Source organism: Capsicum annuum, chromosome 11 (assembly GCF_002878395.1).
Source record: "Capsicum annuum cultivar UCD-10X-F1 chromosome 11, UCD10Xv1.1, whole genome shotgun sequence".
Taxonomy (NCBI): Eukaryota; Viridiplantae; Streptophyta; class Magnoliopsida; order Solanales; family Solanaceae; genus Capsicum; species Capsicum annuum.
The window spans coordinates 27019899-27082915 of NC_061121.1; the positions used below are offsets into that span (position 1 = coordinate 27019899).

Below are 63017 nucleotides of genomic sequence, written 5' to 3' on the forward strand. Positions count from 1 at the left end.
AATGATCTCTGACTATCTCATCTTCATCCTTATCCTTGGTGAGTCCTCATGGTTCGAGGACCTATATTTGCAGCTTTTCCATTTTCATAGTGTTTTGAGTTTTACTTTCAGATCATTGTGAGTCAGTTGGGATCTATCCCAATGCTCTCCAGTTTGAGTAGTAGAGGCTTTGTCAGACTAGATTGTCATTTGAAGTTGTGTTCTAGACTATCAGTATTTTTGCTATCCAAACATTGTTTCTAGTTATTTTGTATTATAGTTGACACAGTAAGGCATAATTGTTTAGCTTATTTATCCTAAAGCAAGTGTTAGAAGTAGTAACAGTCTCAAAGGGTTAGCTTAGGGCTACTTGTAGCCTTAAGCACCATGTGACATCTCGGGTTGAGATTTTAGAGTGTTACAGTTACAGACCCACTACCTGATCTTATAAGGCTGCCTACACCAGTCTTCCATGATACCCATAGAAGCCACTAAAATATCTACCTCGAGGAGTGTGACCTCTAAAATCTCGCTCTGATGGCACACCCTTTTAGGTACTCCCTAAGAAGCTTGTAGAATAGACTCATTCATCTTAGCCTGATCTACTATTCTCTAAAATGATGCCCCCACTATCTGGGTAGTAGCTAACTAAAGTGAAACATCCAACCTTTTTAAGAACTTCTGAATCTTCTCAGACGTAGTAGAAATACTGGCATAAGAATATCTCCAAAAAGCGTGAAAACATGCCACATACTTTGAAAATCACAGAGCCTAGCTCCAAGTGATCAAACTCATCTATGATTTGATCTCCCAAACTTTAAGGCACATACCTATCCCAAAAGTCCTTAGCAGACTGATCCCAAGTTATCTATGGCAAACCAAGAGTTCTGCAACTAACAAGTGACCTCCACCAATCCCTAGTTATATCTCTCAATTAGTAAGTAGTGTAAGCACCCCCAGCGATTCAAGCGACCCAAGTTTATGCATCTTCTTATGACAATCAATTAAGAGCTCAACATCCTCACCCACAATGCTATTGAACTTGGGTGGACCCAAATGAGTGAATCTCATAAACCACTTCTAATCCTTAGAAGACATAATTTTACTCACAACAATAAGAGGCATAGTGAATCTAGTTGGTTGAGATCCCACCTGAGGGGGTAACATATATAAATGAAGGTTAAACCCCTGATCTTAAAATACCATACTCAGATATCAGCATAGAAGGAAGAATAACACTAAGAGTGTATGGAGTACCATAAGTTGATGTTGGTACCACTGGAGGATTAACACTCAGAGGTGAAGGAACACCATAGGCAGACTCTAGCCCAAATAAAAGTACAATTCTCAAAGCCAGAAGAACACCAGGTGCACTCAAAGGATTACCCTCCATGAATAAATAACCCCTCTAAGATCAGAGTAGAAGAATATTATGGGACCTAGGTGAGCCTCATATCTACAGTATGATCAACCTGAGGCATAGGAGAGAGCCCCCTAGTACTACTTCTGGATAGGGCAGATCCTCATGCCTATCCTCTACTTCAGGCCAATCCATGCCCCACAACTTGCCTTCTAGACTGGGCTCTCTTCTCAGATAATGATTTTGCATCTCTAGCCTCACAGGATTTAGTCCTCACCATCTACATAGAAAAAAGTAAAACTTAATCTAGAATACAAGATATAGAACAATCCATATGATAAGGAACAAAATTAGGAAAACTTTCTAAAGATATCTTATAGCCTCTCAAAGATAGATACAGAGGTTTACATACCAATCTGTGATACTCTACTAGACATTTTGTTCTTACACTAATGAGACTAGTGAATCTGGCTCTGATTCCAATTTTTCATGACTTAAAAACTAAGGGTCATTATGGTACTTGTTGCGGAAAGTCCTGACAAGTAAGCCTATCACCCAAAAAAATATGAAATAAGAAAAAAACATTGAAACCCAAGGTAAGGCTTCTATAATGAAGCCAAACCACACAAATATGATAATAGCAAAAAATAATACATAACAAAGATACCATAAATCTCCCCAAAATCTTGCATCATAATGTAAGAACTAACAAAGTATATCTTGAAATCAAAATTTACAACTGATAGTTCAAAGAAACATAATCTATCTCAGAATATGAAAACAAGACATAAATTAAATAAGAGGGGGGAATAGATCAATGCTAGAAGCATAGACCGACCACCACCTAAAAAATACTACAAGTACCACCCGAAATTATCTATCGTGGATGCACTTCTACTTGGATTTGCACTGAAAGGGCACAGTAGGGATGAGTACAGTCCACTTATACTTAGTAGGTATCATAGATCGACTACGTAAAGTAGAAAATAAAGTATATAAACACAAACTATAGGTACGTCACCTGCAGTCAGAAAATGTCCCAAATGGTAGCCCATACTATCACCACTAAACAACTCTAATTATAAGCACATATACCAAGTACAAGGATATAAAAAAAGCAAAGGATGGATAGACATTAAATTAAGCATGATGGTACAACACAAGAGTACAAAATGTATCAGATGCATTGAGAATAATAATGATGATGCTATGCACGAGGTTATCGCAGAACCTCCATATACACCTATCGAGTTATGCTTCCGAGGTAGGACCCATGGGGGTTTCATCAATCCATATACAATTCAATAACCAATACCAATCCAATATCTATAACTCCTCTCCAACATATACTTGGTAGAGGGCTTTTAAAGGCATCATATTTCTGTTAGAAAACATAGTATTTCTACGGTGGTACCAATGCCTCGTGAATGTGTATGATATAATGATGTAATGCTCACAACCAAAGTAGAATGAGGGTTTCAAATCCAACTAATACACAAGTACGTAAGCCAGAATCCACTCAATTAGCCAACCATCCATGATCTAATGTAATCCATAAACCATAAAGTGAAATATGTAAGTAAGATATCATTGATACCACATAAATCCCAATAGGTATTTCCACCAAGAAGGATATAACCGAATATACATATACCAGTCCAATAATATCATATAAGACCCCACGCAATCATACATAGCAAATAATGTCTTAAACCACCAAATAAATAACAATATAGGCTCCCACACAGGCGCATAATAATACCATCACATTTTCTATGATACAATCCCATACCTATAGCATGATTTTACAAACTATCCAGACCAGTTTGAAAAAGTTAAGCAATAACCTACCCTCAAAAGACAAAATCTCGATCTAAAAAACTCAAATTTCTAAGCCTTCCCCTCATTAATGAACTCAAATCAACTAAAATATACAAATATAAAAACTCCACATCAAATAGAAGTTAGTGATACCCATATTGCCTATTTTTGGATCGGGGTCAAAATGGACCCCTAAAACTGATTTCAATCAAAAAAATAAAACCACAAAAATTTTAATTCAAAATATATTATCCATGATTGAAGAAACACATAGAATAAAATTGAATTAAAAAAGGGTTGAAATTGGGGTTTAAATTGAAGAAATACTAATTTAAGTTTTTTTAGATAAAATTCCTAAATTCCACATTTGAAACCAAGTTTTAAGAAGCTTTTGATGACAAGAATTGAATAAAAATATTTCAAATATGTATTTGTAGCTTACTCGAGCTTGAAAATGGAATAAATTGTCCAAGAACTCTAAAATATGAAGCTCCCAGTATCAAAAATAGTGCACAAATCGAGAAAAAGGTATTTATATTACCCAGGTACCGCTTAAGCGGATACTGGACTGCTAAAGTGGTCCCCTCTTAAGCAGCCAAGTAATCCTTAAGGGGTATCCACCAACGCTGCACACGTCGCTTAAGAGGACTAAATGCCTCTTAAGCGGTGGTCACTTAAGCGGAGGGGATCTTGCTTAAGCGACACTCACCTGTCAAGCTAGGTCACTTAAGCGACCGGATAGCCACTTAAGCGACCAAGTGTTGCTTAAGAGAATGCAACGGTTCAGTGGTGCATCAGCTGGAGACTTAGAAAATTTTGAGTCTCCAGGAACCCCTCAGGATTTATCTGAAATCTCAAGAATGCAAATGAATTATGCTAGCCTATCAAATTCGATGCTTCAGACTCAATGGCAATATTAGATTTTTAAAAAATGTAATTTTCATAAAATTGACCCCTGAGACCTAATTTCACAATATTTTGAATCGAGGGTCAAAATGAGATACTAAAGTCATAAAATCACACCAACCATGTTACCAACCCAAAATTGACGTTCTAAATCTACTGCATCGTCTGCTTTGCCATCCCAAGTACAAAATAATAATTGTTGACCAAAGTCAATTAACAAGCCTTTTTAACCATCAAAAACCATAAACTCACACTAATCTCACCAAAATGTATTGAGAATTACGCCAATTATCCCACACCCTAAAGTACCACAAAGCAACCACAGAGAGGAGTAAAATGGTCAAATCACATAGAAATAAATAATTTACAAAGATTAAGTCTTTACAAGTACGCAACCTCAAATTTTTGCTTTTAAATAATCAATCCGTACATTGAGACTTTCTAATGAGGTGGTATAGTGATGTCATCTGGAATTAGCTAACGTGTCCCGCGTCTAATATTTTAAATGCCATTTTGGTACCTTCATAAAATTCCTTAGTATTCTTATTTTTTTAGGAAGCTTCAAGGTGTCAGCTTACCCGAAATGTTCATGGTTTTTAGGGGCTGCATTATTGGGATCGAGAGGCCCTAGCATGGAGCAGTTTTCATCATGAGTCCTTGAGAGATCAAGTTCTACAGAGTGAGCTTATCCCATTAGACGAGAGAGATATCATGTCATTGTTCACTTAAATCTTGGGGGTTTGTTCCCCTCAGCCAAAAGGTTTAGAGAATTCGGTCTTTGATTATCTTACACAGGAATCGATATTTCAAAGACATTGTTTATTTAGAAACTTGAGATTTTGAGATCACTGGGTTAAATACATGATTTTCATAATATTTTAGTCCTAGTATTCTCCTATAGGTCCCTACTACTACCTCTTAAAAACCCTGGTTAGCGTAAACCCTCTTTCGTCATAAAAAGCTTGCATGGTCGGGAGAAAAAAAATGCAGCATATTCTCCCAGGCCTTGATGCTTGATTATTAGTCAATGAGATCCCTTTCTACAGGTGCATTTGAGGGGTATGTTAGCCTCGAATACAATCTTTGGGTTCAAACTTTCATTAAGAGCTTGTCCTTCTCTTTGAGAGTGAGAGTCATTGTTGAGATATTGCCAAGCCATAGAGAAAGGGAAGAGTACTATTTCCAATAGTTAGAAATAATTGGAAAGGAATGATAATGTACTTATTGTTCTGCATGGAGTTGTTTAATTTATCATATTGTGAGGGTCTTCTGGATTGGTTGGTTTTTTATTCCCTTCATATTCTTTCCCGTAGTTAGCCTTAGTATAGTCACTCAGGAATTAGCTAAGGTGTTCGTCCATGAGAAGCTCATCCATTGCTTCACTCATATAGTGGTAGTCCCTTGTCTCGTGCTCGTGTAACCTATTTACACCATGCATTCTTGTTTTGAGGATCGAGAAGGTGAAAATGGGTTTTGGAAGATGGTATTTTTGATATCTTCGATGACCCACACTAGTTCCCCTGGGCTAAAAGTGAAGCAATATTCAAAAAGAAGGGGTACATTATCAATAACGTGCACCACGAGTTTTTGAGCTTCTCTATCCTGGAATCCCCTCTGTTGAAAGTCCCTTTTTCTTAAAATGAGGTGCGAATATGGATTGATGACCACCATGTTGGATTGAATCCACCATGTTAGCAGTATATCTTTTTTGGTCCAAACCATTTGGATTGACCCGGCACAAAATATTCTGAGATGATTTACCTTATCGACTCTAAGGGTTTTTTTCAGCCACCTGAGGGCTGTTGCTTTTAACACATCTTAAATCACCCTTGATCTGAATCTTGGATTCTTTCATGCCTCAAGCCTACATCTTCGATGTAACAGCCAGTCCTAACCATGAGTGGCCCAAGGAAACCACTTGGCCTAACATGTTATCTATAGAACTTAAAATCTGATAATTGCGGAAGCTAGAAATATAAATATGGCAAAGGTTCTGGAAATAATTAAAACAAATTTAGTTTGAAAGATAGAGAGTCAACTTGAAAGACATTTTAACAGCTAAACTAATTGATGTCTAATAAAATCTTTTTAACTGTTGATTCAATAAGTTGATGGGTGTAATACCCCGAGTTTTCATGTTCTAAACTTATCAAAAGATAGCCCATGAAGTTAGCTTTCCAACGCTGCAATTCTCGCCTCAATCGAATATCATATAAAGAAATTATGCAACTTTCTCTTTAATTGTCAGTCAGCTACCAATGGTTACGACTCAAGTGACTACTCGTAATCAAATCTTACGAGTCGTTACGAGTTTTCGTAGTCACAATAGAACGAATCTTCAGTCCAACCCAGTGACTACAACTCCACTCCACAATTCATAATCATATATTACGTGATGTTAGGAGGGACTCATAGTCACAACAACACTCAACCAAAAATTTGTTCCAGTAGTTACAAGTCCAGCACACGAGTTGTAGCCAGACATTATGAGTCGTTGTGTGGACCCTTAGCCTACCTAGCAAAGGAAAAAATAATCAAGCCTCATTTTTTGATAGTTTATAAGTGATTTGGACAAATATTAAGTCCTCAAATAGTTCCTAGTTGATGGACAAGTTAAAACATTTATTGGCGATTAAATTCTTGTGAAGTATATAACTATAGTCAGATTCAAATGAGAATAACTTTTCTTCTATGACTAATTTTTTATCTTAAGACCCACTAACAGATAAATAACTGAATTATCTTTCCAACAATATCAATTTCGGCTTAATTATATATCGGGGTGAAAAGTTATGGCCAAAATACTGAAGCACTGTCAAAGCTGCCCAGACAACGACTCGCAATGTCTCATTACGTGCTGTTTGGAAGGAGTCATAATCTGGGCAGTAAAGGATAAAAATGGGTTTCTGACTATGACTCAAGTCGCGACTCGTGGTCATACCTTATGAGTCATGACCTAAGTCATTGGGACTGCTTCTAGGCAACTTCGAGATGTTTTCTGAGTTTTTTTAAATTTTTTCCCACTTTTTTAACCCCAAACTATGTCGTTTCACCCTCCAAAACAACAGCTATCAATCATAAATATTAACCTAACCTATCATAACTCAGAAATCATTTATCACAGAGCAAAGAAAGGTGATTTCTTTCTCCCCAAAGCCCACTAGGGCTCTTCAATTTCAAGTTCATCACAGAGTAAAAAGAGGTGATTTCTTTCTCCCCAAAGCCAAATAGGGTTCTTTCAAGTTCAAGTTCAATCCCAAGAAATTTATCCAAGGCTTCTACATCCATGTATGTGGAGTTTTGAACAACGATAATCTTTCATCCTTGTGCCCAAAAAATATTGACTTTAAAGTTTAATTTATGTGATTCAATTAGGATTCATACCCAAATTTCCATGTTTTAAGAGCATGGCTATATCATGTGATTTGAATTTCAAATGCACACAAATTTATCTTTGTTCAGGTTTTCACTTACATAATTGTTACCATGAGATGAATTTTAGTACATTGACATAAGTTTTCATGAGTTGATAAGTATGCATGATTTCCAATATGATTCAACCAGCTACCAATAAAAGCATATGAATTTATCATAATTCTCGGTTTATAAGAAGTTCATATTTATTATTTAAAATTACTACAGTATGATTTAGATTTTATTTTGATCTTATCATCTCGGATTTGATATCAAATTCACATAGATATTCATAAATATGATTTATTAACAGAAGCATGATTGATTTTCAAATTTATAAACCCTTTTCTCTGTCTTTATGAAATTTCAATGTCAAGTATGAATTTACTAAATTTTCTTTCAATAATTCTGAATACAAACCATGATAAAGCATTTCCCGTGTGAATTATGTCCGTACATGCTCAATAATTTTAGTCACCCACAGTGTGTACAATTAACAACATGTTAATCTGTCAAATTATGAATTGTACCATGTGAGCATGTTGTCCTCGTAAATTTACCATATTCCTATACTCATAATCATGTATTTCATCAGTCTAGTGCAATATACTATGTCTTGGGTTTGTGAATCATGAATTACCTTATAGTATTGTGATCATGCAATTATATTAAAAGTATTACTCAGTGTTGGAGGGTTATGAACACCCTATACCTATATGTTTACTCATATCTCAGATTTTCAAGCTTCAAGCCAGTCAGATCATGATTTTACTATCATATCCAGATTATTATATTCATGTTGAGCAATTATAAGTTATTAGTCCAGTTAACCTAAATCAGTACTAGTTTTAGTTTAGTTGGGAATAGGGTTTAGCACCAAGCGAACCTAGGGATGAAGGCTCACCCACTAGTAGAGGACTGATACCTTTAGCAGCAGTCCCTAAGTTCTAGAACTATATAGACAATGTAGGTTATGAGGTGTCACCCGCCAGTAGAGTACTGACACTCTCTTAGGGGTCACCGACTAGTGGAGGACTGATACCTTAGTCCTTTGGGACATCAGTATAGTGGATCCACAAAGACAGTGTTGGTACCCGTTGATAGGTACTGACACCCTTCCAACTGGGTTACAGGTTGGACCCCAATTAGCATAGATTGGGTTATGTCAGTTACATGATCGCTCCCATGGTTTCATTTCAGTATTCAGATTATATCAGCTCAGGTTTGCTTAACCAAGTGTTTAGTATATCAGTTATTTAGTTATTCAGATCATTTAAGTGCATGTTTATGCTTGATCTTGCATTTATTTTACATGTTCATGCATTCATGCTCAGTATTCGTACATGATCCTCAGTATGATTTTGCAACCTATTTGGTTTTAACTTGAGATTTACATATGCATGTCTCTACCGCTCCCAAATTTACAGATATATTTTCAGATCATGATTTAGCAATTTCACTACGTATTCATCCTTTACTACAACCATGATTTAAATGCATACTTCAGCAAATAGCTTATGTCCTCGATTTTAAAGCATACTTTAAGTATTTTCATAATTTAGTGCATGTCTCACATACTCAGTACATTTTAAAGTACTGACCATATATATATGTGTGTTTGTGGCTACATTCCTTCATAATGTAGGTATCAGAAGTAGTCTACATATCATGGTCAGATAGTTCACAGCATTCAGCCGGCAGGTGATGAATTCTCTTATTTTGGGGACTCTAGTTAGTTTTAGTTCTTGCATTTTACGTTGCTTACTTAATTGTATTGATTAGAGATAGTTGGAGGTATGTACCAGATACCTATAGTATAGTAGAGGCTTCATAGATGTCAGTCAGAGTATTATATGTAATTCAGGTTTCTTCTTTAGATTTCAGTATTGTAGACTTGGAACACTAATGTTTTTAAATAGATCATTACATGATTATGCTTCCTCTCAGTTATATATGTTTATATATTTTGATTCAGATGCTCAAGTATCATGCCAGTACATGGGTTAGCTTGTGATCACTTGTGATTCTAAGCATCGTGTTATGACTAGGGGTAGTCTCGAATTGTGACATACTTGGTATCAGGGCACAAGGTTCAAGTGTCCTAGGGTGTCTATGAAGTCATGTCTAGTATAGTACTTTGAAATAATACAGAGATATCTGTACTTTTCTTTGAGAGGCTACAAGGCATTTAAGAAACAATTCCCTTCTTTCATATCTCAGATTATGTTGTAGAGATGTTCTCTAAGAAATTTATATAGATTGTTACATTGCTCCATTCATTCCATCTCTGCCTTATTCTTAAGGTAATAAAATAGTCAAGCTTAAATTCCTACGATAGATTTTTCTCGTACAGTCCCCAAAGGCAGTATGGGATTATGTGCGGGTTCAAAGGATCCCATCAGTGCCTTTAAGTTCCAAAGTTTGACAGAGTTCATTCTTATTTATGAAAATTGTGCATTGTGCCAAAATCTAATGTGCTCTCAGATCCCTTCTTAAAATCCTATGACAGCATATGATCTAGAGTTAAAAGTGTGAACCTTAAAGTTTATCTAAATTTAGTAGATTATGTATCCATGGAGCCAAAAAAGTGTTGTGTAGTTGTTTAATATCACTTTAAGAGAGATTTTACAATTAAGGGAGACTTACAGTATGTTAATGTTTTACTCGAGAATGATATTAGGCAGTGACCACAATAATAGATGAGCTTGTTATGGTTAAGTATGTTCATAAAAATTTTATATGGATTAGTGTTTCATGATTCCTAGCCAGTAGTAATAAGTGGGCATTAGAGTATGAGAAGTTTTGTGGATATGCATGTTAAGTGCTAGAATCTAAGTTTGAATTTTGAAAAATTGAGCTAATAGAAAAAAGAGGTTAAAATTCTAGGTGGTGTGAACTCAAGATATGGTGATACTCTAAAAAATTCTAAGTAAGTATTTAAGTTATTATATGATGACTTTTTGGGCTATAGAAAGTTAAGAAGTTCTATCTCAGAAGGAGGTACTAACAGTGGGTTTTACACTTTAAGATATAGTCTTTCAGGATAAGTTTATTATTTATGTGTATTGTTATATCTTAGTCCCTGAAGTAGAGTGGTTGCAGTTTAGTTCAGAGTTTAGTGCAGAAGTCTACAGCCTTAGAACGATGGCTTGTATCTAAGGGGGAGATTGTAGAATAGGGAATCAAGTCAAGTTTTTAGATTGTAGTGGTGATGCTAGTGAGTTATAGAAGAACACTAGGGGAGGAATATACCCAACCCATCCTTATCTTAGTGCAAGAACTTTGTACTCCAATTATTACCACATCAACTCATTCCTTACAAGTCAAATCCATGATCATAGCTCATAGTCATGCACATCATATAGAACCATGTACTCTCTCAATTCCTAGTATAAAGAGTGTCAGTTCACTCAGAAGTACAACTTCTAATCCATGAATTTATAAACTCCACCTCAAGTCATACAGCTCATGACTCATGTACTCATGTTTTACAGTATGCTCAATTCCCAGAGTTCATGGTACACCCTTAATGACCACTAAAAATTTGCATTTTGGCTTGTATGTCCTCAGTTTAGATCTCTCTAATAAATATATGCCTTTGATACTCTATTCTCGAGGCCTCAGTTAAGTGTCAGAGTTATGAATAGTATTCTTTCATGCTTTAGGATCTCATGTCCTAACCTTTCAGTAACCTCTCCTTATGTAAAGATATTGGTGATGAAAATTGATGAATAATGGTTTAGATAAGAGAGAGTAAATATTTCTTATTGGTGAAAGATTGTACTATGCTAGTTTTATCTAAGGTTATAAGTGTGAAGGAAAATTGATGCAAAGCTTTTGATATATGTCATGGTTAGTTTAGAATTCTATCTGTGTCTTTTTGGGGATAGTGCATGGAAGTTGTTATTGATAAAGGTATTAGAGAATATGGGGAAATTCCTAAGTGGGTTGGTTGCCTATTAGTTCATATGTGTTTATAATGATAGGCTTGAATGTCATGGTATAGAAGTGGATGAATGTATTATGCATTAGTGAGTTCCTAGTAAGATGTTGAAGTTAGTTGCTGAAGTGGTAAGGAGTATTATTCTTGATATAAAAGCTGCGAAAACACATAGGATATTAAATCTGTGGTTTGTACTAGTGTTATGGTGTTATGTGTAGTACCTTGTGATTTTAAGTTAGGCTTGAACATGGTGAGAAAATTTAGTTCAACTCAGACTTTGGTAGAAGGAGTTATCAACACACATGTGAAAATTACAAGTGGCATTAAATAAACCGTAGTATTAAAAGGGAAAAGCATAGTTGAGGGAGTATTTGAGAAGTGTGTCTAAGCTTGAAAACTAGCAGTTTCATTGCCTAAGGCCTAGTAATTCTATCCTAGTTTAGGTTTTTTGGGCCTATATTCTATGTTTTAGAGTTGTATCCATGTTGAGATACCTCATTCAGATATCTTACTCAGATCATACCAAAAATTCTTTGCACCCTAATATTATTAGAACTTCTGACAAGGACTGTTGAAGGGATACTTCGGTTGAGTTATAAGCTTTCAGCATGAGTCAATGTGTATAGCCAGCAATTCAATTTAACAAGTAGACAGATAAGATCCTATGATATTCCATCTTTTTATCTATCCATTCTATTCAAAGTTATATGAATATGCATATTCTATTAGATTCTCAAATTTAGGAATCGACATCTTGATAGTTACCCAACTTCAAAATTTGGATAGACAATGCTAGTAGGTTCCCAGATATTCAAGCTGTCACAACATGCATTCATTAATTCAGCTAAGTCCATGCATTATACATCAGTTTTAGATTTAGATATTAAGTCGTGATTCATCTCATAAGTATTCAGTGCATCATCTCAGCCTTTCCCTAATACTTCAGCCAAGTCAGTATCATTCTGGGATGAATGATCCCAGGTAGAGATATTATAATACCCTAAGTTTTTGTGTTCTAAACCTCTCAAAAGACATCCGATAAAGTTAGCTTTTCAATGCGCAAGTCTCATCTCGATCGGATATCATGGCAAGAAGTTATGCAACTTTCCCTTTAAGTGTCAGCTAGCTTCCAGTGGCTACGACTCACGTGATACCTGCAATAGATCTTACGAGTCATTACGAGTTATCATAGTCATTATAAAAATAACCTTTAGTCCTAGCCTAGTTACCATGACTCTACTCCACGATTCATAATCAGACATTATGAGTCGTTAGGAGAGACTCATAGTCACAACAGTACTCATCCAATAATACATTCCAATGGTTACGAGTCTAGCACACGACTTGTAGTTAGACATTAGGAGTCGTTGTGTGTACCCGTATCCTGACTAGTAAAGGACCCAAGAATCAAACCTCATTTTTTGATAGTTTTATAATTGATTTGGACATATATTAAGTCCTCAAATAGCTCTAGCTTATGGACAAGTCAAAACATCCCTTAGCAATTAAATTCTTGTGAAGATATAACTATAGTCATCTTTAAACGATCACAACTTTTGGTATACAAAGAATTTTTTATATCAAGAACCGCCAATAGATATATAATTAAATTATCTTTCTAACAATACCAATTTTACCTTAATCCGATATCGGGGTGAAAAGTTATAATCAAAACACTGAAACTTTGTCAAAGCTGCCCAGCCTTCGACTCATAATGTCTCATTCGGGTCACTAGGAAGGAATTGTAATCTAGGCAGAAAAGGATAAAAATGGGCTTCTAACTATAACTCAAGTCACAACTCATGGCCAGACCTTATGAGTCGTGACCTAAGTCGCCGGGACTGCTTCCAAGCGGTTTCTAAGGTGTTTTTTATTTTTTTCCACTCTTTTAACACTAAAACTACGTCATTTCACCCTCCAAAACAACATTTATCAAGCATAAATATTACCCTAACATATTATAACTCAAAAATCATTCATCACAGAGCAAAAATAGGTGATTCCTTTTTCCCTAAAGCCAACTAGGGGTTTTCAAGTTCAAGTTCAATTCTAAGAAATTTATCCAAGGCTTCTACTTCCAGGTATGTGGGGTTTTAAACAAGGATAACCTTTCATCCTTGTGCCCTAATATATTGATTTTAAAGCTTAATTCATGTGATTTCAATTAGGGTTCATACTCAAATTTCCATGTTTTAAGAGTATGGCTTTATCATGTGATTTGAAGCTCAGTTGCACACAAATTTATCTTCGTTTATATTTTCACTTACATGATTATTATCATGAGATGAATTTTAGTACATTAATATGAGTTTTTATGAGTTGATAAGTATGCATGATTTTCAATATGATTCAATCAGTTACCAATAAGAGCATATGAATTTATCATGATTCTCAGTTTATAAGAAGTTCATATTTATTATTTCAAATTACTACAGTATGATTTAGATTTCAATTTGATCTTACAATCTCAGGTTTGATATGAAATTCACACAGATATTCATAAATATGATTTATTAATAGAAGCATGATTGGTTTTCAGATTTATAAATATTTTTCTCTCTCTTTATGAAATTTCAATACCAAGCATGAATTTTCTAAATTTTCTTTCAATAATTTTGAATACAAACCATGATAAAGTGTTTTTTCATGTGAATTATGTCCTTACATGCTCTATAATTTCAGTCAACCCATAGTATGTTCAGTTGACATCATGTTAATCTATCAAATTATGAATTATACCATGTGAACATGTTGTCCTCATAAATTTACCATAGTCCTATACTCATAATCATGGATTTTATTAGTATAGTGCAATACACTATGTTTTGGGTTTTCAAACCATGAATTCCCTTACAGTATTATGATCATGCAAATATATTAAAAGTATTACTCAGTGTTGGAGGGTTATGAACACCCGATACCTATATGCTTACTCATGTCTCAGATTTTTAAGTTTTAAGTTAGTCAGGTCATGATTTTATCATCATATTCAGATTAGTATATTTATGTAAAGCAATTATCAGTTACCAGTCTATTTAACTTAAATCGGTACTAGTGTTAGTTCAGTTGGGAGTAGGATTTAGCACCAAGTAAATCTAGGGATGAAGGCTCACCTTCTAGTAGAGGACTGAGACTTTTAGTAGCAGTCCCTAAGTTCTAGAACTACGTAGCCACCGTAGGTTATGAGATATCACTCGCCAGTAGAGGACTAACATTCTCTTAGGGGTCACCCACCAGTAGAAAACTGACACCCTAGTCCTTTAGTACACTAGTTTAGTGGATCCATACAACAAGTGTTGGTACCCATAGTAAGGTATTGACATCTTTCCAATTGGGTTACAGGTTGGACTCCAATTAGCTCAGATTGGGGCATGTCGGTTAATTGATATCTCTCACAATTTTAGTTCAGTATTCAGATTATATCAGCTTAGGTTTGCTTAACCAAGTATTCATTAGATCAGTTATTCAATTATTCAAATTATTTCAGTACATATTTATGCTTGGTCTTGTATTCGTTTTACAAGTTCATGCATTCGTGCTCAGTATTCATACATGATCCTCAGTACGGTTTTGAAACCTATTCAGTTTTAACTTGAGATTTATATATGTTACTCATGCCTCTACCGCTCCCCAATTTATAGACATATTTTCAGCTCATGATTTAGCAATTTCACTATGTCTAATAGCTTTCACGTATAGCCATAATTTAAATGCATATTTTTGTAAATAGGTTATGTCCTAAGTTTTAAAGCATACATTAAGTATTTTCATGATTTAGTGCATGTCTCACAAACTCAGTATATTCCAAAGTACTGACCACATATATACGTTTGTGGCTACATTCCTTCATAATATAGGTACCATAAGCAGTCCACACATTAGGGTCAGACAGTTCACAGCATTCAACCAACAGGTGATGAGTTCTCTTATTTTTAGGGACTCCAGTCAGTTGTAGTTCTTGTATTTACTCATATGTATTGATTAGAGATAGTTGGAGGCATGTCCCAGCTACCTATAGTCAGTATAGTAGACGTTTCATAGATAGTCAGTCGGAGTATTGTATGTAATTCAAGTTTCTTCTTTAGATTTCAGTGTTGTAGACTTGGAATAGTAATGTTTTGAAATAGATAATTACATGATTATGCTTCTGCTCGGTTATTTAGAATTTATATATTTTGATTTAGTTGCTCAAGTATCATCCCAATTCATGGATAAGCTTGGGATCACTTGCGGTTCTAAGCACCGTGTTACGACTAAGGGGTAGTCTCGGGTCGTGACATTGGGACATGGCCTTAAGCTACCTTTATTGAAAACTAAAAACTAAAATCTAAAATTTGTCTTAGAAACTAGAAACTAGACAAACATAACCAAGTCTTCTGGATCCAAGGAGGACGCTCCACAGGTTGATACTGAAAAATCTAGCAAAGCATCTAGCTGCAACCCTGAGTTTGTAAATTAGAGTCTACATCATGAAAATATGTAGTGTAAAAAGAACAGTCAATACATGGAATGTATTGGTATGTATTAGCATGTAGAAAATAGTAAACATATACTAACTTAAAATTGATACTGAAATAATATCATTAAATCAAATCAGGACAACCAACTGAATAACTAGAAGCAAAATAAATACTTACTGGCTATTTTTACAAGCTGATGAAACTAAAAAAATAAGATTAGTAAGTCATCAAAATCTGTGAAATCATGTAAAAACTCAAGTACATAACTTTCTAGGACATAAGCCAAAATCAAGTAACTCAATGCTATCATAAATAACTTTTTCTACAATAAGCACAAGTAATAATTAGATACAAGAAAATACTAAGTCTTTCTAAAGTTGAAGGAGTTTTTCTTAACCGACATGTACCATGTTAGCTTCATAGTAAACAACTTCTTGCCCACGTTAGGAAGAATCATCTTATACCTTGTCATATTATGAGACAAAACTTGACTTATGCATTCACTCGGGGCCCGAAGGCTAAAAAAAGATTTGCTCCTAACTAGGAAATGATCCTATCCTATGGTGGCAACACATTTTGGGGTCATGTGTTATCTAATCACATGCCCTCTCAATGCTAAATAGTTCACCAAAAAGATATTAGATACTCATAGATATAGGCCTAAAACAAAATTTGAAAATAAATCACACTTGGCTTAAATATTACATCGTGAATAAATTGATCTCTGTGAGTTTTGACTCTAAATCATTATCACTTTTACTCTCAAGATACGATAAACTTCTTTACTTTTTGAGTAGTGTTAATGACATAAGAATTTTTCTAAACTTTTCATAAGAAAATCTTGAAAATCTTGATCAAATATTCCAAGAATTTTTAATTAAAATTTGAACATGAAATACTCTTTCAATGATACAAGAACAATTTATAAAACTTTGTTCCAAAACCTTTTGAACAAGTAATAGAAAAATTAACCAAAAGATACCTCTAGACTCATAAAACTCATAGTAAAAGTCATGGACAAATCAATAATTTCATCAAAAGACCAAGAATAATAATTTTGAGATTTTAACATTAGAACCCTAACTTTAAATCAAGAACTCAACTATGGGGAAGAACAAAATTTTCCTAACAAAAGGAGTTCCCCTTACAAACCTTGGTAATAAATAGAAGAGTGGCCCTTTAAATTGAGACCCTAGCTTTATTTATTCTTAAAGCTTGAAGGTTGGGAGGCTTGAGTATGAGAAAAGGGTTTGTAAGCATTCAAATAATCAATTTTGATGACTGAAGGCATTTTTAATGTAGAACGGACAATTTCTAAAACAGAAAAGAACATAACACTTCATAAAATAAACCAAAAATTGAATATATATATATATATATATATATATATATATATATTCACCAGAAGGGGGTGCGACATGCCCCAAACATACCATCACTCCTTATGCATCACGACAATCATCTAACAGGCTAAATGGTGAGCTCGTTCAGGAAGATCCACAATGTTGGGCCTATATCGGGGATATTCGGGTGATATACACGAGCTATTCCTACTTCTAAGAACTCACTCTTGAATACCTAAATGTATTCTAACCAACTTGGATAGATTTAGGGGCCTTGAGACTTGATTTTTGAGCTCAACCTAGTCTAAGAAGTGTTAAGAGCAAGGAAAAATTTTTAGGACATTACAATTATGTGACACACCAAATTAGGATAGAAAATTCTACATCATTAAAACAGAGAAGAGATTTTAGTTATACAAGTAAGCAGGTCTTACACTCTAATGACACATTTTAAAGTCGTGTAGGTCTAGGCACAGAGCAGACAATATCACTAGTGGGCAGAACTGTTATAAATGGTATAAAAGACTCTCATATGTGTGCCTTGTCAATGTGGACTAGATTTTAAACTAATTTTAGGTAATTCTAGTATGACAGGGCAAACCTCAGTCTTGAGTTGAGAAAAATCCTTTGCGGTGGGGCAAACTTCAGCAAGGATGTTAAGTCCATAAAAAGGGGTGTATGTGATACCCCAACTTAGGATAAGAAGTATCACATTGAAAAAACATAGGAGAGATGTTGGATATATAAGTAAGTAGGTCATACACCCTAGTAACACATTTTAAAGTCACGTGGGTCTAGGCCCAGAATAAATAATATCACTAGCGAGCGAGGCCATTACATATTTGTAGTAGTTGTGCACTTCATCCTATTTTGTGGCCTCAAAATATATTAGGCTTTCCTTCATCTAGAATGAAGCAACTGAGCTCTCGGGATTTAGTCCTTTCGTGAAGGCTTTTATATCTACTTTTTTTGGAACCTGTCAGCAAACTCCTGGAGAGACTCCGTGTCTCCTTGTACTATATTGAAGATATCCCCTCTATGGGGTCGTACTTTCATAGCTCTAGTATGATCCCTAAGAAAACTATCTATCAATATGTTAACAAATTCAATAGAATATTCATGTGGGATAGAATACAAGACTAAAGATCTTCACAAGAAGGTTTTTCCAAACTTCTTGAACATCATGACTCTGCCTCTTCCTTTGTTGGATAGTTCTTATTCACAATTATTGTAAAGAATAACAAATTTTCTTGAGGGTCAATGGTCTCATCATATCTGGTAATATCTAGCATTTAGAACCTTTTGGGGATGGGCTTGGTCACTTTACTAGCCTTGTAAGGCACTTTTACATAATTCTTCAAGTTTGGCCCATTGTTTAGGGAAGGAACTCCCAAAATGTTCTACATCTTCATCTCTTCTCAAAATTTCCACCGTGGACGCTAGCACAAGAGTTGAGTCCCCAAGATCACCTCTTAACTTTATAACCTTGTATCCCTCACATCTATCTTTGAACTCCTCATTATTTTCATTATTCTCATTTTTGTAAGGAGTTGGGAGTTCCTTGGGATAGAATACACCAAAACTCATCAATTCATCTTCATCTGCCTTGAGCTTACACCCTTTCCATCAACTTCTTTCGTTCTTCTAAAAAAGATTTTTAGGAGTTGTTAGAGACTTCTAGATCATTCCTCCTGCTTATTGAAGAATTTTCTTCCCCTTTTTTTCATTGTTCACATTCGTGAGATCCAGGTCTGTAAGACCCCGCAAAGTTCTCTCGTAGTCCGATCCTTAAAGCGTGTCAAGTAAAGTATAATTCTGGCCCTAAAAGATTGAGAAGAGACTTCCCAAGTGATTAGTATTTAAACCATATAGAATTTTCTTAAATTGACTTTTTTTCGTGTAGATAATTGAATTAACTTTCCAACGATACCAATTTTGTCCAAATCCAGCATCGGGTTGAGAAGTTATGGCCGTTTTACTGAGAGTTGTCGGAATCGCCCAGGTGTGATGGATGACCCGACGGACCGTCAAGTTTGCGATGGAACGTTGCTTGGCCAGTCGCAACCAAGGTAGTAAATACCTTTTCTAGCCCAAGTGCGACGGCCAGGATGACGGACCGTCAAGACTGTGTGGACCGTTATTGAGACCGTCGCCGCTGAGGCAGTGTGGCCTCATCCTAGACAACGTGCGATGGACAATCCAACGGACTGTTAGACTAGTGATGGACCATCTTTTCGATCGTCACATCAAGGCTATGTGTTCTTTTTTCTGACCGACGTACGACGAACGATCCGACGGACCGTCAGGCTAGCGATGGACCGTCGCTTCAACCGTCGTAGCACCCGTTCAGTATTTTTAAGTCATTTTTAAAGGGTATTTTCAGTCTTTTCTAATCTTTTTTCAACCAGATATATTCCAAGCAAAGTAAATAGCTTCATTCATCATCCAAAACACAAGAGAGCTTGGGTTTCTCCCTCAAGATCAAATGTAAAACCCTTCTCCAAGAAATCTAAGAACTCACCATAGATTCTACAAATTGAGTTAAGATTTAAGTTCCCCAAATTCAAGGGTTGCAAGAACATTCTCTCAAGAGTAAGAAGAAGAGTTGAAGCAAGCTTGTTCATCCAATTTCATAGTCTAAGGTATGTGGGGTTTTGAACAAGGGTAATGCTTTCACCCTTGTGCCCAAAGGCTTATTTAAACTACAATTTTCTGCAATTTATGAGATTTTACATAAAATTAAATTGGGGATTTTCACCCATTGTTATTGGTTGCAAGCTTTTGATGTTTCCCCATGAATTGAGAGTCTAATGGCATGATTTTTACATGTTTTCATGAGAAATTACAACTGGGTCTATACCCCATGATTTTAATCCTTGAGAAGTTAATAGTTGAAATGTTTGAGATATTGCAGTATATAAGTATGTTGAGATTATGAGCTAAATTGCTATAAATTTCAGATTTCTATATGATTTATGAATCTATATACTATCTAATACGCATTTTGATGATTTTTAACTTCAGATTGAATTATGGGTCATTAAGTCCTACTTGAGACTTGCAATTTTATAAACTTTTGTGCTATAAGCACCCATGATTTGAGTTTTTGAGATTATTAAGAAATGTTTTGACCTAATGGTCATAGAGTTTTGAAATCCACTCTACCTCATAAGATTATAGGGTTTGATTGTTGGGTTCTTATGAACCATGAGATTATTTTGAAAGTGAATTTCCATGAGATGAGCGAGATAAACTAAAGGGAGTAGTATTTAGCACCGAGTTGAGTGAGTTACCACGATTTCTTACCCCAGAACTACGTGCCACCGTAGGTTTGAGATTTTGGGCCTGAGGCCGAGATGATTGGGCTCGAGGCCGAGATAAGTGATCACTGATTTGAGGTTATACTCCTTGGAAAGAGTATGACGCCTCTCCCCAACATGAGGTTTCTTTCTTAGGAGAACAAGACGTTGGACTCCATGTAGCTCGCATGATTTATGTCGGTTAAGAGAACCTCCCTAAACTAAAGTATTTTCCATTGAGATAGAATATTTTTCCTAAAGCTTTGAGATGAGATATTTTCTAAAATGAATGAACTGGTTTGAGTATTTTCCAAAGAAGGAAGTAGTTTTCTCTACTAATACGAGTTGATCACCAGTTTTCAAACCAAAGTTATATGATTCCGAGTTCTAAGTGTTTGAGTTCAAAAGAATTATAAGTTATTGAGTATTAAAGAAGTTTTACTCCCCATGAGATATATGCAATAGTTGAAAGTATTGTTTAAAGTTTCCTTCAGCCTATGAGTACTGAGAATAAGAGAAGAGTACAGATTTTAAAGCCAAAGTATAATGACTCACAAGATTTGTGTTACATTCTTCATTCTACAAGATTTATGAGCTTTACATTTTGACTTATTCAAGTCATGTGAGCCATTCCTAATTGCATGCATGATTTGATTGAAGAGTATTGGTACTATTTTTATATAAATGCATACACCCCATATACTCAATACATTCCCAAGTATTGATCCACATATATGTCTATGTGCTACATTGTCTTATAATGTAGGTTCAGGTGCTCAGTCCCAGTCTCGTCAGTGATTCCCGAGTACCTTTATCTACATTTCTCCAGTGGTGAGTCCTCATGGTTCGAGGGCCTATCTTCAGATATTCCAGTATTTTAGTGGTTATGTTATTACTTTCAGTCCAGTTTGAGTCAGTTGGGGACCTGTCCTAATGACTCTCTAGTTCATGGAGTAGTAGAGGCTTTGTCAGACTAGTTATCAGATTGTGGTTGCGTTGAGATTTCCAGTATTGTGGTCATTTGAACCGAGAATTATCTTCATATTTCCTTTCATTTGATATGACAGCGCCAGTGTTTTGTATATTTCTTCTTAGAAATGAGTCATTATACGTGGTGACAAGCTCAAAGGGTTAGCTTGGGGTTACTCGTAGCCTTAAGCACCGTGTGACGTCCCGGAAGGTGATTTTGGGTCGTTACAAGGTCGATAAGTGGACTATCTTCGTCATGATGAGTCATTTGACCACTAGAATTAGTTGTGTCTGGGGGTTGAGTTTTTGATAGATCATGAGGACCAAGTATACCTTCAGTTTACTCTTCATTATTGGTCACTGTCCGAGCATAGATCTGTAAGAACACAAAACAAACAAGCTAACAAAGAACAAATAAGATCAAACCCACACAGTTGCTCTAGTCCCATAGTGGGTGCCAAAAAATTTACCATGGATTTAGCACACCTGAATTTGTATGGAGTAAGAGCATTGACATTCAATTTTTAGCGGCTAGAGCAATTATGGTTAAGAGAAACTAAAATTAATTCAAAGACAATAATGAGTAGATAAAACAAATGAACGAGAGCGAGCCGAGGACATCAATGGATACACCGAGAGCTAAGATTCCGAAGACATCAATGGATGCATCGAGAGCTAAGATCATTCTACTAGCAAGACTTAAGTAAACTACAAAGCTATTGAATAATGTAAAAAGGTAAGGAAAGCTTAGCGAACAAGCAACTAATATCGTATTGAAACAGAGTATGAGTAGAAGGGCAAGATCAGTTTATAGGTGAATAAGGATAGCTATTTATAGTGTAAAAACTTAGGACTTAGTCAATCGAATTCTAACAGCAACACTGTAAAAAATTTCTACCTTTGTGAGGATGCCACATGTCCTGATTTGTTAGTGGGTTGGTTAGTATTCTCCTAGCTCTGTTCTATAGGAGCTCGTCCGCAATTCTGAGGGACCTGACAGACTTGTCTCCTGTTTATCATTTTGTTCCATGTCACTAGTGGTGACAAATGGAAGTTTTCTCATCTCATCGGATGAATTCTCTTGCCATGGTTCCTCTAAGTGAGTCCTCTTATAGTCGTGATGTTTGCTATGGCGCTCACGTGCTCGAGCAATTTATTTGTAATCGTCCACATGCCATTGCACCGATTTCTCACCATATAAGTTGTTCAAAATTGAACCAAACTTGATAATTCGAATCGAAAAAAGCTATTGGTTTATCGATAATAAATTATTGATTTAACGATTTGATAATGGTTTCGATTATATTTTTTATCGGGTTATCAATTCCAAGACAGTTTAGGGTCTTTTTCTTAATGGGATAACCGATAACCCGATAATAGTTGAGGATAAATCTTATAATTTCCTTACATTTTACTGCTTAGGTTGTGCAAAATAATATAATTCGCGTGCAGTGTGTTGTTATTGCTAGTACTCATTCTAAACTGGTAGATCATATCAATTTAATAAATTTTGATTTTCAGACACAAATTATTTGATAATTTTTGGAATACCATATTAGATTCCGTTTTATCATATTATATGTAAGTGATTTTGAGTAAGGAAAATTTTTTATGTGTAATCACAAGTGTTAACCACGTGATGGAAAATCTTAGTAGCTCAATTGGTTGGCTACATGAATTTCCACTTTGTTGGTGAGGGTTTAATTCCTCACATTGTAATCCCCTCTAAAATACCCCTTCCCTATCCCCAATTTATATAATTTAAGAAATTGTTAACCCGATAATCGAACTGATAATGATTAATAACCGACTAATCGATATATTAAGCGTTCTTAAATGCCTGATACACATCCACCCTAAAAGGATGGCTGTTTGTAAATAAATATAAAGAAAAAGAAAAATATGCTTTTAATCAGTGAGACACTTTTCTTTTATGATACTATGCACTTTCTTTAGAATAAATTTCAGTCACAAAATTGATTTTCCAAGTTAAAAAGCTGATGAAGCCTTTTAAATAGCTGAAGGTATGCTTTGAACAAACTTCAGCTCTGTCAAGGGCCTTCAATTCACTTTGAGGCCTTAGCAACTTGTTTTGGCTAAAGAGAAACAAGATAATGGCTGTAGCAAGAGAAGGTGAGACACAGTCCTCACAGTTTGCACCAACTCTTCCAAGCACCATTGAGCCATCATCTGAAGGATCAAACACCAAAGGGTTCTCCCAAACACTTCAATCTTTCGGTGAGACAGAGAAAGTACAACTTTCTCAGTTCTCCCAAACACTTCAAACACCAGTGGCTTCTGAGAGAAGGTGCGATTGGGTACTAAATGTGCCGGAACCACCAGGCCTGCTATCCAATCTGAAGAGTTCATTCAAGAAAACAGTACTCTGTCCTCTTGAAAACAAGATTCAATGCCTTGGAAAGCATCCTGTTCCTGCAGTAGTTTCGATTCTCAACGTCATATTTCCTCCACTTTCTTGGTGTAAAGAATATAATGTGAAAAATCTAAAAAGGGACATCTTGGCTGGCTTAACTCTTGCAAGCCTTTGCATCCCTCAGGTACATTATTGAATTAAGTTTGTCCTGTTTCAACATTGATCTTTTCATTGTTCGTTCATATCTACTATCTTGTTATTACTAAGCAGAGCATTGGCTACGCGACTCTCGCGAAACTGGATCCTCAATATGGCCTATGTAAGTGAAATCCTTATACTACAAGTTATGGTTTAAATTTCCATTTTACAAATTAGACTAAAACGAACTAACAATTTAGTACATCAATTCCTCAACAGACACAAGTGTTACTCCGCCGCTTATTTATGCTATGATGGGGAGTTCAAGAGAGATAGCAATTGGACCAGTTGCTGTTGTTTCACTACTATTGTCCTCAATGGTTCCGAAACTTGAAGATCCTACTGCTAATCCAATTGCATATCGAAAGCTCGTGCTTACTGTGACCTTCTTCGCGGGTATTTTTCAAGCTGCCTTTGGACTACTTAGGTAAGTTCAATATTTGCACTGTTTCATCTTAAAATTTACTAAGATCAGTCAATGAATGTTTGTTGTGAATCAAGGGCGGAACCAAGGTACCATAAGGAGTTTCCTCAAAGTATTACTTTATATATATATATATATATAAGGTCAAAATTATTTTTTATGCAGCCGAGGTTGGACCCCGTTGGTTTCTTCGTGAGTTTACCTCGTTATATTTTGAACTCCCTTAGAAAAAATTCTCGTTCCACCACTTGTGCTAATTGCGTAGATATTAATTAATTACAGGTTGGGATTTCTGGTTGATTTTCTATCACATGCTGCTATTGTTGGTTTCATGGCTGGTGCTGCTTGTGTGATTGGATTACAACAGCTTAAATCACTACTTGGGATTGCAAACTTTACAAACAAGACAGATATCATCTCTGTCTTAACTTCTATATGCCAATCAATGCATACTGTAAATCAATTTGTTATTTTTTTGTCTTCTAATTAAAATCTATATTAGGTAAGTCAGCTAATTACAATGTTTGCTTTTGGCAGTTGAATCCTTATAGCTTTATAATTGGGAGTTCATTTCTGATCTTCATCCTTTCTACCAAGTACTATCTGGCAAGAAACTATATCCTTTATAACTTTTTTTTAATCAAAAATATCCTTTATAAATTTAGTTTCACTCCCTATTTTTGAAGCGGAAATGCGGAATATAAATTCATATGTAAAGAATTCACAACATATAGTAGGTGTAAATGCGATAGTTTTTAAATTTTAATAGGTTCAATGAAAAAAATCGGAAAGATTATTGAAACATGTGGGTATCTCACCTAAAAGTTTAAATTATACGAGAGGACATAATTTTATTATTTAGCTATATTCTCAACACGCCTCCTCACATGTGAACCTAATTCTTTTTCATGGCCAAACATGTGAAAATTCTTTTTAATAACAGGTTAGCGGTGAGATTGGATCTCAAAACCTTTGGCTGCTAGCCCATCTCATCTAAAAGTTTTTAATACTAGTTAATTCTATTCTCAACAAAGATTAACTCATAAATTTGAATTCTCAATCAGCCTATCATCTTACCTATCACTCTCTTCCATCCTAGGCTGAATGTAAAAAGTCAACTTTAGTGGATTAATGAAAAGTTTGTGAGTCTTGGCGTAAGTCTTAAAAGTTGTAGAAAAAGATGCTCCACAAAAGAATGCTAAAAGAAGAAATAATATCAAAAGTTGTGATTGCCAAAATGAATTAGCTTGTGGTAGTTGGAAGAAACTGGTAATTTTTATTCAAATCTTGTATTTATATTAAAAAAAATATTAAATATATATAAATATTTAATCGCGAACCCAAATAATATAAGGACTCCTATGGGTTTGATGACAAATTTAGAACCATAAATAGTGAATTTTGACTTTGCTCAGGGGCAGGGGCGAAGCTACATTATTTTTTGGGCGTTTTGGTACCGAGTAAATTCAATGTGAAATAGGTATAATTACATAAAAAATATATAAAAATAAGTGTAAAGGATATAAAAATACCGACTAAAACAAAAAGTTGGCTGGGTTTATTGACATTTAAACTGATCTTTAGGTTCTCCACTAGAAGGGGCATCCCAGATTTGAACCTCGTTGAGGCAATTTTTTACTTTTTTAATTTTTTAAGTATCAATTATCCTTAAATTCTGGGTCCGTCACTGCTCGAATTGACTACCATGTATATTGGACTACTTTAACCAAACTTCTGATTTTTCACCAACATACCGTATTGAATTTTCTTTCAGGCAAGAAAGTACAAGAAACTATTCTGGTTAGCTGCTACGGCACCACTGTTGTCTGTAATACTGTCAACACTAGTTGTGTTCTTGACAAGAGCAGATAAACATGGAGTTAAGATAGTGAAGCACATTACTGGAGGATTGAACCCAAGTTCAGTCCACGAATTGCAGTTTAATAGTCCCCATACTGCTGAAGCTGCCAAAATTGGGCTTATCGTTGCACTTGTCGCCCTCACAGTACGTTGCTTTCGTTATTTAGTTATGCGATTACACATTCAAGGATTTTATTTTTGTTTAAAAGATAAAAGACATTGATTGGTTTAATTAAGATTAAGAGTCTGAATTTTAATACATATTTAAATATTATAGTAGTATGTGGCAGTGTTTGACTTTCACGGTATTTAAGGGAAAGAAAAAAAAATTGAAACTAGTTGTCTTACAATAATTTTTGAATATTTGTGTGATTTTATATTATGGTAAAAAGAAAATTTTAAATTTAAATTATTTTTAATTATAGAAATTACTATAATTAGGTTACATTCATTTTGGAAAAGAATTAAAAAAAAAGGATAACACATAAATTGGGACGAAATGAGTAATTATGAAGAATTATTTTTTCTAGTGTTGATAGCCGGTGACAATTAAGGTTGATGGTAACAATAGATAAGAATATAATTGAGGCAGATGATAGTGATAGCTAATGATGGCAATGAATGATGGGGGTTGGCGGTATATAGTAATGACAAAGCAGCTTAATACTTTTGATGATCTAAAATTGAACTTCAATGAGAGGCCTTAAAAAAAATTGGAAATTTATTTTTTTTTAGCTTTTTGAAATGCAAAGTTATGAATAATCGTTTAATACTTGATTTCATCTAATGAATTTTTTTCAATTGATATCGTACCTAATCCATTTAAACTTTTTTGAGACATTGTTAATCTTAAGTAAGATTATCTAGCTGACGTAATCGAACTGAATTACTTGATTCATATTTTTGACTTGACATATTTGAATTTTAATAAAACAGTAAATGAAAAATATATGCTACTTAACAATAATATCAATATAAACAATTTTACATGAAATGAATTGAAATAGTACGAATCTGAATTAGTCAGACTTCAATATGGGTATCGAACACCGAATAAAAAAAATTGAAATGGTAGAACATATGATTCAATAACTTGATTAGAAAATAAATATTGGTTGCTTCAAACACTTCCTCATAAGTTTAATATCCCAAAAAAAGTTGATCAATAATTTTTCTCCACCACAATTTTGCTCTTATTTGTTCCCGGAATGATATTTGCGAGAAAAAACTATATATTTGAGGAAGAAAGAAAGTGAATAAAGATGTGTGTATTTTGATAATATAAAAAGAAGGATGAATATTGTAACAATAAAAAAATGAAGTGAAAAGTATTCCACAAGTTTTTACTGAAAGAAAAAGTAAAATAAAAAATAATAATTACTTTGTCACATCTCTTCACGAATTTTGTATGTACTAGATTAGATATGAAGCCTGCATCAACACAGAATCAATATATGTTACTTTTTTATTTCAATTTATGAAAAGATAAAATGAAAAGTCAATAAATTTTTTTAAATGTGTTACGTTATTAGTTATTGATTTATAGTATTTTTACGTGATTTTCAGATACTATATGCTACTTTTTTTGTCTCAATTTATGTGACACTGATGAAATATTTGAAAAAGACAATCAAATTTGTTTTATAGTTTTAGATATTTTAAATTGTTAATTATATTATGATTTATATGACTTTTTTCGTAATTTTCAAGTAATATTCCTCTATCCCAATTTATATGACATTGATAGATTTTGAAAATTCAAGCAAACATTTTATACATCTTTCAAATATTTTAAATTGATAATTATTGTGATTTATATTATTTTTCATGAAATTTTCAAATAATGTATCCCAATTAATGTTGTATTATTGTGATTTATATTATTTTTCACAAAAATTTTAAATAATATATCTCAATTTATGTTGCACTGATAAAATTTTGGGTCAACCAAATTTTTTTTATGTATCTTCAAATAATTTAAATTATTAATACTCTAATTTATAATATTTTTTACACAATTTTCAAATATATAACAAGTTAAAACTAAAAATAAAATAATTAAATTAAAATTTAGATAATCAATTATATTTTTAATATATTTTTAGATTTTTTAAGTTGTTAGCTATTGCAATTTATAATACTTTTTTGGCATCTTAATTTAATATTTTAAGTTGTTAGCTATTATAATTTATAATACTCTCCTTGTTCAAATTTTTTTGGCATTGATAATTAATTATATTTTAAAAATAATTTAAATTTTTAATTATTGTGATTTATAATATTTTTATTCTATTCTAATTTAAGCGACATTGATATAATTTTGAGAGTCAACCAAATATAACGATTGAAGTAGAGAAGCAGACATGTCATAAATGCCTCATAATAACTAATTAGAAGTGATATAACAAAATTACTATAAAAAATACTTATGAAAAAAAATTAAGTGGGCTTCATATAAGATGTCAAATTAATTTAAAACATTAATAGTTAATTTATCATTATATGACTATTTTACCTTTTTTTATTAAATATTATTAATTTTTTTAATACTTAGGTGACTTATAATAATTAATTAGGGGTGATATAATAAAATTACAGTTGAAGCTGATGAAACAGGCATGCCATAGATGTTTATTTTATTTTTTATTAAATATTATTAATTTTCTAATACATAAATAACGTATACTCCTTCCGTTTTAGAAAGAATGACCTACTTTTCTTTTAGTCCGTTTCAAAAAAAATAATCCCTTTTCTTTTTTGATAATACTTTAGTTTCAACTTTCCATATGATATATTTAGGACCACAAGATTAAAGGGTATTTTGGTACATTTGACACAACTGTAATTTAAAACCACAAGATTAAAAAATTTTCTTTATTTTCTTAAATTTTGTGTCAAGTCAAAGCAGATTATTCTTTTTTAAACGAGGGAGTAATAATTAATTAAGAATGATATTGTAAAATTACGAAGCAAACAGCTAGATGGAAGCAGGCATGACAACCGTCAGCTGACTGCTCACTCACACTTATATATAATAGAAATACATTGGGAAGCTAATTTTAGTCTATTTTGATCAAATCAAAATCTAAAAGTTATCTTTTCTTTCCAATGAAATAATGTAGTATTATTTTTTTTTATAAAAATTATGTAACTACTTTTATTTGTACAAAATGAGGCCCCTAACTAAAGCTTAGACTTTAAGGTTTTATCCTATATATGGTTGGCTCAAATAATTGATGATGGTGATTGCTGGCGATGATCGATATAGGATGATGTTGGCTAATTATAGTAGTTGATATAGTGGTAGTTGTTGTTGATAACTGTAAATGGACATTAGTGAAAGTAACGATCGATTGTAGTGATTGACAATAATGATATCATGGCTGAGGGTGACGATTGTAGGTAATAGTAATTAATTGATAATGGTGCGCGACAAAAGAGTGATAACTGATAATGGTGGGTGATGGCGTAGCGGTAAATGAATGAAATTGATGAATTTTCATCTTTGTAAAAATTCTTAAAATAAATATTTTAATGATATCAAGATTTTGTTACATATTTTAATCAGTCTGACTCTATTCGGATTGATTAAATGGTTATAAAATAAAAGAAAATGTGCATTTAATAACTAAGATTAAAACTTTGTTTAGCTAAAAAAAAATAAGGGTAAAGGGTCAAATTTACTATTCTAGTTTGAAAAATTAGTTTATCCTTCGTCATATTTTGGAGTTAAATTTATCATTATTGTCGTACTTTGATGCTCCTCTAGTTTGAAAAATTGGATAAATATATCTTTCGTCATATTTTTGGTTAAATTTACCCTCGATGTCATATTTTGGAGCCAAATTTACCTCGTTGTTAAGAAAATTTCTCACATATATTCTTCCTTAATAGAAAAGCTCAAATCAATGTTAAATGATCCATTTTTAAAAAGATAAAACACACTCTATCTAATCCGCCTGATCCGAACCCTAAAAATGCACAAATAAATATATCTTCCCTCAGTTTTGTTGGTCAATTTTTTTCAACAAACAAATATTCCTCTTTTTTAACGTGTAGCTCTGGTAGGTTGTTTTCAAATGAACAAAACGCAAAATCAATGGAAATAACTCATAAGCATGGAACTAGAGAAAATCTCTAGATCTATTATAAACCCTGCTCCTATTCCAGTTATGCTCAAATTTTAAATTTTTGTATGCAATTCATTTGCATCTAGATTCTAGATTCAGGGCACATGTTTTATAAGTAAATGACATGATAAAAATTTATGTAGATGCAACTTGTATATAAAGACATAAGAAAGAAGAGATGTTACGATTGACACATAATGAGACATCTTAACTCATGCGTTAAGAGAAATATTCAATGGGCCTAATTTGTTGCATTAGACCACTAAATATCATTTTTCATGAGCTCTGCACTGATGCAGATCTATGAACCTAGGAAGAGTTGTATTGACTTGTGTTTGCACTGATGCAGATCCATTATTCATGAGCTATGCGCTAATCAATATCTAGTGGCTCCATGTCGTTCGAAAAATTTTAATCAACAAAACTGAGGAGGGTTATATTTATTTGTATATTTTGTGGTTCGAGTCGAGTTGGACAAGTTAGATTAGAGTTTGTTTTATTTTTAAAAAATAAAGTATTTAATGTCGATTTGGACTTTTCTATTAAAGGAAGGGTAATGTGAAAAATTTCTTAACAACGACGGTAAATTTGACCCTAAAACATGACATCGAGAGTAATTTGGCTTCAAAGTATCACGAAGGATACATTTAACCAATTTTCCAAAGTAAAGGGATAAATTTGACCCCAAAGTATGATAATGAGGTTAAATTTAGCCTCAAAATTTGACGAAGAATATGTTTAACCAATTTTTCAAAGTTGAGGAATAAATGTGATCCTTTCCCTAAAAATAAATATTGTGACATTTACTTATAATAGGACTGATTATAGCTTGTTTGGTTAAACTTCTAAAATCAACTTATTTTTAAAAGTGTTTTTCCAGAAGTATTTTCAAAAAAGTACTTTTGATGAGAAGAAGTTTGTATTTGGTAAATAAACTTAAAAAACATTTTTGAATAGTAATTAGTGTTTGACCAAACTTTTGAAAATTGTTTGTGTATTTTTTAAAAGTACTTTTCAAAATTACTTTTTTTTAGGAGAAACTACTTTTTTTAGCTTAAAAACTATTTTTCTGATCTCAAAAAACACTTATTTTCTTTCAAAATCTTGGTCAAATTATACCTCATTCTTTTGAGAAAAAATAAACACATTTTGAGAAAAATAAGTTTCATCAACAGGCTATAAGTGGTTGTAACATAAAATAAAGAACAAATGCACTTTAGTTTTCCTAGTTGCTTAAAAAAAAAAAAATCTTATGTTCAACGTACGGACAGGAAGCTATTGCGGTTGGGCGATCTTTTGCAACTATGAAAGGGTACCGTCTTGATGGAAACAAGGAAATGCTGGCTATGGGTGTTATGAACATTACAGGATCATTAACTTCTAGTTATGTTGCAACTGGTGAGTCTTTTTGTTATATTTCCAGATAACATGTTTCTATCTTCCATGATATTTTTTAAAATTTCTTGAAGTTCTTTTAGTATGAAATTGCTTTCAACTTGTAACCTATGCAACTTTGACTCGAGGCAACTTCAGTGAAATAATAATTGACCGTATAGCTGAAAAAATGAAAGAAATTGCCAGAAATAAGGTAAGTAAATTATAAATAGTACTTTTAACCTCAACTTGACCATTTACACCACTTTAGTAGAAGTTTGGCACATTCCGTCCTACCAAATCGACTACAGGACGGTAAACAATTAAGGGAAATTTTTAGTTGCACTGAACGTTTACATCATATTAAATTATATTAGTTATAACATGGTTAAATAATAGATCTATTGGGGTGATAATATATGTTAATCAACCATAGATATCGCCAAGCTAAAAGGAAAACGGCTTCGCTCGGTGTATGTTAAGCTACCGTGCATCTGTCATGGGCAAGAGAGCTCGCGTTACTTCTGTGAAGACAATAATGGCTACAGAAGCTCAAAATGCACATCACATAGCTTGAAAGGGGACTAAGCTTGCACTGGAGGCAACAATGGCGTCGGAATCGAGTACCAGTGGATCCAAATCCAATGAAACGGTATCAATTTCAGCTACACAGAAATCTGAGAATCGATGTTTACAATTAACTTCGATAAATGCAAAAGCAAAGCTTTGAGGTGCAGGAGACAGTTAGGCAATGGCATGATCTGATCAAGCACACTCAGCCAGTACGACTACCTATTCAGGCACAAGTAATTTGAAATCATGGGCTGACCTAGTGGAGGAAGAAGAAGTGGAGAAGAAGAGCTCAGTTTGGGACAATTTTTACATTTCGAAAACTTTGAATGTGGGCTTTAAGCTTGAGTATGTAGCTCTAAAGAAGAAAGGTGAGTCTCCTATACTAGAAATTGACTATGATGACATTGAATCAGAGATCAACTTGTGGAAAAATGCAACAGTGTGTTATGTGTTGGGTGCTTATCCCCCCTTTGAGGTGGAAAATGGATTCATTTAAAGAATATGGACTAAACATGGCATAAACAAAATATGGTGAAAAATGGATTAGTCCTTGTGTGTTTTGACACTGCAGAGGAACAAAATGAGGTTGTGCAAGGGTGTATGTTCCATTTTGATAACAAGTCATTCATAGTGAAGGCTTGGAGCCTTGAAATAGAATTCACTAGAGATGAGGTTCATATTGTACCAATTTGGATAAGATTGTCTGGTTTTGACTTCAAGGACCAGAGTAAGAAGGGATTGAGTAAGATTGGGAGTTTGGTTGGAAAACCAGTAATGGTGGATCAGAGTACAGAGAAGAAGGTTAGCCTAAACTATGCTCGATTACTTGTTGAAGTCGAGTTAGATTTTACAATTCTTGAGTTAATCATGTTCAAGAATGAAAATGAGAATATTGTGGAACAAAAGGTTACCTATGACTGGAGGCCAGTATTATGTAAGCACAGTAAGAAATATGGTCACTCAGAGGAACAATGTAGAAAGAAAAAGGGTTCAAGGTGTAAAGGATAGACAAGTAGTTGAAACTATAGTGTAGAAGCAAGTTGTGTTGGGTTCAAGATTAAAAGTGTGAATGGAAAATGGAGGGACACAAGCCTTCGGAGAAAAGGTGTGACTGTTTGGATGGTTGTGGTTGTTCGGAAAAGATACACTGTTTCGAATGGATAGACATGACTATTGAGAAAAGATACACCTTTTCGATGAACCATTGCCATCTTTCGAAAGGGGCACTTAATGGCTATATAAAGCTGCATTTTTTCCACAGGTTTTGGAACGAAATTTTTCCTACATTAAAACACGTCTTGTTTTTTGAAATAATCTGTGTGATCATCTAATGGTTGAGCTAGTTCGAAGAGAATCCGATTTTTTGAGGTACCACTACAGTCGAATTGTTAGGCCATTTTATTCTGGAAGGAAAATTCCTCAACCTCGGGTACTGGAGGGGAATTATTTCCTTAAGGACTCTGTGAAGTCGGAGGACTTGGCCTTTTCTGCTTCATCTATTTTTCTATAAAATTTCTGAAAACACCCTTCTTTGAAAGGTCATTTTGATCTTGTGTTGAAGGTGTTGCGTAACTTCACAAGTGTTCTTATTTTATACTTAAACTTGTGTTGAAGTTATTGTGCCGAAATACAGATTTTGTATACTCGGAAAACAACAAATTGATCCTTGTCAGATGCAATTTATGCAGTAGGAACCAAGAGAGAAGGAAATGACACAAGTAAAGAACAGAGAAGTACAGGAGCAACAATTTTGAATGCACAAAATAGGACACAGGAAAGTCGGATTACTCCAGCTAAGCTAGTCAAAGGCAAATGAAGTAGCACACAACAGTGATGGTTAACAAATTCCAAGCTCTCACTCATTCAGATAGTGAAGTGGAGAAAGTAAATGGTGAAGGGGAAGATATAAGTCAGGCTCATACAAATATGGGGGATTGAGGGCATTCCTAGTTGGAATGTTAGGGTTTGAATGCCCCTAATAAGCAGAAGGTGATAAAACTCATTTGCAATGAGGAAAGAGTAGGTCTGGTAGGATTATTGGAGACAAAAATCAGAGTAGTAAGATTGAGGATATAACTAATAAGCTCTTTAATGGGATGTATGTCATAAATTTGGAGTGTCACTGTAATTTGGGTAGCTTGGATTTACAGAACTTAGTAAGTCTGCACAAATGATTACATGTAAGGTCACTCGTATAACCTTACAAAAGATATTTGTGGTCAGCTATGTATATGCATATAATATAAGGTAGTAAATAAAAAAGTTATAGGATGAAATGCATACTCTGAGTCATTCATTACACTTGCCTTGGTTGATATTAGGTTAGGTGATTTCATTTCAGTGCTAAAAACAGAAGATAAAATGGGAGGAAATCTAGTAATTGGGTTGAGACAAGAGACTTTGCAACGTTTTTAGGAGAATGTGAATTTCTAGAATTGCCATATTAAGAAGGTAGATACACTTGGAATGATAAGCCTGGAGAGAATAGAATGTTCTCTAAAATTGACTGGGCTTTTATCAATGGTAGTTGGTTGGATGATATGCCAAATAGAAAGGTTGTTTTCTTTCCTAAAGAAATCAATAATCACTGCCCAGCTAAGGTGGTAGTGACAGAGGAGAGAAGGGATAGGGCAAAACCATTTCAGTACTGTGACAACTAGAGTCAGCATCCTCCATTTTGCAGCATTGATAAGGAAAGGTAGCAAGATAAAGTTGAAGGATGCAAGATATATCAGGTAGTTCAGAAACTAAAGAAGCTCAAGGTAGATTTTAGAAGGCTAAACTCTTAGCAAGAAATGTAGTGGTGGAGAATAAGGAGGCTAGAGTAGCCTTGAAAATAGCACAACAACACTTACTTAGACCCTCTTAATGCAGATTTTCAAAAGGAGAAAAGGGCTAAGTATTTGGATTTCAGAAAGTCTTCTTATTTAGTAGAAATATACCTACAAAAAGGGAATAAGATAAATTTGGTGAAACTAGGTGATGATAACAACAACTACTTTTATACGGTCATTAAACATAAGAGGTTGAAGCATGTAGTAACTCAAATTAGTAATGATCAGGAGTAACTGTAGTTTGATGTTGCTACAACTTTTACGGACTACTATGAGAATCTATTGGGAAAAAAGAAAACTGGTAGAGTACAGGCTAATAAATACATCATGTAGCAGGGCAATGTCTTTACTACCATGCACCAGGTTAGTCTGTTGAAATATTTCACTCAGGAGGATGTCACGAAAGCTTTGTTCAGTATTGTCAATACTAAAAGCCCAGGGCCTGATGGGTATGGTAGTGCATTTTTCAAAGATACCTGGGAATTAAATGGAGGAGATGTAACAAAAGCAGTTTTGGATTTTTTCTAAGGAATAGCAAAATCATTAGACAATTGAATGACATAAACATCGCTCTAATTCCTAATGTGGAGTATCCTGAGAATGTTGTCCAATATAGTTCTATTTCTGGTTGTAATATCCTATACAAATGCATACCTAAATTGACTTGTAGTAGCTCGAAGGAAGCAGTAGTCCATATAGTTGCAGATAATCAGGCTGCCTTTGTGCAAGGTAGATCCATGGTGTCATTATAATTTGGGTAGCTTGGATTTGCATATCTTAGTAGTCTACACAAATGATCATATGTAAGGTCACTCATATAACCTTACAGAAGACATTTGTGATCAGCTATGTCTATGCACATAATTTAAGGAAGGAAATGAAAAAGTTATAGGATGAAATGAAAATTCTGAGTCATTCATTACACTTGCCTTGGTTGATATTAAGTGATTTCAACTCAGTGCTAAAAGCAAAAGATAGAATAGGAGGAAATATAGTAACTTGGGTTGAGATAAATGACTTTGCAACTTATTTAGAAGAATGTGAATTTCTAGAATTGCCATATCAAGAAGGTAGATATACTTGGAATTATAAGCATGGAGAGCATAGATTGTTCTTTAAAATTGAATGGGCTTTTATCAATAGTAGTTGGTTGGATGATATGCCAAATAGCAAGGTTGCTTTCTTGCCTAAAGAAATCAATAATCATTACCCAGCAAAGGTAGTAGTAACAGGGGAGAGAAGGGATGGGTTAAAACCATTTCAGTCCTGTTATAACTAGAGTCGGCATCCTCTATTTCACAGCATTGATAAGGCAAGATAGCAAGGCAAAGTTGAAGGTTACAAGATGTATCGGGTACTTTAGAAACTAAAGAAGCTTAAGGTAGACTTTTTTTGATAAGGTAACATTAAGAAGCTTAAGGTAGACTTAAGAAGGCTAAACTCTTAGCATAATATAAAGGTGGAGAATGAGGAGGCTAGAGTAGACTTAAAAGTAGCAAAACAACACTTAATGCAGATTTTCAAAAGGAGGGCTAAGTATTTGAATTTCAGAAAGTTTTCTTATTTATCAAAAATATACCTACAACAAAGGAGTACAGTAAATTAGGTGAAACTAGGTGATGATAACAACGGCTACTTTTATGTAGTCATTCAACATAGGAGGTTGAAGCATGCAGTAACTGTAGTTAGGAATGATCAAGGGTAATTGGAGTTTGCTGTTACTACAACTTTATGGACTACTATGAGAATCTATTAGGAAAAATGAAAACTGGTAGAGTACAAGCTAATAAATACATCATGCAGCAGGGAAAGATTTCACTCAGAAGGATGTCAAGAAAGCTTTGTTCGGTATTGCCATTGCTAAAAGCCAAGGGCGTGATGGGTATAGTAGTGCTTTTTCAAAGATACGTGGGAATTAAATAGAGGAGATGTAATAGAAGCAGTTCTAGATTTTTTTTAGGAATGGTAAGATCCTTAGACAATTGAATGCCACAAACATTGCTCTAATTATTAATGTGGAGTATCCTGAGAATGCTGGCCAATATAGTCCTTTTTCTTGTTGTAATATCCTATACAAATGCATACCTAAATTGATTTGCAGTAGGTTGAAGGAAGCAATAGTCCATATAGTTACAGATAATCAGGCTGCCTTTGTGCAAGGTAGATCCAACAACAGCAACAATAGTCCCAGTGTATTCCCACAAAGTGAGGTCTTGGGAGGGTAAAATGTACGCAGTCCATACCGCTACCTCCGAAGAAGTAGAAAGGTTGTTTCCGATAGACCCCCAGCTCAAGACAGAGAATAGTACACCAAGGTCGTAATGAAACATGAAACAGGATGGATGGCATAAATGAAATATGAAAAAAATAATAAAAATAAACATAAAATAAATATCAGAGAAATATGAAATAAGAGAAATACTAGCAATTCAAAATAAGAAATAAGAAAGAGGACATCCACCTAGTAGTAACATACACTCACAGACCAAAGCCACCCGCCACACCCAAACTCTCCTGACTAGAGGCTCCTACTCATGGACACGATCCTAGGATTACTAACCCGGCTACACAAGCTCTCTCCTACCACCTTGCCACAAGCCACATACTCACACTAGCCTTCTACCCTAATCCACGACCTCCACACCTTCCTGTCTAGGGTCATGTCCTCAGTAAGCTGTAGTTGCTCCATGTCACGTCTAATCACCTCCCTTCAGTATTTTTTCAGCCTACCTCTACTTCTCCTGAATCCATCCAAAGCTAGCCTCTCATACCTCTGAACTGGGGCATTCGTTCCCCTCCTCATTGCATGCCCAAACCATCTCAACCTTCCTTCTCGCATCTTGTCCTCCACCAAAGCCACTCCCACCTTCTCCCGGATAGTCTCATTCCTAACTTTATCCCCTCTAGTAAGTCCACACATCCAATGCAATATTCTCATTTTCGCCACCTTCAATCTTTGAATGTGGGAGTTCTTGACTGGCCAACACTTCGCTCTGTACAGTATAGCCAGATGAACTACCACTTTGTAGAATTTTCATTTAAGCTTAAGGGGCACCTTCTTATCACACAACACTCCCGAGGCGAGCCTCTACTTCATCCAACTTGCTCCAATACGTTTAGAGACATCCTCGTCAATCTCATCATTCTCCTGAATCATAGACCCCAAATACTTAAAACTATCCCTCTTACAAACATCCTGGGAATCCAACCTCACCACCACTTCATCCTCCTGACTCAAGTCACTAAACTTGCACTCCAAATACTCTGTCTTGGACCTACTCAACCTGAACCCCATAGATTCAAGGGTTTACCTTCAAACCTCCAATTTCTCATTCACACCTCCTCGTGTCTCATCAATCAACACTACATCCACAAATAAAATACACCAAGGCACCTCTCCTTGAATACTCTGCGTCAACACGCCCATCACCAACACAAAAAAGAACGGGCTAAGAGTCGATCCTTGATGCAAACTTGTCTCGACCGAAAAATGCCTTAAGTCTCCTCCTATCGTCCTCACTCGAGTCTTCCCTTCATCGTACATGTCCTTAATAGCTCTGATGTACGCCACCAGAACTCTACTCACCTCCAAAAATATCCAAAGAACCTCCCTAGGGACTTTGTCGTACGCCTTCTCCAGGTCGATGAACACCATGTGCAAATTCCTCTTCCTTTCCCTATACTGCTCCACCAATTTTCTCACTAGGTGGATTGCTTCTATCTTCAAGCGACCAGGCATAAAACCAAACTGATTCTCCAAAATGGACACGACCCTCCTCAATCTCCACTCAACCACCCTTTCCTAAATCTTCATAGTGTGACTCAACAGCTTAATACCCCTATAGTTGTTGCAACTCTGAATATCACCCTTGTTTTTATATAGCGGAATCATCGTACTCCATCTCCAAGCCTCAGGAATTCTCGCAGTCTTGAAAATGACGTTAAACAAATTAGTCAACCACCTTAAACCTGCCCCACCAGTATACTTCCAAAAATCCATCAAAATCTCGTCAGGCCCCGTCGCCCTACCTCTCTGCATCCTACGAATAGCCTCTCCGACCTCCTCAACCTTAAAACGTCTACCGTAACTGAAATCATGGCTCTCCTTTGAGAGCTCCAGCTTCCCTAACATAATGCCTCTGTCCCCCTCCTTGTTTAGAAGTTTATGAAAATACTCCTGCCATATCTTCTTAATGTGAACATCCTCCACCTAAACTCTACCATCCTCCCCCTTAATGTACTTTACTTGATCGAGGTCACGACCCTTCCTCTCCCTAACCTTAGAAAGCCTATACAACTTTTTTTCCCGCCTTTCTCCTCTAACCCCGTATACAAGCTCTCAAAAGCTGCTGTCTTAGCAGCCATAACTGCTAACTTAGCCTCTTTCCTTGCTACTTTGTAAACCTCTCTATTCACCCACTTCTCCTCTTTATTTTTACTCTCACCCAACTTAACATACGCCTCCTTCTTAATCTCTACTTTCTTCTTAACTTCTTCATTCCATCACCAGTCCCCCTTATACAGACCTGCCCAACCCCTCAAAACACCCAACACCTCTCTAGACATCTTCTTGATGCAGTTGGCAGCCTTATCCCGCATAACATATACGTCCCCCCAACACTCCTACACCCCCATTCCTTCCATCTTCTCCCCGATCTACAGTGCACTAACTAGCGTCAAACCACCCTAATTAATCCTGGGTCGACCCTCTCCGACCCTACTCTTCTTGCTCTTCTTGATAAACAAGTCCATCATTAAAAGCCTGTGCAAGGTAGATCCATGATGCATAATTTGCTTATATGCCATGATTTACTTGGGCATTATGGAAGAAAGACATCACTAGGCATTGAATGAAGATTGATCCCCGAAGGGTGTAAGTTTTAAATGGATATGGTTTTCCTTAGAGGTTTATCAAGTTGTTAATGACATGTTTACTACTTTTAAGTACATTGTCAAATTGAATGGTGAGGGGCATAAATTCTTTCAAGTCCAAAGGGGAACCGGCTTCTCCTTTGCTTTTCATCCTAGTAATGGAATATTTGTTAAGAACATTTCATTGTCTGAGCATGGTGCCTGAATTCACGTTCTATCCTATGTGCCAAGGTACAAAGTGACTCATTTAATTTTTTTTGATAATTTAATAGTATTTTACAAAGGTGAAGAGGCAGTTGTGAATAGAGTAAGGAGGCACTGGATCACTTTAGTGCAACAAAGGAGGCACTGGATCACTTTAGTGCAACAATTGGGTTGGAATCTAACTTAGATAAATCTAGTATGTTTACTACTGGAGTTATAGACCAAGTCAAACTTAATTTATTGGCAAGCACTGGATTTGTAGTAGGAGAATTCCCTATTAGGTACTTAGGATTGCCATTGAAATCCAAGAAATGGAGTAAACTTGAATGCCAATATCTGATGGACAAAATAACCATTAGTATAACAACAGGATATGCCAGGAAATTGTCCTATGCAGGCAGACTACATGTGTTGAATGTTGTTTTATTCTCAATACTTAGTTTCTGGGGATCCATTTTCATCCTTCCTCAAAGTGTCCTAAAGAAAATTGATAGAAAAAAATAGAGAGTATGTATGGGGAACTACTGAAGAGAAAAGGAAGACATGCGTAGTATCATGGGAGAAATTTTATGTTCCAAGAAATCAAGAAGACCTTAATATCAAAGATTGTAGACTCAGGAATACTACAACTATAGGAAATGTTGTTTGGCAATTGGTGGTAGATAAATCTTTTCTTTGGATGAGATGGGTGCATGGTGTGTATATAAAAGTTGGTATAAATTTTGAGATCACAAAGCACCTCAAGATAGTAGTTGGGACTGGAGGAAATTGACTTCTTTAAATGATGAAAGCTTGGTATACTGGAAATGTGTACAACCTAACTGGAAATGGCTCTTACTCCATTACATGTAGTTATCTGCAGCTGATTGGGACACAACCAAAGTTGAATACTGCAAAACTTATTTGGACTGCAGTAGCATAGCCATGGCATGTGGTGATCATGGTTTAAGGAGATAAATGAGGATCTTATGTTGTGGACAAATGTCCAGACTCATCAGGGAAATCTATGATAGGTGTTATAGGATATTCAGAAGAAATATTGGCCTAAATTCAAGAAAGATGTGGTAGAAACTATGTTTGGTGTACAATTTACCACATCTGGAGAGCAAAAAACTAGAAGTTGTTCCAGCATAGAAGATTACAAGCTAATGACACTTCTAAGCAGATTAAAGAGGAGATAGTATATAGGATAGAAATATTAAATACTTAAAAGAAGGCACATAGGAGTAGGGAGTTTATAAATAGGATTCTTTGCATTTAAGGTCTTATTTTTTTCTAGAGAGTTGATGGAATTGTAAATATATGTTACTTGAGACTCACCTCCTCTACTGCTTGATGTGGTTAAGAAGGTGAGGTCTCCTTAGGTGCATTCTTTGTTGGTTAATGGTACTTTACATGGTTACCATAAAACCATATATATCAATGTTCAAAAAACATCATTTTAATTAACAGTAAAATTTGTACAAATGGATTAAAAGTAAACGAATTAAGATCGATCAAGTCCCTTTCTAGGATGAAGGGCCAAGGTGGCAGACCTATACAAAAATACAGGTTGTTCAAAAGAGAATACAAGTTAGGGGAAGATTTTGAGCCAATCCCCACGTGGAAATTCTAAGTAAAAGATTAAAAGAATAATTTATTGCTTTGTGAGATTTTTTTGATGTCTTCTACACTTCTAAGAGCCTCCTATATAGACCAAAAATATTGAAACGTCAGATCAATGTGAAATAATTGTACGCTTAGTATCGAAAAAGCTATGTAGTAGCATGTGCCTATGTTGTGACGTCTCGCTTGAGGTTGATTGAGGGAAAATTGGTGCGAGGCTCAAAATTGACTGTTAACCTACCCAAGAATCATCACGATGATGTCTAGATGAAAGATTTTCTTCCCTAGGTAAAGGTCCCGTTGTCTATCTGATCGCGGAGCCATGATATACAGGTATGTGCCAATTTGCCTTAGTTTTCACTGAGGATGATCCCACCAAATTTTTTGGGCTTCGGACCGCATTCTCCCATCTTGACTTTGCCAAGTGTTACGGCCTGGTCTGTCCTTCTACTAAGCCTGATTTTCGTCATATAATTGACCTTTCGAAATTAAACAAATTAGGCTTGGACCTTTTGTTATTTTTTTATTTTTTTCAGTATATATAGTTGAGAATGGAATAAATCTTATGATTGAAAATATACTAAATGCAGGGTCATTCTCAAGAACAGCAGTGAACTTCAGTGCTGGTTGTGAAACAGCAGTGTCCAACATCGTGATGGCTGTAACAGTCCTAATATCACTTGAATTTTTCACTAGGCTATTGTACTTCACACCGGTAGCCATTTTGGCTTCCATTATTCTCTCCGCTTTGCCTGGGCTCATCAACTTAAGTGAAGCTAAATACATATGGAAAGTTGACAAGATGGATTTTCTTACTTGTGCTGCTGCATTTCTTGGTGTCCTTTTTGTATCTGTCGAGATTGGCCTCCTCCTTGCGGTATGTAACTTCTTTTTTATCATTTATTCCTCTTCTTGACTGTTAACATGTTTGTATTTAGGGAAAAGTATTATGTGTGCGTCTGATATACAATATGATACATTTAGGGATCGTTTGGAAGCTAGTTAAGAGTTAAATTATTTATGTATATATTAAAGAGGTAATATCCAATTACCCACCTGAACTATATTCAAAAAGGTTATGACACACCTCAACAAGGAGGTCCTATTACCTCCGAACTAATTAAAAGTGAAATTTTGACACCTACGTGGCACATACATGGCACAACACACTGAAGTATCCATGTAGGCACACGTGTGTGCCACGTATGTGCCACGTAGGTACTAAGGGTGTCAAAATTCCACTTTTAATTAGTTTAGGAGTAACAGGACCTCCTTTAAGTTGAGGTGTGTCATAGCCTTTTTGGGTATAGTTCAGGGGGGTAATTGGGTATTTTCTCTATATTAAATCCTACATAAGTAATATCAAAACATTCTTTTTATTATGTATAAAATTAAGGAAAATTTATTTACCCAAGCAAACATACTAATACTTGTAATACATAGCTATAGTTTTAAAATATTACCTAACATAGCTATACTTAGGATTTTATAGCAAATCTCTCCCCCTCTGTCCCGCATCTCTCGTTGCCCTCCCACATCCCTCTCCTTTTTTTCCTTCAAGATTGTATTTAATTCTCAAATGCAATTAGATAGACATGTACGAATTAAATCGACAGAGAAAATTAATCATTGAGTTTCTTGAGCAGCATATATGTCAAAGTTGATATGTGTATCTATGTTTGGTTGATAATATATGTGTGTGTGTGTTCGCACATCTATGTTTTAGTTTCAAAGCTAATTTTTGTATTTATGTATTTGTGAATTAATATGTGTTTGGTTGATGATTGATACATATGTGTATCTATGTTTTAGTTTTCGGCTAATATGTGTATCTCGAATGTTTAACATTTCAGGTAGGTATATCATTTGCAAAGATTATTCTGAACTCAGTTCAGCCAGGGACAGAAAAACTAGGAAGACTTCCAGGAAGTGATTTGTTTGGGGATGTGGAACAATATCCAATAGCTTCAACAACTCCTGGGGCTCTCATTGTTAGAGTCAAATCTGCTTTGCTTTGCTTTGCGAATGCAAACTTCATTAGGGGAAGGTATATCCTCAAACTATAAATAAGCATCTTATATATGACTGACAAATAAGCAGGTTGGATAAAATTTAGACGGAATTGAATAATATATATAATCTGCCTAAAATTAGTCAAGATGGGTGTCGGTTAAATTGAGCTAAACAATGGGCTATAACTCAATACAGTAGGCTATAATTCAATCTGTCCAATTCAAAGTCATTTTTCATTAATTTGTTTTTTTTCTTCATTATTTCTGTAATTACCAAATTGGTCAAACTAGTGTTATATCCTAAGCAAACCCCAAAAAATTATTTACAATATTTTGATAAACATTTTTTAAATTATTTGGGCTATCCAGGTTACCTAAATTGGCCCAAACTTTTAAAAATGGAATAACGCGGGTTATCCCAGAACACTTGAGCGTATTGGGCAATTTACATTTTCATGTATTTTAATTTGACACCCCTACTCCCCATACTATGCAATCGAACAAGTTTTATTATCATGAGTATATTATACTTTTGATACCTTTTCTCTTATGTCTATTGGACGTCTGTTGTTTTTTATTACATAGGATATTGAACTTGGCACTGAAAGAACACGATGAAGATGTCGTAGAAAACGGTGATCAAGATAGAGTGAAATTAGTTATTCTTGACATGTCAAGTAAGTACTGTCCAAGCTAAAGCTTGTTTCGGGTAATTTATATCGGCACATTTAGCTATATATAATTCTTGAAAAAATTGTGACATTGTTATATATTCATTGACATTGAAATATTGATGGATGTAGATTTGCTTAACATTGACACATCCAGCATAGCTTCTCTTGAAGAACTGCAGAATGAGCTTGAATCAAATGGAATGCAGGTGACTATTAACTAATCCGCTTAAATTATATGTCGTCTTATTCATGAAAAAAAAAAGAGAAAACAAAAAGTAATACTTTAAAAGGACTCTCATATTGAACCTAATTTGCTTCGATTTTACTTTTCATGAGCGAAAATGACTTTTTTGAGTCGTTGAATAGCCCTTCCATATAGTTTTTTTGAATTTCGAATAGCATTCAGAATCTTCTGTTTTCAATTATCTAATTAATAAATTACTTAATGAAAGTATATTATTTTTCCATTTTCTCTATTTATTTTTGTTTTGCAGTTGGCACTAGCAAACCCAAGGTGGCATGTGATCCACAAATTAAAGTTGGCCAACTTTTTGAAGAAAATTGAAGGGAGGATCTTTTTGACTATTGGAGAAGCCATCGAGGCATGTTTGACTAGTAAGAACATGCTTCCTATTTGAAAGTTCTTGCTTGATCTGCCGTTATTAGAATACCACATATTTGTCTTTGAAGTTGATGTTTTCAATGGTGAAACAATCAATAATTGATTCTCGTACAATCAGTAATTGATTCTCGTTGTGTATGTATATATTCAAGGGGGCAATAAAAGGAGCTAATAATATCATTGTTCCTATCACCGTAAGAATGAATTAAGTTGTGAGTTTCAATCTGGCTTGAATTGAACATTGTTATTTGTTATGTTACGTTATAACATATATGTGTAAGTTTAAAGTGTCAATTTTTAATATATGTGAGTGAATTTCACATACATTGGTTGGTCTACAATTTAATGCCCAATAAAAGAGTTACGTATGTTTAATGGCCATTTAGCACTCTTTGGTATTTTAGCTAGCTTTTCGCATGCCCAATAAAAGCGAACCTGTGTTTCCTATTCGGGTGACCTGGGAAAGCGAATAATAAAAACTTCCTTACCTCCTCATTTGAGAGGTTGGTTCCAAGATTCCAACACTAATAATGTTAGGATATACTATAAATCGTGCAATTTTGATGTAGTATTATTTATTGAATAATTATTTCTTTATTTATTATTCAGTTCAATAAATCATTATATTAAATAGATCGTTGTTATATATGTGTACTCAACGTATATAGTAGATGATTTCGTTTATAGAGTTTGGATTATATACAGAAGATTACATCATCGATTCTTACAAGTTAAAGTTATAGTTCACAGTCGTAGAAGGTAATCTGCACAAACCATCAGAATGATTGTAGCACTAAATTATATGTAATTTATCTTGACTACGAGAACGGTATAGTTCTAACTTCTCGTGCTAGTGCATTTTGTATACATTGAATGGGACCGACTAGAGATAGTTGTTTTGGATTGACTGATAAAAACATATTCTCTAAACTGTTAAATGTACTTATATTCTCAATCCAGATATAACTATTATGATCTGTATATATTATTTATCGTTTTGATTTATTAAAAGGTCTGAGATTGGTTAATATTCATGGTAGATTGGATGATAATAACATATATTGGTGAAATAATAAGTTCGTCAATGGAATTCATATCTCGGTGTAGAGATTTATGATACGTCTTTTATGAGAAGCTTATAAGTTTTCATGTGTAAGCCCAACCGATGGATTTATGAATCCAACATATGAAATAAGTTAAGTATTGCTTTACAAAAAATTAATCATTATTTTAAATTATTCAATAATTTAATTTATTGATTAGTATCTGTAATCTTAACATGAAAAATTACATAAGCGTTTAATGGGAAATTATAAAATAAAAATAGAGGAGCGCAATTACGAGTTTTTAGTGAAATAATTTATAATTTATTATAGTAAGAATATTTCAAACAGATATTTTGAATTATTTCCATAATAAGGAGCCTCAGTAATTAATTTCATGGGTCCTACCGTGCCCATATTATACTAGAACCCATAATTCTATTTTCTATGTAAAAAGAAGAAGTCATCGCTTGTCCTTATTCAAGTAGAAACATGTGTGTGTTTTCTTTCCTCTTTGATCTGGGGGAGTATCTCTATAAATAGAGATTTAGCCTAGAAATTCAAGAAAAAAGAAGAAGAAGAAGAATCCTAGGGCATTTAGTTAAAAGTGACAAAGAGTTTCAAAATGAGGTGTAGGTGACTCAAGTCTTAATAATTGAGTGTAGGTTACAATTACTTTATTATGGATTAAGAAAGTTGGAAAAATTTGAGAATAGCTCACAAGTTTTTAAATTTACACTTTGATCCAAATGTTAACCTAATATAACAGAAAATGGAAGGAAAAAATATGTGTTTCTCTCTCTTCTCATCCGTTATTGTTTTCTCTCTCTTAGCAATTTTTTATTGTTCATTATTGCTACTGCTTTATTCATCATCTTCTACTTCATTATCATCATCTTCTTCTTCTTCGTGACCATTATTGTTATTGTTGTTACCGCTACTGCTGCTACTTGACTAATTTCTTAAGTCAAATTTTGTTTCATACATCACGATTGCTATGATAGTCCAAAGTGATGTTTCGTATGATGATTTTATGAACTTAATTAATTGTCAACTATTGTGGACTGAATTGTCAACCAAAAGAACTCATCATCAGTTACATGCATATCTTCTTTTAAAACCAGAGGGTACTACCTTTCAAGATAACCGATCATGTTCGGTTCCGTACTTATCTTGGTGATTCAGCCAGGCCGGTGTTAAGGGTGTACGTGGTTGAAAATCGAGAGAGAATGAGAACCAAAATGTAGAAGAAGAACAAAAACAAGACATCTTTAATGATAAGTTAGATGATTTGGACATGAATATTCTAGATGATGATCAAACACCTACGCCCATTGGTGCGAGCAATACGGTGGTCAGTTTTTCTCAATCGACACAGTCTGGCAATCGTCAAAATGACGAGATCGGCTTTTACAAGGGAATGTCATACAAGGATAAGGACAAACTATCCACTTTGTTTATTGCTTGCTTGAAAAAAGATTTTAGAATAATGAAGGTGATTAATTCAAGCAAGTCTTTTGCTTCAAATGTGCTAATCCGAACTGTAAGTGATAGTTGAGAGTGGCGAACTACTTGAGTTCTGATAGATTTGTCATTCATAAATATGAAAAGTATCACACATGTGGTTTGGAGCATATTTCGATCCAAATCCTCATGCCACAACAAAGGTCCCCAATCAATATTTCAAGAATAGATTTTCCAATGGCAAAGGCCCTTCTACAAGGGATATGGACAATCAACTCCTTACGAAATTAGGTGTCATGTCAGTTATCGAAAGATATATACGGCTATGGATATTGCCAAGGACATAGTTAGGGGGGCACACGAGCATGGGTATGCAGTTCTCGATGCCTACTGTTACATGCTTGAGTCCATAAATTCAGGAAGTAAGACGACATTGCATGTCGATGAAAATGGAAGGTTCAAGTACTTTTTGGTTATGGTGCTTGGATTCAAGGTTTTCAATATTTTAGAAAAGTCATAGCCGTCGATGGGACCTTCTTGAGAAGCAGGTATAATGGAGTTTTGCTAGCGGTGGTGGCGCAGGATGCGGAGAATCATATCTTTCCTATCGCTTTTTGTGTAGCATACAAGGAATGTGATGCCTCTTATGGATATTTCTTTGAACAAATGCAAAGTTGCATCGAAGATACCAAAGAATTGTGTTTTATTTCGAATAGAAATCCAAGTATTCTAAAGATGGGTTCAATTTTCTACACTTCAACTCACTTTGGTTGTTGCATGAAGCATCTTCGAGATAACATTCGGAATAACTTTCACAACGAAAGGGTCATGATCCTTTTTTATAGAGTAGCTAAAGCATATAGTATAGAGGAGTTTTAGATCATTTCAATCACATAATGGATATGCATCCCAAGGCAGCAGAACATCTCATACGTGTCTGTTTCGAGAGATAAAGCCAGGCATTCTGTCCGGCAAATAGGTACATTCTTATGAATTTAATGTCTTGTTTGAGTTACAAGTTTAGTATGATGTCATACTAATTGATTCTTTTGTATAGGTACAATATTATGTCGTCAAACATAGCTGAATCGGTGAATTCATTATTTCATGATGAAAGAGAATTTACCATCGTGGCTCTATTTGATAAAATAAACCAGAAGAATGACCAATTTTTTCACCAAAGGCATGTGAAGTTCGAGAATGCAGGAACCAAACTTGTTCTAAAAGCAGAAAAATAATATCAGTGAACATCAGTCTGGGCAATAGTTTTTTTTTCTTATCAAATAGTAGATTACAAGTTCAGTATCGACGGTTGTGGTTATGTTGGCACGGTCGATCTTCAAACAAGATCTTGTACATGCAGAGTTCTTGACTTGGACAAAATACCCTGTCCACATGTTATGGCAACGCTTCAAGCACAATACGGTGCAAAATATGGAACTAAAATTTATGAGTACTCCTCTCCATATTATATGGTGAAAAAATATATAATGACATATGGTGAGCATATTACTCCGGTGCCTCTTGGATAATCTTGGGTTGTTCCTGCAGAGTTTTTGGGGAGATTAATACCTCCTCCATATATTGACCCAAGCATTATTAAATCGGGAAGAAGGTCATATAAGAAGAGATGTGGAGTTGGAGAATCATTTCCATCAAGAAAAAATAAGTACGTCATATGTAAAAACTCTGTCCACAAAAGAACTACATGCACGGATCATAATCGACAATGATCGTTGTAATAATAAAAACTTATGTTGTTGTTTATTATGGACTTTTATATATTTAACTCGTTATTGTGAACGTAAATGCTATCATTTATTATATAAAATATCTTTTTTAATAATTTGTGGATCAATAAAAAGAGGCAAAACAGGAACTAAATACAGCAGACCACAAAATTATTTTCAACAGATTACCTATCTGTTGCAACAGATGGACATTAGCTTGAAGAACACAATACAGTTCATCAAACTGGAATGTTTTCCTCCAACAGATGACAAATCTGTTGCAACAAATGGATAATCTACTGACAAAAACCCAAATCGATGGCCAATCTGTTTCAACAGATGATCCATCTATTGAAAGAACTCAAAACTCTTGCTATTGCTACTGGATTCAAAATTGTTCCTTACATCCAACCGTTGACATGTTTGTTGAGAAGAATAAATAGACAGAATGAAAATTTAATAAGAATTAAAAAGCCAAAGTCAATTAAAAATAAATTTTTCATTAAACAAAAAATAAAATACATTAGGTATAGATCCGATATAGAAAAATCAAAATACATACACTAAAAGAAAAATTCTATTTTAATTATTATTATTATTATTATTATTATTATTATTATTATTATTATTATTATTATCATTATTATTGTCATCCGGTCAATCGTCAACCGTCAACAGCAGGGTCCTGCTCAGCCTGCGCATCTTTACGAATATCCTTGCTCTCACGGCGACCAACTCCCACTGTAAGTCATTAACCTACCTCTGAAGTTCCCGCACAGTGTCGCACAGAATAGTAATTTCCCAAACAGAATCAACCATATTTAGAACACACATGAATTGACAAAAAACGTAAACACAAAAGTAAAGAAAAGATTTCAAATGTAATAAAACGTATACTACCAACTGGTAGATTTACACACATAAAAAAAAATTACTTACCTCAATATAAAGGAATATGCTCTTTGAAGAGAAGTGGTTGGAGATATAATACAAAAAGACAAAGTGCAAAAAAAAAATGGTGTAGAATGAAGATTAAAGAGAGACGTATTTATAAAGGATTGAATCTGAATGTGTTAGGCAAAAGGCACAACTGTTCAGCTCCATTGTATTAATTAAATTTACACTGCTGACTTTTTATTTTCTGTGAAAAGTCGTAACTTTTTATTTTACATTCAAATTTCTCACCTTTTCAAATGGTCCTCTCTTAATAACAGTCATTATTATTGAGCTGTTACAATAGATCATCCATCTGTCGTAATAGATAACCTACCGTCGCAACAGATTTACCATTTATTGCAACAGATGGTCTGTATATGCAACAGACGAATTATCTATTGCAACAGATAGACTATCTGTTGGAGGAGATGTTTTGATTTCTTTTAACAGTTGATTCATCAGTTGCAACAGATGGAAAATTTGATTCATAAGTTGTTTTAAATGTGTTTTACAAAAAGTCACGACTGTTCACCTCTTTTTTTATAGTCATCACATACCTTAATTAATCCAAATTGGTGACTCTTTTATTATATAAAATTAAAAAAATAGATTTAAAAACAAAAAGGGTAAAAAGTCATGACTTGTAGCACTTGTTTTTTCTTGACGGGGCATGTAGTCCTCTGACATTGAAGATGGTTACCCTCTGAGCCTATGTAGTCTTGTACATTACTTAACGATAGGGTAGGAAGAATAAGGTGCATGCATATAAATATAAATGGATCCACTCTCATGTGTGGGAGTTATGTATTATTGATCAGACTTTCGTGACAGACACACATAAACTACAATGATTTTGTGAATGCAGTTTTTTACTAATTAGACATTGATCCTTCAAATAAGATCCTGCATTTTACAGTTTACTTTGATAGGTGCAAATTGATAAGGCTGAAGGGTTCCAAGAAGGTGGTGTTGATACCCTGATACAATTTAATGACGATTTTACTCATGTTTATGTGTCTAGTTTGGAGAAGGGTTCAAGTTTTTGGTGGTAGTATAGACATTCAAATAGTGATTGGAATGATTTTAAGGATTCAATGGCCTTTTGAAAGGCCTCTGAAGCCTCGCACTGCTGCAAGCAAGAATGAAAAATCTATAGTTATTGTCGTGGTCCAAATTTATATGGATGGGTTGCTCGGGGAGATTATTATACAGTAGAAGGTGCTTACGAGAATACCTGTGCAGGAAAAGGGAGGTGGAGAAGATCATGTCATCTCAGACCTTATTAAAGAAGAAACACAGGGAAACAAGTAAGGAACTTCTAGCCAATCTGGCCAATGAAATTGACTTGAAAGATGAAAAAATTGAAGGAGCTGCAAATGTGAAAGTATATCCAAATATTAATATCCGTCAGTCGTTCTTGAATAAAAAAGGCTATAAAGGACTGGAGTTGGACACTTTACTAGGGACTGCGACTAGCGAGTGTGGTCTCAATGAAAACCCACAAAGAGCAGGATTTGAATTCTAAGGAAGCATTGTGGCGAGCACAGCGGATTGGTAAGATTTTTAGTCAAGAAAGAAAGCTAAACCAATAACTCCAAAAGTAAAATAAGAGAAGCTAAGACGTCAATTTCTGAAGTCTAACTTGCATCCCATGCCTTCTGTTTGTGGTGTTGATAAGGTCAATGGCAGTAGAAACAAAAAGGTCTAAAGTTGGGCAGAAATCTCATGCCTTGTTGTTTCCATTTCCTTTGACCAAACAAGAACCATAAGAAGAAGGCCTAGGATGCAAGTTCAACTTCAGAAATTGTCACCTTGGCTTGATCCCTTATTTTTACTTCAGGAGTTGTTGGTTCAGGTTTCATTCCTGACCGACAATCTTACCACCATCGGTGCTCGCAAAGCTACAACCTTAGAGTTCTGGTCCTGCATTTTGTGGGTCTTTATGCAGGCCACGTTATCTAGTTGTAGTCCCCTAACGAAATGCAGAGCTCCAGTCCACTTCAGCATTTTTCTTTTTAAAATGGACTGATGGATTTTCATTTTTGGATACACTTTCACATTTCCAACTCATTCAATCTTTTCATTTTTCATGTCAATTTCATTAGCCAGATTCGCTACCCGTTGAAACGACCCTCCCGATCATTTATGGAATTTTCTCATCTTCTATTTTAGCGCTCTCCGTAGTTGGTGTACATGATTTATGACTTACGGTGATGAGTAGTATAGATTCTCGAGTTATTCAGAAGTATTTTATATCATTAATGGGGTTATTGAGTTTGAGAAAATTAAACCCAATAATAGTCAACCTTTGATCGAGATGACCTCGAATTAGTATCGTAATGTTTTCAATAGGCATGGAATGAACTTTTTAGTTAATATGCATGATTTATTTTTTTTGAGGCTCCGATCAATATCCGAGGATCTATTGGGTATTTTGGATATTTTCTTTAATTGATAATTAATTGGCCAAGTCCATAACATATTTAATTTCCTATTTCACTTGACCCATGTATAAAAATTAATTTAAGATTAGTGGAGGTTTTCAATTTTGAAACATAACTTATCAAAAAATTAAAAAAAGGAGACGGCTGCCATTCACATCAACCGGGACGACACCAGGTAAAATTGTTCAATAATTTTAACTTTTGGTGTTATTGTTTTCCGCGTGATTGGTTGGTTAGGTGGTAGGGGTAGAATATATTTTCCTGGGAGTTAGAAATTTAGGTGGACCAAGCAATTCTACTAGAATTGTAAGTTAAAATAATAATTTTGGTTTTTCCCTTCGGCAGTGTAAGGGAAAAGTTTTCCTTAATAAGGATAAAAATGATTAGTATATATATTATTAGGAATTGGTGGCAGTGATGTTAATAGGGTATATTGGGAAGTTACTGTTTCGGTGGTTCATTTCATTAAAAATAATTATATATATAAAAAAATATTATTAGATCCGTACTCTTATGGAGATTACGTATTTGAACAGATTTTGATTATTTCAAGACTTTAGGAGAGGCAAGGCCTTTGCAAAGTAGCTTGCATTCGAATTTCTTGGTTGAGGTAGATTATGGTTTAATTGGAGTTTAGACTCGACTTAATTGTGTGTATGCTCCTAAATTGGATACTTGCTGATTAGTATTCGAACATGCTTGAAATTGTTGATGTTTGGATCGTTGATGCGTGTATAAATGATTATTGAAAATTTACTTGATAGAATTGTTTTATGACTTTAAGTGTACTTGTAAACTTAATACATCGTGTTGTATGCTTGAGGTAGTGTAAATATTATATTGATATTATTTGTATATGTTGGATCGGGTACCACGCCGGTACAGATATGTATATGTTGGATCGGATACCACGCCGGTACGGATATGTATATGTATATGTTGGATCGGGTATCACGCCGGTACGAATATGTATATGTTGGATCGTGTACCACGCCGGTACGAATATGTGTATGGTTGATCGGGTACCGTGCTAGTACGGATATGTATATGTTGGATCGGATACCACGCCGGTAAGGATATGTATATGGCGGATCGGGTACCACGTCGGTACGATACATGAACTTAGATTGTTCCCTGCAAGTCATGACTATTTGGGCAAAAATAAGTTCCATAGCATGTGTGTACATATTTGTGTTGATTCCGTGGATATTTACAGTATGGTTGATTCTCTTGATGGTTATGTGGATTGTTTGTGGGCACTGTTTGACCTATTATTGTTGTATTGTTGATTCATTGAGTATTTGTTATGTGATGATGTTTGTCTACTTGTTATTTGATTTATGTTGTGTACATATTATTAAGTTGAATTAGCCTATGATACCTACCAGTACATAGTGGTTTGTATTGATACTACCTTGTACTCTTCTTTTGTTGAGTGCAGAAAATTTTTTGGAGGATTAGACACGACCTTACCTCTAGAATTTGATAGCAGATCTTGATCCAAGGGTGAGCACTCCGTCTCTAGGCTGCCACGGGTCATCTTATTATTATTGTTGATCTTTCGGGCAGTGAAACCTTCCTTATTTACTTTATTTTGGATATCTCTCTAGACATGATCTTTGTTAGTAGTTCTTGTAGATAACTTTCGGGTCTTGGGGACTAATGATGATTAACTCTGAATTATTGTTAGTATGTTGATTTTATGATAATATCATCTTAATTTCGACTAAGTGATTAGGCAATGGTTTGATTTAGATGGTTCTCCCGCAGGAAGAATAGTGTGAGTACCACTCATGGCCATGTGGGTCGTGACACACGTTCCTTCCTACCCTGTATTTCTTCTTTAATAAGGTCTGAGTTGATATATGGTCTTCTCTACCCCCCTCTTCCCACACGGGTACCCAAGCACCTTCCTTTGTATAATATTCTCCTCGAGCAACCCATCCATATAAATTTGGACCAGGGCAATAACTATTGTTTTTTCGTTCTTGTTTGCGATAGTGCGAGGCTTTGGAGGCCTTTCAAAAGTCTATTGAACTCTTAAAATCAATCCAATCACTATTTGAATGTGTACACTACCATCAAAAACTTGAACCCTTCTCCAAACTTGACATATAAACATTAGCAAAATCTCCATTAAACCTTAATAGGGTATTGACGCCACCTACTTTGTCCCTCAGCCTTACCAGTTTGAACCTAACAATTTTAATTGTAAAATGTCATATCCAACATTCACAAAATCAGTGTACTGAATATGTGTTTTCACGATAGATTGATCAGCAATACATATCTCCCACATATGAAGTGGTTCCATCTGCAAGCAACTTATTCCTTCGAACCCATTTTTATTTTAGCCTTTTGATGCTGGTCAGGCAAAAGTTAAACCACTTTCACTTATTTTTATCTGAAAACAAGAGAAAACATTTGATGTCAAACAGGAGAAGAACAAAAAGAATATTAAAAATAGGTAACACAAAATTGAATGAATACAACACATTAAAACAAGCTTTGCAATAGATGACCCATCTGATGCAACAAATTCTCCATCTGTTCAACAGATGAGTCATCTGTTGCAATAGGGGACGGATCTGTGGCAACAGATGGCTGAAATATTGGACAAGATCGAAAGATAATAATATATTCTTACAAAGTATTTTTTTAATAGTGTTTTCCTAATTTTTTTGACCCTTTTTCTCCCTTTTTGTTATATTTTATGTTATGAATACTAGTCTCAACTCTAAATTGGATCGTAAGATACTAATAATATTTATATTTTAATTAAATATGACGTATATGTACAACAAATGCTCCTTTGCGGCTTAATTTTTCTCTACATTTTTTTCTTTGATGAGCATAAATTTTTAATTCATTAAATTTTTTATTATATATATCTTTATTGATTAAGATGAAACACTTATAGTGTCAAATTATATCGTTTAAATAGATACAATGTTCATTTCAACTCAATTGCTATTTTTTAATAATTTTTTTTTTATATATAATTATATTTATCAACACGAGACACATGTGCAAAGCACGTACACTTGACTAGTTGATCTAATAGTAAAAGGAGCAAATTTAACCAATTTATCAAAGTAGCAGAATATTTTTAAACCTCTTCCCTTTAAAATAAACACTAATCACTTTTTGAAATCTATAAGATTTTACATGGTAAAATATCATGTTTTTATCAGTTTCATCTTGAACTATAACTTTTAAGTGCTAAAAATTCTCTATCATTTTACGATATATGTGTGGTTTAGTTTTGCTATGAATTCAGTTTATAACCTTCGATTCGTCATGTCAAGAATTAAAAGGGAGAGAAAAATTTAATACAAACCACATCTATATATATCCAAAAAATTTCAGATGTAAAAAGAGAGAAGAGGAAGAGGAAGAAGACCTCATTTATAAATATATAAAATTTCTTGGCCCCTCACACATCTTTAAGGAGATGAACACACACTTCGTCATTCGTAAAGCTAAGGAAATTTTAGCACTTGAAAACATGTAATCTAACAGAGCCATAAACAAGACAAAATTCAAATATGAAACTGATAAAAATATGAGATCTATTATCTTTTTATAGAAAGGTGAAAGGAACCAAGGCATAAAGGAAAAAATGTCTTTTTACTATAATGCTTTCACGGAATGGAAAAATCTCTTAGCTGAAATGTTTCGTGACAACGTGAAAAGTGATTTATTTTGAGCTTAATAATGCATATGCTTCTCTTGAATTGAATGAATGTTCCTTCAACGCCCTCTAAATATATGGGTAACTTTATAGAAACCTTAATTACAAAATTCTTTATCCATTAATTCATGATTTCACCACGCCATATGCTAATTACGCGTAACAATCTATGCTGCCTAACTATTTATTAATCCACTATCTATAGTTTCTTCATTATTGCTTGTTCGTTAGGGATTTAAACTCAAAACATATACATAAATTTTATATCTTTTTACGAGAAATTTTCATTTTTACATAAAAGGAATTCATGTATTAGAGATTTGAAAATGTCCTTGTATTTATTCAATTTGTAAATGACCACAAGAGTTTCCTTTAAATTGGGGATAGAGGTAGCTTTGGCCTTTGAGTATGGTAAAATTTTTAATAAATTTCACTAATTTAAATCATGTATAAGTGTCAAAAAAAATTCACTAAACATATTTAAAAGTTAAAATAAAAATTGAATTACTAGCATTTGATCGAGGTCACCATCCTACAATTCAAAACATTAAAGTTTAAAAAGTGAATCCACATTAATTTACTCAAGATATGCATAAGTAAGAATAAAATGTATTTTGAAAATTTTTAACTTTGGATCAGTAAGAACTCTTGCATAAAAAAAAATACTTGTAAAAATCATTCAAAACATTAAAGTTTAAAAAGTGAATCCACATTAATTTACTCAAGATATGCATCAATAAGAATCAATGTATTTTGATTCAAAATGTTAAAGTTTAAAAAGTGAATCCATATTAATTTACTCAAGATATGCATCAGTAAGAATCAATGTATTTTGGAAAACTTTGACTTTGGATCAGTAAGAAACCTTGCATAAGAAAGAAAAAAAAAATACTTGTAAAAACCATTTGAAATGTTAAAGTTCAAAAAGTGAATCCACATTAATTTACTCATGATATGCATCAGTAAGAATCAATGTATTTTGGAAAACTTTGACTTTGGATCAGTAAGAACCCTTGCATAAAAAAAAATACATGTAAAAATTATTCAAAACGTTAATATTTAAAAAGTGAATCCACGTTAATTTACTCAAGATATATATCAGTAAGAATCAATGTATTTTGGGAAACTTTGATTTTGGATCAACAAGAACCCTAGCAAAAAAAAAAAAAAAACACTTGCAAAAACCATTCAAAACATTAAAGTTTAAAAAGTGAATCAATATTAATTTACTCAAAATATGCATCAGTAAGAATCAATGTATTTTGAGAAACTTTGACTTTGGATTAATAAGAATCCTTGCATAAAAAAAAAAATTGCAAAAACCATTCAAAACGTTAATGTTTAAAAAGTGAATCCACATATTTACTCAAGATATGCATCGGTAAGAATCAATGTATTTTTGAAAATTTTGACTTTGGATCAGTAAGAAGAACCGTCGTAAAGAAAAACCCTGCAAAAACCATTCAAAACATTAAAGTTTAAAAAGTGAATTCATATTAATTTACTCAAGATTTGCATCAGTAAGAATCAACGTATTTTGGAAAACTTTGACTTTGGATCAGTAAGAACCCTTACATAAAAAAAATACTTGCAAAAACTATTCAAAACTTTAAAGTTTAAAAAGTGAATCCACATTAATTTACTCAAGATATGCATCAGTAAGAATCAATGTATTTTGGAAAACTTTGACTTTGAATCAGTAAGAACTCTTGCATAAAAAAACACTTATAAAAACCATTCAAAACGTTAAAGTTCAAAACGTTAAAGTTTAAAAAGTGAATCCACATTAATTTACTCAAGGTATTCATTAGTAAGAATCAATGTATTTTGGAAAACTTTGACTTTAGATCAGTAAGAACCCTTGCATAAAAAAAAATATTTATAAAAATCATTCAAAACATTAAAGTTTAAAAAGTAAATCCATATTAATTTACTCAAAATATGCATCAATGTATTTTGGGAGACTTTGACTTGCATCAGTGAGAATTCTTGCATAAACCCTTGCAAAAAAAAATACTTGCAAAAATCGTTGTATAAATCCTCTATACAGACACTTGCAAAAACCCTTGCATAAAGAAAAGTGTGATTTTGTCATTTCTTTGGGCAAAAAATTGAAATGTGATCTCTTTCTTGCAGATAAATTTTCTATTAGAATAATGTCTTCCAATTTTTCTATATTGTGTCTCATGTTTTTTTTTATTCGAAAGCAACCCAAACTTCTTTAGGAAATTCACTTCAATTTATCAAAACCAATCAGCATTCTGTTCTTCCTTTTTTTTTTTAGCTTCATATTTCCCTCACTGGCGAGTATTTTGCACGCGCTATTATGGAGCGTGGTTGCCAGACATTTGGGGAAACGACAATAAGAGATACGGCTGCTGCTGCTACCTTTTAGTTTCCACAAAAAGTAAACATCGCTTCACCATCGTTTAATTCTTCCACCCTTTCATATATTATATACTAGTGAATTTGCACGATTATAAAATAATTTATCAAATTTATAATATAATATTTTTAATGACAAAAATCTAAATAGTGAAATGTTAGTTCTAATATTTGGTGCATACCAAAAAATATTATTTTCATGAAGTTATAAGATAACAAAATCAAAATTCAAAATAAGTTATAAATATTTATCCAACTTGCAAGTCATGATTCTTTATTAGTAAAGATAATTATTCATGAAATTAAATTTCACCATGAACTTATCTTTCGAAACTCTACATGGTAACTTAGAGTAATTTCTTTTAAGTCTAAATATCAATCAAAAGTCGTCAAATATTTGAAACCTATTGCTATAACTTGTCTTCACTACCAACTTCTTTCGAAATGATGTTCTTGTGTTGTTACCATTTGAAACTTTCAAATATATATTAAAATTTTAAATTAAAGACAAAAAATCAAAAATACATAGAAAGGAGAGGAAGCCAGGAATACAGGAAGGCAGGAATATATAATGAAAGTGAATTTTGTTGAAAGCGTGCAATTAAGGTGTCAAACGGGTCAACCAATCCGGTCCAATCCGGCCAGTTTAATAAAATCGGCCCGGTTTGACCCAGCCCGGTCATCCCATGGGTTGTAGGGTATCGGGTCCCGAGCCGGTTTAATTTTTTGGTTGGGCCCAATTAATTCGGCCCGGACCAAGCCCGCCGGTTAATTGGCCCGGTTTTTTTTTGTTTTTTTTTTTAAGAATTTTGGAGATTTTGGCCAAACTAGCCATTGGCCCAACGGCTATATAGCTCTTTTTGGGTCCAAACGGCTAGTTTGGGCTCTTTTATTAAAAAAAAAATCATTTAAAATATTTTTTAATCCCAAAAAAATTTCTATAAATACCCTACACCTTCAAATCATTTTTCACACAATTTTTCATTCTCTCAAATCTCATTCTCTCTCAAATCTCAATTCTCAATTCTCAAATATTCTATATATTTAATTTCCTAAAGTGCTCACTTTAATTTTTTAATTTTGCAATTATAAAGTATGAGTGGAAGTTTCTAAAGTCGTAACCTTCGAATACTTCCAAAAGTTGGTATTGTCGTTCCATCTCTTACGTTTAATTTTTATTTAGTGTATTAATTATTGAATATTTAATTTTATTATATTTATTTATTTTAATTTTTTTTTAGTTTAATTTATATTATGGATAAATTAAGAAACCTCGATATTAATGGTGTTAAAACATTTTGTCCCAGAAGCGGTAGTGATAGTAAAAAGCGAATTACTAGCGGTAGAGGTACTTCAAGTAGTAGATATACCTGTGTGTCTTCGCCTTCGGTACAGCTTGGTACACCTTTTGAGGAAGAAATAGGTCTAGGTTCTCACGATATGAATTATGTAGAAGCTCAGGAAAATTACGGTGTAAAAGAAGAAAATGAAGTAGATACGGTTAATTTGGACAAAGATGATGAAAATATTGGTGAGACAACCGCAGTGGGAAATGCTAACGTTAGATCTGAATCGGTTAATCTCCCTCCCCGTCCTCCTCGTACCCCAAGAGCTCGTACAACAACTAGTATTGCATGGCAATTTTGTGAATGTATATCAGATACTGAGGTGCAATGCAATATTTGTCAACAAATATATAAGCATAAAAGCGGAGGCAAGCAAGGGGGTATGGGTACGTTAACAAGACATATAGATGATGCTCATGAAAGAGAGTTAAATATTGCACGAGGTGGTGGAAATGTTGGTGGGCCAACGCAAACTAGAATGGACCTAGCAACCGGTCAGGTAATGAAGAAGTATAATAAATTGAGGGACCGACAAGAAATAACTAAAATGGTAGCTGTGGGTTGTTTGCCTTTTAGTTTTCCTTCTTCTGATGCCTTTATTCATTATATACAAGCAATTTATAATCCTATGTTTAATGGTATTCCTAGAAGTACTTGTCGGTCTGATATTTTTAGACTTCATTCACAATATTATTTTTATTTATCAACATTGTTAAAAAATATTCAATGTAGATTGTCCATAACTTCTGATCTTGGTCGTGCTGTAAATAAAAATGATTATTTAACTGCTACTTGTCACTGGATGGAAGTAATTTTGTGATGCAAAAACATATTCTTGCTTTTTTATATGATGAAGATCGTAAACATACTGGAGATTTTATTGCTGATTCAATTGCTAAAGTTACAAAATTTTATGGTATCGAAAATAAAATCTTTTGTATTGCTTTTGATAATGCTTCTAACAACAAGACTGCTATAACAAAGTTAAAATCTAACCTATCTTTATTGTTACCTGAAATTTTTCATATTAAGTGTGCATGTAATATATATAATTTAATTGTAAAAGACGGTCTTAAGTTTTTTGAGCTTTATATTGAAAAAATCCATCATGTTGTTGGTTTTATTCAAAGAAATAATCGAAGAAAAAGAATTAGAGAATTTAAAGTTAAATGTCAAGAAAATGGACTTGCACCGATATTGATGCCTGAGGAAATTGATATTAGATGAAATTCTACGTATGATTTTTTAAAAACTTGTTGTAAATATAGAGTTCCTATTTCACTAGCTTTTAACCAACATTGTGGCTTATTTGCTAATTCTGTTGATTGCATGCTACTTGATTCTAATTGACTTGTAATTAATGATCTTGTTAAATTTTTTAAAAAGATTTATATAGCTACGGTTGAATTTTTCGATGCTTATTATCCTACTGTTTGTAATATTTTGGTATATATAGCCGATATTTCTGGTTTGCTCAAAGAATATAAAAATAAAAAAGGTTATAAAGAAGCTGTTGGTGTTATGTTTACTAAATTTAAAAAATATTTTTTTTCGATTCCCCCTATTTACTTGGTTGGTGCTATGCTAAATCCGTGAATGAAATAAATACTATATGCCACTTTAGTACTCTTATTTATGCTAACTTAGAAATAAATACTAACAATGATTCTGAACAAGTACAACCTGATTTGTGGACCGCTATGGGTGATGCAAATGAATACATAGAAAAATTATATAATCACTATGCTGATTTAGTTGATTTAGCCTTACCTACAAATATCGCTCCAACTGTTGCTCCTCATCCTCCCGAGAAGCCATTATCTTCTAAAAGACCGGCACATAGTGGTTTTCTTGATTCCTTTTATGATTTACCTTGTTGGAACAGTGTTGATGAGATAGCTTACACATTAAGTTATCGGGAAGAGCTTAACTATTATCTTCGATCACTGCCAGAGTATAACAGACGACGGATCAACACATTGGATTGGTGGAGGAGTAATGAAACACAATATCCTGTGCTTTCAAGATTAGCTAGAGATATCTTGAATGTTCTAATGTCAACCGTTGCATCAGAGAACGTTCTTAGTCAGGGACAACAACAACTTGGAGACAACCGACACTCATTGGGAAGAAATACAATGAATATTCTAGTTTGCCTCAAAGATTGGATTGGAGCGGAAAGAAGAAATCAAGGAATGGAACCGGAACCGAACGACGAACAGAAACTTGAAGAAATTATGTCTTCACGGGAGAACTCAGCAGAATCAAGTCCAATGCATGGTTTTGCCCCGATTGATTTTGACTATCCTATGCAAGTTTCCGTTAATATTAACATGAATGAGTTGAAAAAAATGATGCATAATTTGTAGATTTTTCATTCATATAAATTATAAATTTTGAATCATTTTGCAATCAATAAAATTCAACATTCATTCACTCCTTAGTCCTTGCTTTGTAATTTTTTTCATTTAATGATTTAAATTGAATTTCTAGTTTAAATAAAAACTTACTTTTAATATATTATTAATTTACTATCAAGTATTATTAATTTATTATATTAAGTAGCTTATATTTTGTATATTTGTGTATATGTCTTCTATACCTGTGTATATTTAATGTATACATGTATATATATTTTATAAATTATATATATATTGTAGTATATACATATATATGTGTGTATATATATATATATATATATATATATATATATATATATATATAT

General features: G+C 34.0%; 1 protein-coding gene across 1 annotated transcript; it reads left to right on the forward strand.

The window, feature by feature from the left end:
- Positions 1–23413: 23413 nt before the first annotated feature.
- Positions 23414–45553, forward strand: LOC107848439 (low affinity sulfate transporter 3). Its single transcript, XM_016693211.2, has 12 exons — positions 23414–24052; positions 24139–24187; positions 24286–24493; positions 24773–24944; positions 25028–25096; positions 26265–26495; positions 31752–31878; positions 42533–42819; positions 43796–43989; positions 44540–44631; positions 44758–44834; positions 45123–45553. Exons 1-12 carry the CDS (start codon positions 23609–23611, stop codon positions 45264–45266), a joined length of 2094 nt encoding a protein of 697 aa, XP_016548697.1. The 5' UTR covers positions 23414–23608; the 3' UTR covers positions 45267–45553.
- The last annotated feature ends 17464 nt before the right edge of the window (positions 45554–63017 follow it).

Excerpts from the sequence above, each read along its gene's own strand:
- LOC107848439 (XM_016693211.2), top strand. The coding sequence starts at position 23,609 with ATGGCTGTAGCAAGAGAAGGTGAGACACAGTCCTCACAGTTTGCACCA. Across the intron at positions 26,496-31,751 it reads TTGCACTTGTCGCCCTCACA|GAAGCTATTGCGGTTGGGCG; the intron begins GTACGTTGCTTT and ends ACGTACGGACAG. Across the intron at positions 42,820-43,795 it reads AGATTGGCCTCCTCCTTGCG|GTAGGTATATCATTTGCAAA; the intron begins GTATGTAACTTC and ends TTAACATTTCAG.